Here is a 72089-nt window from a genome sequence, read left to right on the forward strand (position 1 = left end):
TCTCCTTCATCAAAGCCGAAAAAAGATTTTTCTATTAGTTCCTACTGGTTTGATGCCAATCTTCAACATCTAAGTTTCCTTTCCTTAGGCAAAGGCTTTGTAAAGATATATGCAATTTTCTCTTTGGTATTCACATAAACCAATTTCATGTCATTTGCTTCAACATTCTCTTTCAGAAAATTATACTTAATAGAAACATGCTTTTTCTTAGAGTGAAATACCAGATTCTTTGATATATCAATTGCTGCTGAATTATCACAATAAATTATTATTGGTTCTTTGCATTTTACCTTTATATCCTTCAACATTTTCTTAATCCATAATACCTGAGTACATTTAGTTGCTGTTGCAATATATCCTGATTTTGCTGTTGATAATCATGTACAAGTCTGCTTGTTGTTGATCCATAAAATAAATTTTCTACCAAGAAAGAATGCACTGCCAATGGTACTCTTTCTGTCATCTACATCTCCTGCCCAGTTTTCATCAGTGTATGCACATAAATCAAGAATTTTATCTTTAGGATACCATAAACCAAGATTTTTTGTGCCTTGTAGGTATCAAAAAATCCTTTTAACTGTTGATTCATGATTTTATTTAGGATTGCTTTGAAATATAGATACAATACATGTTACATTCATTATATTAGGTCTTGTTTGTGTCAAATACAGTAATCCTCCAATCATATATGTGTACCTTGTTGGATTAATAGGAGCTAAATCATCCTTCAATGTCAATTCATCAGTTGTAGTCACAGGAGTACTTACTTGTTTGGAATTCTCCATACCAAATTTCTTCAAAAGTTCCTTCAAGTACTTTGTTTGACATATGAATATACATTTATCTATTTGTGAAATCTGCAAACCTAGAAAAAAAATTATCTCTCCAATCATAGACATTTCAAATTCTTGTTGCATCTGATTAGCAAATTCCTTACATAATCCATCTTCACCTCCAAAAATGATATCATCTACAAAGACTTCAATAACCAAAATATCATCATTGGTAACTTTGTAATACAAATTGCTGTCAACATTACCTTTTGTGTAACCAAGCTTCAAAAGATATTTATCCAATCTAGCATACCAAGCTCTGCGAGCTTGCTTTAATCCATATAAATCTTTCCTTAACCTGCAAACCATATCGTTATTATATGTCAAAGAAAATCCATCAAATTGTTCAGTGTAAACTTCCTCCTCAAGATCTCCATTCAAAAATGCACATTTCACATCCATTTGATAAACTTTATAGTTCTTATGAGCTGCAAATGCAACAAATAGTCTAACTGCCTCAATTTTGGCTACTGGTTCAAAGGTTTCATTATAATCAATTCCTTCTTTTTGTGAATAACCTTTACAAACTAATCTTGCTTTCTTCCTGATTACATTTTCATCTTCATTAAGTTTATTCCTAAATATCCATTTAGTTCCAATTACATTTTTTTCTTTAGGCCGAAGAACTAATGTCCAATTGTTGATCTTTTTAATTTGTTCTAATTCATCTTCCATTTCTTTTATCCAATGTTCATCCTTACATGCTTCAATAACAGATGTTGGTTCAACTTGAGAAATTAAGCATACCTCTTTATTTGTCAGTCTTCCTCTAGTCATAAGACCTTGATTCTTGTTTCCAATTATCTGATTCTTTGAATGATTCAATCTTACATACCTGGGTTTGTTCAGATTTACATTCACATGTTGTTGTTCTTCAATCACTGTTGAGTTTTTTGATGATGTCGGTCTGACTGGGTCTTCATTCTGTATCGGTGCAATCTATGTTGGTTCATTTATAATCATTTCAACTGTCAGTTCAACATATCTTGAATCTCCTCTCAAGTGTTCATCTATCTTCACATTAGTACTCTCAATGATTTTATGTAACCTTTTATTATAACATCTATATGCCTTGCTTTTAGATGAATAACCAAGAAATATTCCTTCATCACTTCTAGGATAAAATTTGCCAATATACTCATCTCTTCTAATATAATTTGCTTCCAAATATTCTGAAATACTTAAGAGTACGAATATGACCAAACCATAGTTCATGAGGGGTCTTACCAGTTTCACTTTTGATGTGAACTCTATTGAAAGTATAAACCAGTGTATTCACTACTTCTCTCCAATACACATGAGGTAGATTTGTGTCCATTAACATTGTTCTTGCTGCATCCAGAATAGTTTTGTTCTTCATTTCCACAACTCCATTATGTTGGGGTGTCTGGGGTGTTGATAGTTGCCTTTTGATTCCATTCACTTCACAGAAAGCATTAAATTCTCTTGATGTAAATTCTTCTCCTTGATCTGATCTCAAACATTTGATTTTCTTGTCGGTTTCATTCTCTACCATTGCTTTGAATATTTTGAATCTTCCAAAAGCTTTTGATTTCTCCTTGAGAAAAGTAACCCAACACATTCTAGAATAATCATCAATTATTAGCATAAAGTATCTATCTCCTTGTAGACTTCTTGTTCTTGCTGGACCATATAGATCAGTATGAATTAAATCAAGAATATTATTTGATTTCTTAGTAATGCTCTTAAATGTTGTTCTAACTTGCTTTCCCATTTGACATTCCTTACATACTGGATTATGAGGTTTCACAATCTTAGGTAAATCCCTTACTGCCTTAGTTGAACTGATCTTTACAATGCAATCAAAATTCACATGACAGAATATTTTATGCCATAACCAACTTTCATCAATATGTGCAATTAAACATGTGTTATCACTAGTATTCAAATGAAAGGCATTACCTTTAGTCTGATTACCGGTTGCAATCTCCAATCTAGTTCTCTTTATCATTTTGCATTTTCCATTCTTGAATTGTAATTGAAATCCTTTCTCAACTAACTGACCAACACTCAAAAGATTATTCTTTAAACCTTCTACATAATAAACATTGTCAGTATTATGCTTACCATCCAAAGATATAGTGCCTTTTCCTTTGATTAAACAAGCTTTATCATCTCCAAACCTTACTAGACCTCCATGAATTTCTTGAAAAGATAAGAATTTGCTTTTATCACTAGTCATATGATGCGAGCATCCAAAATATATAACCCATTCATCATTTTCCTCAATGTTAGCTGCCAGTGCCTGCTCTACCGGTTTGACAATAGGTGCCAATTGATCTTGGTTTGTGGATGATCGCATCATATGACTGGTGATAAAAGAAAAATCTTATCTTTTCAAGAAATTCATGGAGGTCTAGTAAGGTTTGGAGATGATAAATATTGTTTAATTAAAGGAAATTGCACTATATCTTTGGATGGTAAGCATAACACTGATAATATTTATTATGTAGAAGGTTTAAAGCATAATCTTTTGAGTGTTGGTTAGTTAGTTGAGAAAGAATTTCAATTACAATTCAAGAATGGGAAATGCAAAATCATAAACAGAACTGAATTGGATATTGCAAGTGGTAATCAGACTAAAGGTAATATCTTTCACTTGAATACCAGTGATAAGACATGTTTAATTACACATATTGATGAAATTTGGTTATGGCATAAAAGACTCTTTCATGTGAATTTTGATTGCATTGTAAAGATCAATTCAACTAAGGTAATAAGGGATTTACCTAAGATTGTGAAACCTCATAATCCGGTATGTAAGGAACGTCAAAGGGGGAGAGATATCTATGGAAAAACATTATTCTTTGGGGGAAAGATTATTCATTGGGGAGAGATATATAATCTTTGGATATATGTATTTTTGGTTTTGGTTATGTAACAAACTTTTTATTGATCTATCTTTGGGAGATTGATTGGTTTACTATTTTTGGCTTTCTATTTTTGGCACTTAGATGTTTTTCCATCTAGTGTTGCCATCAATGCCAAATAGGGAGATTGTTGGTATTATGGATGACTTCATCATCTGTTGCATTAGTTTTGTCATTGATGTCAACACTTATCTTCTTGGAGGTCTACATTGTTGTTTTGATACTATGGCTATATTGGTTTATTTTTCAATCGGCAATATGGTTCACCGGTATGGTTAATGGCTTATGCACAGTCACCAGTACGTGTTCATGGTGCAGGAGCACCCAATTTTGGTTGCATTTTCAAAGTTTTCAACAATTTTGGTGTGATTAGGTTCAAATGTGTGTTTTCTCAGTTTTAAATATCAAAGGAATGTCAAAGGGGGAGAGATATCTATGGTAATATCTTTCACTTGAATACTAGTGATAAGACATGTTTAATTGCACATATTGATGAAAGTTGGTTATGGCATAAAAGACTCTGTCATGTGAATTTTGATTGCATTGTAAAGATCAGTTCAACTAAGGCAGTAAGGGATTTACCTAAGATTGTGAAATCTCATAATTCAGTATGTAAGGAATGTCGAAGGGGGAGAGATATCTATGGAAAAGCATTATTCTTTGGGGGAGAGATTATTCATTGGGGAGAGATATATAATCTTTGGATATATGTATTTTTGGTTTTGGTTCTATAACAAACTTTGTATTGATCTATCTTTGGGAGATTGATTGGTTTACTATTTTTAGCATTCTGTTTTTGGCACTTAGATGTTTTTCCATCTAGTGTTGCCATCAATGCCAAAGGGGGAGATTGTTGGTATTATTGATGACTTCGTCATGTGTTGCATTGGTTTTGTCATTGATGTCAATACTTATCTTGTTGGAGGTCTACATTGTTGTTTTGATATATGGCTATATTGGTTTACTGTTCAATCGGCAATATGGTTCACTGGTATGGTTAATGGCTTATGCACAGTCACCAGTACGTGTTCGTGGTGCAAGAGCACCCAGTTTTGGTTGCATTTTCAAAATTTTCAGCAATTTTGGTGTGATTAGGTTCAAATGTGTGTTTTCTTAGTTTGAAATAGTATCCCATAAGTGCATTGGGATAACCTATTATGATGGGTTGTTTATGTTGAGTCATTGGGTATCCAAAGGAGCTGATTCAAGTTACCCCAATGACTCGATGGGTTAAATTTGGCTTGGAGCAGAGTCATCGGGTATCAACAAAATCTTTTTATTGCTACACTAATGACCAAATGAACCATCGAGTATCAGTAGGATTTGTTGCACGCTACACCGATGTCCTAATGGGAGTTATCGGGTATCGGGGAGAATGGTTTCTTGTTATCGCGCGGCCCTGATAGAAAAGTGCTAGTCAAGGAAAGAGTTATCGGGTATCGGGAGGAGTGTTTCCTTATTACCTTGATAACCCAATAACAAGGCACAAGCGGAGGAGGTTGACTTTGGAGACATTAGCCATCAAAAAAGCACAATGTCATGCTACTCAATCACCCGATGGAAAGTGCAAAGCAAAAGTGTGAAGATGTCGGTCATCGGTAGCTGTTATGATGTTACACCGAAGACACGACAGGAAGTGTGGAGTGCAGAAAGTTGACATCAGCTATCGAATGAAGGGATTTATTGCTATCCCAATGCCTGAAGGGAAAAGTGCAAAATTTGCAACGAGCATCGGAAGCCAGGTTCTGAGGCTACATCGATGACTGTTTTGAGACTCTTTTTCAACTTGTAACCGTCTATGTTTCACGACAAATGGAATGTTTAAAAGACCCAATGGGCATTTATAAAAGGTTGGATGTTGGATGGCTAAATACTACATGAAATACATATAGCCTATTTTCTGGTTTTCTTTGGTTGTGTGTTGTACTATCTTGTTTTGTTAAGTTTTCATTACAGTTTTATAATTTAAGTTTCCTTTTTGTTGTTTGTTTCGGTGTTTTGAATGCACAGTGTAAATATGGCTCTGTCTTGAACCTCCACCATGGGATCCACGCAGCCATTGGAGTTGTTCAGGAAGAGCCAAAAATGTATAGTAAGAGTAGAGAAGTAGTAGGGGGAAACCAGAAAATGGTAATCGCCATTTCTGCAAATTGGCCCTAGGCGAGCTTGGTGATATTCTGGCTAGGTGTTAATAGTGTGAAGTAGATAACTTGCAGGGTAGGAATCTATTGAGAACTGGAAGAATATCCAGAAGGCTATAAGCCCTCGAACTTAGTCATTGTGTAACTGAAAGAAGAGAGTTTTCCAAACCAAACATGAAGGGTGGGTTTTGCAAAGAGAGAGAGAGCAAGTGTTGGATGTCCTGCACCCCTGCAAGGATATAGTGAGAAAGCTTACCTTGTGAGCTTGAGGAAGGTGAAACAAGCAAACTATTGGTAGGGGAGTACATAGGAAAAGATTATGGGCCCTAATAGAGAATAGGATTTTACCATCAAAGAACTCCAGTTGGTGGTAAATTAAGGCTCTCCCTATCAAAGTGGTATCAGAGCAAGTTAAGACTTGGAAAGAAACTTCTTGATGATAGACACTAAATCTGTAGGAGAAAATAGTCTCATAATGGTGACCAATGGAGAGTTAGCCAAGAAGGTAGAAGATCAGGAGGAAGAGAATAGACTCTTGAGAGAAAGATTGCTACAATTGGAGAGCAAACTGGATGTAGTTGAGGATAAAACTGAGAAAGTAATAATTAAGGTAAATGAAGGGAAGGTAAAATAATCATTAGAAGAGGATAGGATACTTGAACCAGACCCTATTCTACCTAAAGAACCTTTCTTTAAAGCAGTTAAAGCCTTAGGGGGGAAATCCTTGGAAGGAGTGCCACTTTTTATGGGAAAATGGAGCCTGAAGTAGTTATGGAATGGATTGAAGGATTGGAGAATCACTTTGAGTGTGATGGAATTAGTGAAGCCCAAAAGGTGAAGGTAGCCAAGCCTAGATTGAGAGGAGAAACCTTGACTTGGTGGAATTTTATCCAAGAAGAAAGGCAAAAAGAGGGTAAGAACCAAATAGCCAATTGGAAAGGAATGGTAGCCAAGGTGAGGGAAGCCTATATCCCTAAAGATTATGAGATCCAACTATACAAAAGGAGACAAAACTTGAGACATAGAGACTTGGATGTGAGTAGCTACACTGAAGAATTTTAGAAGTTGTGTTTGAGATCCAAGGTGGTAGAGGATGAGGGCATCGAGGTAGCCAGATACTTGAATGGCTTGAGATGAAATGTTCAAGAGGAGTTAAGTTTGTTGTGTCCTAACACCTTGCATAAGTGCTTTCAATTGGCATTGAAGGTAGAGGAAAAGAGCAAGAAGAAACAAGAACAAAGCAATAGAAGTAGAGGTAGAGGAAGAGATGGTAGAGATCATAGAGGTAGCTATGGTGGTAGAGGTGTAGACCAAAGATCCCAAGAGGAATCCAAGTTGGTAGAGAAAAGTGGGGATTCCAATAGCAAGAGTAGCTATAGAGGAAGGTCTAGTGGATCAGGAAGAGGGTCATATTTTGCCACAATGAAGTGCTACAACTTCTATCAGCTTGGACACCCAACTTATAGATGTCCTGAGAAGTCTTCTTCATCCCAAGGAGGCGAAAGAAGAGTAAATTATATTCAAGAAGATGCAGCAAATGTGAAGGCATAAAAAGTGAGTTTAGATTCTGAGAGTGGAGAGAATCTCATGATGAGAAGAGTCTTGATCAAAGAACCGGTTAAGGAGGAACCTAGCCAAAGAAAATTCTTGTTTAGGATAAAATGCAAGATTATGGGTAAAGTGTGTAAAGTGGTGGTAGATTCAGGTTCCACTGACAATATTTTGTTAGAAGAAGCAGTAAGTAAACTTAACCTGCAATGAATTTCACATAGTAATCCTTATAGGGTTACTTGGCTCAATAAGCAGCAGCATGTTCTAGTGAATGAACAAACTTGGGTGGAGCTCACTAAAGGAAGTTACAAAGACAAGATTTTGTGTGATATCGTTCCAATGGATGCATGCCACCTACTCTTAGGTAGACCTTGGTAATTTGACAGGAAAGCAGTACACCATGGTTTAAATAATTCTTATACTTTCCAAAAAGATGGAGTTACTTACAAAATTCAGTCCTTAAAAGATGATGAAGGAAGTAGACCTAAGGGTTCCAATGTGTTGCTAGTTAGTGAGAAGTAGTTCATTAACACCCTGAAGGAAGGAGAAGGAGTGGGGTTTTCACTTGTAGTGAAACCTAAAGAAGAAAGCAAGGAAAATAAAGTATGCATTCCCAATGAAGTGCAACAGATACTAAACTAGTTCAAGGAGATCATTAGTGATGGAACACCTGCAATGTTGCCTCCTCAACATGCCATCAATCACCAAATTGACTTCATAAGTGGAGCTTCTTTGTCTAATAAGGTAGCCTATAAGATGACACTAGAGCAGAATCAGGAGGTAGCTAAACAAATACAAGAGCTTTTGGACAATGGCCTACTAAGAAAAAGCATCAGGCCATGTGTAGTGCCCACTGTGTTGGTACCAAAGAAGGGATGTACTTGGAGATTATGCATTGATTTGAGAGCCATCAATCGGTTTACAATAAGGTATAGATTTCCTATTCCCAAAATTGAAGATTTCATGGATTGTCTGGGGAGTGCTAAGTATTTTACCAAGAGAGACCTCAAGAGTGGTTACCACCAAATCTGACTCAAGGAGGGAGATGAATGGAAGACAACCTTCAAGTCTATAGAAGGACTTATGAATGGCTTGTTATGCCATTTGGACTCACCAATGCCCCTGGCACATTCATGAGGCTCATGAGTGAAGTACTCAAGGACTACATTGGTAAATTTGTTGTTGTTTACCTAGATGATTTCTTAATTTTTAGCAAGTTTAAAGATGAGCATCTTAAGCATATAGAAATTATATTGGAAAAACTATATGATGAACAACTAACCATCAATTTGGAGAAATGTGAGTTTATGAAAAAGGAATTAGTGTATCTTGGGTTTGTAATCTCAGGTGGTGATTTGAAAATGGACACTTCAAAGGTGGAAGCAATAATCAATTGACCTACTCCTAAAACAGCAAGTGAAGTAAGGAGTTTTCACGGTTTGGCTCAGTTTTACAAGAACTTCATCAGAGGGTTTAGTGAGATATGTGCACCTATGTTAGAGATAATCAAGGGAGGTGTGAGAACCAAGTTTGTATGGCCAAAGGAAGCATAAAATGGTTTTGATTTCTTGAAGACAAAGGTGTCTACACAACCGGTACTAATCCTACCAAGCTTTGACAAACTTTTCACAATTGAATGTGATGCCACCAACATAGCGGTTGGAGCAGTTTTTAGTCAAGACAATAGACTAGTTGCATTTTTCAGTGAGAAACTCAATGATGTAAAGAAAAGTTATTATTCCTATGATTTGGAATTGTATGCACTTGTCCAGTCACTTAGGAAATAGAAGCATTATTTTCTACCTAAGGAATTTGTGGTTTACACTGATAATCAAGCTCTTAGCTTTCTTAATTCTCAAGAAAAGTTAACCCATAGGCATATCAAATGGGTAGAGTATTTGTAGTCATATACTTTTACCATCAAACACAAGAAAGGACAATGTAATAAGGTAGTTGATGCATTGAGTAGGAGGTTACTAACAATACAAGAAGTGTAGCTCAAAAGCATTGGAGTGGATAGTTTCAAGAATTTGTATGAAGAAGATAAAGATTTTGCTACTGCCTACAAGGTTTGCCAAGAATTTAGGAATCATTTTCACAATGAATATGCATATTTCACTTTGCAGGATGGACTTTTGTCCAAAGGAGGATAGCTTTGTGTGCCCAAAGGGTCTATGAGAGAAAATTTGATGCAAGAAAAACACAATGGATGCTTGAGTGGGCATTTTGGTTTGAATAAGACTTTGGAACTTGTTCAAATATTCTACTATTGGCCAATGATGCAAAGGGATATCAGGAGATATGTGGAGCAATATGAAACTTGTCAAAGAGCTAAGGGAACATCTTCTAAGGCTAGACTGTATCAACCTTTACCTATCCCAAACAGGACATGGGAGTGTGTAAGTATGGATTTTGTGGTTGGTTTACCCAAGACCAAATCTGGATTTGATAGCATCTATGTTGTCATAGATAGATTCAGTAAAATAGCCCATTTTATTCCTTGTAAGGTGACTCATGATGCCAGTCATATTGCTCTTTTTTTTTTCAAAGAGGTCATTAGGATTCATGGTTTACCCATTAGTATAGTGTCATATAGAGATACAAAATTCATTGGACATTTCTGGAGAGCTTTATGGCAGAGACTGGGAACTAACTTGTCTTTCAGCTTAGCATACCATCCCCAAACGGATGGCCAAATAGAGGTGGTAAATAGAACAATGGGGAACCTTCTCGGATGTTTGACAAAGGAGTATGGGCAAGCTTGGTATCAGATCATTCATCAAGATGAATTTTCTTACAATGATAGTGTGAATCGATCAACCGATAAGAGTCCTTTTGAAGTAGTTTATGGCCTTCATCCCAGAGGTGTTTTGGAGCTTAGAGAAATTGAGGAGATGGGACAACCAAGTGGGCATGTTGTTGACATGGCTCACTCCATGAAGGAGATTCATGAGCAAGTTAGGAAAACTTTACTAGACAACTCTCAGAAAATCAAGGACAAAGTAGATGAAAAGAGAAGAGATGTACAATTTGTTGTTGGGGACTTGGTAATGGTTCACTTGAACAAAGCAAGAATTCAAAAAGGTGTCCCTAGAAAACTTCAAATGAGGAGAATTAGACCTTGTAAGATCTTGGCCAAGTATGGAAACAATGCCTACAAACTTGACCTACCCAGAGACATGGCTTTATCTCCTATTTTCAATGTTGCAGACTTGGTACCATATAAGGGTACACTTCCTGAAGAATGTCAAAGATTTTCAGAGGTCTCATAGGAACTTTCAGACCTACCCTTACCACCGATAAATAGCCCACAAGACAAAATGGTGTTGGATTCATGAGTCCTCAAGAAGACCAGGCATACCACCTATATGGAGCATTTAGTTAAACGGCAGCATCTTCCAGAATCTGAGGCCCCTTGGGTCCCTGAGGTATACTTTTCAAAGCTCGAAATTACCTCCTCTGTGCTGCCCCATGGAGTCACTTGACTTCTTTCTCATTAGGGGAGTATGGTGCAGGAGCACCCAGTTTTGGTTGCATTTTCAAGTTTTTCAACAATTTTGGTGTGATCAGGTTCAAATGTGTATTTTCTCATTTTGAAATAGTATCCCATAAGTGCATCAGGATAACCTATTCCAATGGGTTGTTTATTGTTGACTCATCAAGTATCAGAAGGAGCCGGTTCAAGTTACCCCGATGACCTGATGGGTTAGCATTGGCTTGGAGTGGAGTCATCGGGTATCAACAGAAGCTATTTATTGCTACATTGATGACCCGATGAGCCATTGGGTATCGGCATGAGTTGTTGCATGCTACACCGATGTCCCAATTGGAGTTATTGGGTATCAGGGAAAATGGTTTCTTGTTATCCAACGGACTCGATAGGAAAGTGCTAGTCGAGGAAAGAGTTATCGGGTATCGAGAGGAGTGTTTTCTTGTTACCCCGATAACCCGATAACAAGGCGCAAGCAAAGGAGGTTGACTTTGGAGACATTGGCCATCGAAAAATCACAATGTCATGCTACCCGATGACCAAATGGAAAGTGCGAAGTGGAAGTGTGAAGACGTTGGTCACAGGTAGCCGTTTTGCTGTTACACCGAAGACCTAACAGGAAGTGCAGAGTGCAGAAAGTCAACATCGGCTATCGAACGAAGGGATTTATTGATATCTTGATGCCCGAAGGGAAATGTGAAAACTTTGCAATGGGCATCAAAAGCCATGTTCTAAGGCTACGTCGATGACCATTTTGAAACTCTTTTTCAGCTTGTAACCGTCTGTGTTTCACGATAGATGGAATGTTTAAAAGAACCAATGGGCATTTGTAAAAGGTTGGATGTTGGATGGTTAAATATATAGGAAATACATACAGTCTATTTTCTAGTTTTCTTTGGTTGTGTGTTGTACTATCTTGTTTTGTTAAGTTTTCATTACACTTTTGTAATTTATGTTTCCTTTTTGTTGTTCATTTCGGTTTTTTGAATCCATAGTGTAAATAATGCTCTATCTTGAACCTCCACCATGGGATCCACATGGCCATTGGAGTTATTCAAGAAGAGCCAAAAATGTACAATAAGAGTAGAGAAGTAGTAGGGGGAAACCAGAAAATGGCAATCGCCATTTCTGCAAAGGTACAGGAGCATCCAGTTTTGGTTGCATTTTCAAAGTTTTCAACAATTTTGGTGTGATTAGGTTCAAATGTGTGTTTTCTTAGTTTGAAATAGTATCCCATAAGTGCATTGGGATAACCTATTCTACTGGGTTTTTTATTGTTGAGTCATCGGATATCAGAAGGAGCTGGTTTAAATTACCCCGATGACCCAATGATCCATCGGGTATCGACAGGAGTTGTTGCACACTACACCAATGTCCCGATGGGAGTTATCGAGTATCGGGGAGAATGGTTTCTTGTTATCCTGTGGACCCAATAGGAAAGTGCTAGTCAAGGAAAGAGTTATCAGGTATCGAGAGGAGTGTTTTCTTATTACCCCAATAACGCGATAACAAGGTGCAAGCGGAGGAGGTCAACTTTGGAGACATCAGCCATCACAAAAGCACAAGGTCATGCTACACAATGGCTAGATGGAAAGTGCGAAGCGGAACTGTGAAGATTTCGTTCACCGGTAGCTGTTCTGATATTACACCGAAGACCCGATAGGAAGTGCGGAGTGTAGAAAGTCGACATCGGCTATCAGACAAAGGGATTTCTTGCTATCCCGACGCTTGAAGGGAAAAGTGAAAACTTTTCCATAGGCATCAAAAGCCAGGTTCTGAGGCTACGTTGATGACCATTTTGGGACTCTTTTTCAGCTTGTAACCATCTATGTTTCACAACGGATGGAATGATTAAAAGACCCAATGGGCATTTGTAAAAGGTTAGATGTTGGATGGTTAAATACTACACAAAATACATACAGTCTATTTTCTAGTTTTCTTTGGTTGTGTGTTGTACTATCATGTTTTGCTAATTTTTTATTACAGTTTTGTAATTTAAGTTTCCTTTTTGTTGTTCATTTCAGTGTTTTGAATCCATAATATAAATATGGTTTTGTGTTGAACCTCCACCATGGGATCCACGTAGCTATTTGAGTTGTTCAGGAAGAGCCAAAAATGTATAGTAAGAGTAGAGAAGTAGTAGGGGGAAACCAGAAAATGGTAATCGCCATTTCTGCAAAGGTGCAAGAGCACCCAGTTTTGGTTGTACTTTCAAAGTTTTCAACAATTTTGGTGTGATTAGGTTCAAATGTGTGTTTTCTTAGTTTGAAATAGTATCCCATAAGTGCATTGGGATAACCTATTCTGATGGGTTGTTTATTCTTGAGTCATCGGGTATCGAAAGGAGCCGGTTCAAGTTACCGCTATGACCTGATGGGTTAGCATTGTCTTGGAGAGGAGTCATCGGGTATCGACAGAAGCTTTTTCTTGCTACACCAATGACCCAATGAGCCATCAGGTATTGGTAGGAGTTGTTGCATGCTACATCGATGTCCTGATGGGAGTTATCAGGTATCAGGGAGAATGGTTTCTTGTTATCCTGCAAACCTGATAGGAAAGTGCTAGTCGAGGAAAGAGTTATCGGGTATCGGGAGGAGTGTTTTCTTGTTACCCCGATAACCCAATAACAAGGCACAAGTAGAGGAGGTCGACTTTGGAGACATCGGCCATCAAAAAAGCACAATGTCATGCTACTAGATGACCCGATGACCCGATGGAAAGTTTGAAGCAGAAGTGTGAAGACGTCGGCCATCGGTAGTCATTCTGATGTTATGCCGAAGACCCGACAGGAAGTTCAAAGTGCGGAAAGTTGATATTAGCTATCAGACGAAGGGATTTCTTGCTATCTCGATGCCCAAAGGAAAAAGTACAAACTTTGCAATGGGCATCAGAAGCCAAGTTCTGAGGCTACGTCGATAACCATTTTGAAACTATTTTTTAGCTTGTAACCATCTGTGTTTCACGATGAATGGAATGTTCAAAAGACCTAATGGGTGTTTGTAAAAGGTTGGATGTTGGATGGTTAAATACTACAAGAAATACATGCAATCGGTTTTCTAGTTTTCTTTGGCTATGTGTTGTACTGTCTTGTTTTGTTAAGAATTCATTACAGTTTTGTAATTTAAGTTTCCTTTTTGTTGTTCGTTTTGGTGTTTTGAATCCACATTGTAAATATGGCTCTGTCTTGAACCTCCACCATGGGATCCACGTGGCCATTGGAGTTCTTCAGGAAGAGCCAAAAATGTACAGTAAGAGTAGAGAAGTTGTAGGGGGAAACCAGAAAATGGCATAGGGTTGTTATTGCATTATATCATATGATAGCTTCATTAGAGTGTTATGTCGATAACTATCAAGTCATGTCACTTAATCTAATCAATCGATTAATAGTAAATTGGCCCTAGGTGATCTTGGTGATAGTCTGGCTAGGTGTCAGTAGTGTGAAGGAGATAAATTGCAGGGTAGGAAACTATTGAGAACTAGAAGAAGATCCATAAGTCTATAATCCCTAGAACTTAGTCATTTTGTAACCGAAAGAAGAAGGTTTTCCAAATTAAACATGAAGGGTGGTTTTGCAAAGAGAGAGAGCAAGTGTTTGCTGTCCCGGACCCCTGCAAGGATATACTGAGCAAGATTACCTTGTGAGATTGAGGAAGGGGAAACAAGCAAACTATTGGTAGGGGAGTACATAGGAAAAGACTATGGGCCCTAATAGAGAATAGGATTTCACCAACAAAGAACTCCAGTTGGCGGTAAATTAAGGCTCTCCCTATTAGTTCATTGGCAGGTTATATGGTTCACCGACAGTGATGATAATTTGGAGATCATTTGGTTATGTCGAAGACATGGATTGGAATTTTGGTTTTGGTGTTTTACTTATTAGTCTAATCGGGTTGATAGATTTTCCTTTACCAGTAGATAAATCTAGGTTATGGACCAGTACTCCAGATCAGCACGACACGTTATGGAGATTGTTTATTGATTTGATATTGTGGTAAATGTATTGAGCTGACATGTTGTATGGCATCAAGACTTATTTGTAATTGATTTAACTGTAATATCTTTAGTCTTAGGTTTTGTATAAATGATTGTAAGATCTTATAGAAGATCAGGATATGGTTATGGTATGAGTGTATTCGAATATTGAAGAGCAAAAATAAGCAGATCCTTGTGCGAATCGCGCGGACATTATTTGAAGGTTGAAGGAAGGCTATGAAGGTGTTTTGACACTCATGTTCAGAGCTTAACTGGTACTGAATCCAGCATTGGAGATGCTATTTTGAGCAATACATTATCATTGGATTTAACCATCCAATTATGTAGTCAATGTGACTCCTATTTTGTGATTGAGCAGTGATCTTTAGGAAGTTGGCCTTTTTGCATGTGCAGACCCCATTTGTATACACATACTATCTGCAGTAGTATCATTTGATTGTGGGTAAGTTTTTCCACTATGGTTTTTCCCTTACCAGGTTTCCATGTCAAAATCTTTGTGTTATGTGTTGTGGATATTGTTTTTGTTTATGTTTCATGCATTAGGTTAAACTCGTACTACTATATTTGTTAATTTGTTTTACCAACACTTAAGTTTGGTTTACCGACATTAATTTTAAGTTGGAATAATTATCATTTGGTTTACAATTTATTGACAACTAGTTCACAACTGGTTCACACCCCCCCCCCCTCTCAGTTGTCCCTCCTGGGACCTAACACCACTATCTCCTAAGACATTTATTCAACATGAAAAACCTACAAACAATTTGTAATATCAAGAAATTGGGTATGAACCACCTAGTGTTGTGGTTACTAAGTTGAATGCAAATCTCCTCTAGTGGTACAAGCAGCTCTTGATATCAATAATCCTAAGAGTGGTTCCAGCAAAGAATCTATTGAGCATATCGCTAGCCCTCTTGAGAACTCATATAGCTTTACCATTTCATCCACTCATTCCATTTCCACTCCACTCCTAGACTTGGATCAACAAGAATTATAAAAGCCCTTACTAATTGAGGATCAAAAATCAAGCCTTTAAAAAAAAATCTAAAAGTAAAAAATTAAGAGAAGTCGATTAGTCCAAATCAAAATCAAAAGCTATTGGACTCTACAAAAATCAAAGTCAAGGATAAAAATCCTATGAAGGAATAAGAACAAGAGTTGATCTCCCCTAATACCAAAATAATTGGGGGAAAAAGTTCTAAAATTTCAAGTCAAAAAGAATACTTGTTGATCCTAAGTCTCCATGTGCTATCCTACTTTCACTTGTTTTCACAATAATAATCCCTCATAACTCATCCACTTTTTCAGCACATCCATTCCCTTTTGGTGATACATCACATCAATTATCCTTAATGGAACTTCCTTGAAGGACTTTATTATTATGGATGCCCAGACTTCTTTAGGTGACATGCATATGGGCCTACGTAGTCCATACATTAGTAATTCTACCTTAGTTCCTTCATCAAGGAAGACAATCAAGGGAGCAACACATCATTCATTCAAGGAACATCGTAGCTACAATCATAAGGTAAAGCCTTGCACATTAGAGGTAGGTGACTTAGTAATGAGAGAGAATCCTAGGAATCGACAAGATAGAGAGAAGAGGGGCAAGTTCAAACCAAATTGTCTTGGTCCTTATGTCATCATAGCAGTCTATAGATCACGTGCATATCAGCTCTCAACACTAGATGGACAACCTTTGGAAGATCCAATCAACAACATGCACCTTTGCAGGTTTTACACATAGCTCTTCAGAATATCATAATTCAAAAATACAAGAAAAATCAAAAAATATCAAAAAATACAAAAAAATCAAAAATACAAAAAAAATCATAAAAATATAAAAATCGTTATCTGGTGAAAACCTGGCAAACAGGCTCCTTGTGACACAAATTTTTTTGAAAAAAATCAAAAAAAGTAAAGAGAAATAAATTCATCCAATGGTGAAAACCACTTCGGTGGCACCCTGGGCAAGTACCATGGCGAAAACCAAGTTACCAGTGCCATGTGTAGAGACATTTATCCTCCCTCCTTCAGGATTCAATCTCATCCTTTCACCTTGCACACACTCACAGCCTATCCATTCATAATAAAATTTACCCATTCCCATAATGGCCTGTTATTGATCTACCTAAGATTGGTTAGCCACTCATAATAAACCTCCCTTTTCACCTTTTCCTTCTATAATATATCGGGTCCAATCTATAAATGGGGAAAAATCCTAAATCTAGTGATGGAAGTGGTACCCTGAACATCACATGTTTTGAGGAGCATCATCTTTTTCTTCCTCCTACTTTTCACACACAGTCTGCTGTAAAAATTCATCTGAATCGTCGATCCACAATAAATTTATTTTCTTCTTCACAATAAAGTATCAGTTTCATGGATTCAATCAGTTTCAGATGAGACACAAGCAACAGTGGGCTTTCAACAAATCAAATCTTTTAGCAAACTTTGGCAGCAACATGGCTTTTCAATATAATTTGTCCTTTATCAGGATGACAATATTGTGACCAAATCAAACATGTAAACATATGTGGGAAGAAACACAAATAGCTTGAAGATCTCATTGTGTGTTGGTTTCAAGTCTTGGTTTTCTTTTGATTTTTATCTTTTGGTGACATGTGTTTTAGCTTTTCCAAGATGTCTCTAACTAGACATTATATCTCTAGGATGTCTTTGACTAGAAAGGCAAGGATGGGATATGTTCACCTATTGTTTTGTTGTTTGTGGTTTGTCTCTTAGTAATTCTATGACTTGTCCAAGGATATGAGGACACTATGAGTCTAGTATGAACTAGGATATTCCTTGTTTCCAACTATCTGATCTCCATGCAAATGGGTACAATGACTTTCTGTGTCAAATCTATACCTTAAGAAGCTCTTTCCCTTCCCTATCTTATACCTTCCACCCCCCTTTCTTGATTGATCCCCATCATCCTTCTTGATTCCACATATCCTGCTATCACATGACTGAGTATAATGACATGCCAAAAATATCTACATTTCGTGTAGTTTGCACCTACATTACCACATATTAGCATTTCATACATACATATAGATATCACAATTGTATCACATCTTGCATATATCATTGGTCAGTATTTGCATTCTCATATACAACATAAAATGCCAAACTAATAACACATCATGCATCTTATCTTGTAAATAATCATATCATATCATTATCATACATTCCATCATGCATCTAATCATATACCATATAGTACATCCACATTTGCATCATGCATAGAATATAAAACATGAAAGAACAAAAACATATTGCATTTCATCATGTACATATTTGCATATCATAATAATCATAAAATCATCATAAATTATATAGAAGCATCACATAGGAACACATGCATATAGCTGCCACAAGGATAAATCCTCTCATATATATCAAAAAATAATAAAGTGTCATGATACAATGATGTCAAAATCCCATATGGCTACAAAATAACACAAAGGTTTCTATATCATCATATAAAAACTTATACAAAATGGATCCAAGAGAACTATGATAAAGACCCTCCCTCAAAGCCAGTTGGCCTCAAAGGAATCTAAGCTCCTGAAGGACCAGCCCCTAGATCATCTCGTCTATCTCCTCCTGCAAAATTTTCAGGACCATCTTTTCACCAAAGCAGTTAACAGTCTTGTGTTTGCCCAAATCTCAAGCATATACATAATGAGTCTCAATCCCATCTCCTTGATCACGGTACGGTCCTCAGCAGTCAAATTTGTTTGTAATTAATATGTCACATGGAATCTCTCTCTACACTCAATCTGGAGTAAATACTCCTGCATCCAATCAAATCAATTGTGTCAATCCTAGTGGTACTCATGTTCATCACATAGTGTTTCTTATCTTATCATATCCTTGCCTAGTGGTACCTATGTCCATCACATGGTGCTACTCATCAGGCTCTATCCTAGTGCTTATGTCTATTACATGGTGTTGCATCCTCGTGTATATGTTTGTCACATTGCACTATATCTTATTTTGCTAAAGCATTCACTAGATTTTATAAATTTGACGGCTTATCCTATATTCAGCTTATCAAACCTACCTATTTTAGGGCACTTGTTGGGTAAATCCTCTCAACAACTTATCCAATTGGCAACGTATGTTTATCACATAATTGTCAATTCTAGCCTTGTTTTCAGTTTGACTTCCCTAGGGCACCTGTTTGAGTGAATCCTCTTAGCAACTTATCCAATTGATAGTGTATGTTCATCACACAACTATCAATTATGCCCTTTAAGACATAGACATGATTCTGTTGATTCATCTTGAGTCATTATTTTTCCTACATGACCTTGTCACCCTATCTTGTCAATCCCTTCTAGCCTTTCTTTCTTATCGAGAGATTTTCTGCAATCTTTTCAAATATTTATATCCAATCTCTTGAGGGGGCATATTATTCCCATCATGGGAGACTTTATATCAATTTATCTTATCTTCTTTGAGTCAACATGACAAGTTGCATTGTCTCAAAGAGGGGCAAAATATAGACACCTAAAATTGTCTTATCTAATTAAATAAACAAATAAATCTATTAATTGTCATGTCTTCTATTAATTAAATAAATCTTTATTTATTTAATTAATTCATTAATCCTCTTCTAATCCTTTTTAATTTAAATAAATACTTTTATTTATTTAAATTATCCTTTTCCTAAATTAAATAAATATTTTATTTATTTAATTGATCCCACTTCCTCTATTAATTAAATAAATCTTTATTTATTTAATTAATTCATTAGCCTCTTCTACGCATGACACATGTCACTCATCTCTTAATTCTTCTCTTATCTACCCCCTTTATAATTTAATTATTTTTTCTACCTACCCTTTAATTCTAGCCGACAATTTATCCTCTTCACCTTTTAATCTTATCCCTCCATTTTTTACAATGTTCTGTATATAAGAGGATACTCTCCTTCATTATTAACCCTAATCAGCTAATCATCTAATCACCTAATGATACAATCAAGCCTTCTTGCAACCAAGCTATTAACCATATTTTTGTTCTTTGTTGAGCTCTTGTGCACACATAAAATCTGAGAGTGAATATATCAAACAAGATCAATGGAGATAGGAGACAGTGGAGATTGAAACCCTACTTGACATGTGAATGGTAATATTGCTTTATTTTTTTTATTTGCATGATCTTAGGTATCTCTATTGGTATTGGTGAATGTTTCATTGTAGGACTTATATTGTTTGTGGTTGGATCTTTATGGTTTTACAATAGTTTATCATCACTTTTCACCATATACAATTATTAATATCTATAAAGTGTTGGAAGTCAGTTTAGACCATTGTAATTTTCCTAAATCCCCCTAGCTTCTATTAATTACTTCTAGTGGCATTAAAATCCCCTACTAACAATACTCTTTCCCCTACAAGGCCTTCAAGCCTATCTGATAGTTGTAACCATAATTCCTTTTTATGTATTGTTTGAGTTGGGCCATAGACATTGATTACAAATAAAACCTCATTTGTTTGTAGTATTTTCCACTTAAGCAATATCCAACATTTGTTATCTTCCACTACTGAAACTTCTACTTTATAGGGATTTCATAAGACACCTAAACCCCCTTAAGCTCCTTTTGATCCCATGAAGTGTCATTTCCAATGATTCTAATGGCTAAGCCCTATCTCACTCTCCTCCTTTATGAGTTCGGTTTCTTTGAGGAGACATATATCTATTTTTGTTTGATCAATTTGGCACTTGATTAAATGTCATTTGTTAGAGGCATTAATTCCCCTAACATTCCAAGTAATGATCTTCATTGTGATTGGGGAAGGTTGAGCACCTTCCTAGAGCTTGCATTAGATTTCCTTTTTCTTTTGTGGTCTTATATGATAGAGATTCACTTTGGATTTGTTTGTGGTTCTCTTTTTACCCTTTTTCTCAAGGATCTTAGGGCCCCTATTCTTAGATTTAATTTGTTCCAAAAACCTTTCTTCAATCCTCATTGCATCTATGTAGTTTCAATCTTTATATTCCTCCCCTTCATCTTCATCACTTATATCCTCCATGGCTATCTTATTTTCTTCTTTCCCTTTCTCTTCTAATCTTTGAGTGCTATTCTCCTTCATACCCTCCTCCTCTACCATTTGTGAATTTCCATCATCTGCCATCAGGTGTAAGCTAGTATTCTAGATGTTCATCTTATCCCTTGGATTATTCCCAACAATTAATGGGTCAATCTCACATCTTATTTCTTCTTTATTATCCATATGTCTGACTTCCTCTAAATTTTGACAAATAATTTGTCTTAAAACATCTATTTCTTTTAGTAATACTACCAATTCAACTTCCTTATTTATGTCTTGTACTGGATTATTATCCATACCTCCCTTTATGTTTCCTTAAATCTCCCCTGTTATTGTGGCTGATTGGTGCTCCTATTTTCTTCTCTTAAGAGGACTTCATTCTATGTTTCTACTCCCTAGGTACATAACTCCTTGGTCTAAACCATCTAGTACCTCATTTATACCTAGGGTTTTTAAGATCCTTGCATTTTTTCTCTATGCAAGAAGTGCTCTGGGTAATTTTCATTCAATTTTTTTATTGCTTGCTTCCACCTACCCCCATCTATTATAATTTTCAACTCATTGTATATCCCTAGATTCATGTCAATCTCTACACAAATCTTTTTTGAATCTCCTATTTTTCCATTTAAGAAATCCTCATCCATTCATATGAAGGAACCCACTGCATCTCATATTCTAATGATAGCCTCCCCACTTCAGTTTTCAGAAGGCCTACCAAACTCACCCATTTTAAGGATTTATTGACCATAAAATTTCTCGAGTCAAAGTTTGTGCTCCAATTTATTTTGATAAAACTAATGCCTTTAAAGAAGCTAGGACTACCACAAAGGATCTAATGTTTTAGATATAGATTTATACATTCAATCAAGAAACAACCATTTTGGAGGGGTTAGATGCTTACTTTTCTAGGTATTTTTCTTTCCACCATTGGTTTATTTCTTCCTAATTCCCTTTTTCCTCTTCTTCTCCTCCCCATTTAACAATTAAGGCTAGCTCCTTTAGCCTATTTACTACTGTTGTAATGAGATCGAAGGGCATGACAAAGATTTTGTTGCCCAAATGCTTTCTCGTCCAAAGACTTCTTTGTAGGGGTATTTGGGTTTCAGTTCCTTGATGAAACTTCCACCGCCTTTCCTTGGGGTTTTGCAGAAATCTAGATGATTCTCCTCTTAGGGTTCGACTATGGTTATGGATTGATCTCTGACATCTTTGATCAAACCAAATCAGTCTATCTTGGTTCCTTCTACCGATCCCAATAACTAGATTTTTTTAGTGCCTCCTAAAACTGTGATTGTTGTTCCCTACAAACTCTTGAATAGGAATTTTATTTGTTCCTATGGAAAAATAAGGCAACCTTCGAGTCATAGGTAGGTTTGTCCCAGCCATCATTTTCCTTGATTTACATTACCTGGGGAAGACCTGCCATGAAATAGATCTTGCCTAAAATGGGAACCAGGATCTCATGTTTCTTAAATTTACCTAGGAATGTCCATTTATGTTCCAACCCCCTGTAATTTATGTAATGCAAGCTTTAACTTCCTTTCCCTTTCCTTCCTTGTTGAGTGACTTGAAATTTACTTTCATTTTTCCCTTGTCTATCTGAGTCTGGCTATGCTTTTCTCCTATGCCACTATAAATCATGATATTCATACCTCTGGCGCAGCTGAGGGATCTGAAAGTTCCAATGATTTTGTGAGATTTTGCTAAGACCAAGGGCACAATGAAAAGTATAAAAATAGAGACAAAAGAATGACAAGAACAAACTATATTCTCATCAATATGAAAATGATCAACTGGATTCACCAATACAACAAATATAGGCCTTCTTATATAGGCAAGGCCATATGGATGTGCAAGCACACAATCATGACATGTGGCTCAATGAGAAACAAGGGTAGGTAAGAAATACTAGGAGTAGGTAGGAGAAATAATATAATATTCCACAAAAGGTGGATGACCCACCGAATGTAGAGTGTAACAACAAAACAAGACCACAAAAGGTGGAATTTCTCCTACAAGCTCTATCCCTATGTGCACACTTCCCTAAGTGTCTCAAATCCAAACTACAAAGAAATGCATTATCCTAAGTTAACTTAAGTAAAGTGTAATAATATCCATAATGAATATTTATTTACACCAACAGATTTTGCTAATTTCGTTAGTCCTGAGATTGTAGGTTTTATTGGTCCAATTTCGTTGCTCCATCATCAACATTGTTGGAGAGAAAATATAGTAGTTTAGACATATAGTCCATAAAATCCTAATCGATTGTCATTGTTAAACATTATGAAATTTAAAGTTCAAAATCCAACAATCAGATATGCAATACAAGATAGTAGATTCTCTTATCTTGAGCGTTTACGATCACCCATTAAATATACTCATTTAAACTGCTTTCTGTATGTGAGGTTATTTCTTTAGTAGTTGGTAATTACGTTGACCTAGTGGGTTGCAAGAAATGGCCTCATAGGAAGATAAGCTAAGCGACTAGTAAAGAATTTGAAAAAATATTGCTCAAATCTATAGTGGTTGGTGTTTAGTTTAAGCTGGTGGGTTGCAAGCAATGGCCCTAGAGAAAGACATGCTAAGTGGCTTGGCAGATAACTTTGTTAATCTTATGAGGATCCAGTTAATACTAAGAGAGGGGGGCTTGAATCAGTATTAAGACCAATTGAAACTTTAAACCTAAAATCAAACTTATATCAGATCTGAAATCATTTAACAAATATCTCAACTTCTTTAATCAGATCTAACAACCTCTTTATCAGATTTAATTAACACATTAACCAAATCATTTACCACATTTACCAATACTTTCAGCACCAAAGAAATCATATACATTTGATCATTTACCAACTCTATATCCTCATCAATTAGATCAAAACACTTTCTCTACCAACACATATCAGTAACAGTAACTTGTGATAAACCTCTGATAAAACATCATAACTGATGTCTCAGAAATAATGCATGAAATGAAACATAAACAAGAACATCACATGAAAAACATTTCACCATGAACACCAAAAATTTTTGACATGGAAACCCAAATAGGGAAAAACCACTATGGGAGTTAGCACCAACAAATATTTGTACTCTTTTGAAGTACACCTTGTTAGGAGCTTACAATATGCCTTCTTAGGAGTAGACCCTATTAGGAGTCACCCAGTTAAGGGGTTTGCCTAGCAGCGCGGCTAAAAGCTTGATGATCTATTAGGCTCAACCTCGTGAGAGGATTTAACACTCTTTTGAGAGTTTCCCTATTAGGGGGCTTAAATGATTAAGGTCTGTTAGGACCTGCCCAGTTAAGGGATTTAACCTACTGCAACTGCTAGGGAACAACAGTATGAAAATGTTTGTTACTTTCACCTCTCTGCTTCCTTGATTAGATCCAGTTATGCACAACACTCTGCAACTCTCAAGCCAATCTCACACCTCACTTGGATGGATCAACACATTCTCTAAGACCACCAACATCAAAAACATCAACTGTGCCATCCTAAATAGCCATCTCAACTAGGTCGGCCACTAAACCCTAATTACATCATGAATTTGCAATACAAATCAAAAGAAATCATCACAGGTCGATATGTAGATCATTAAAAAAAATTACAATGCAATATCAACCGTTCGTTGATCATAACCCATCACGAAAATCCAATCTGTACCAAAGTCAAAACCATAAAAAACTCTACTAAGTGTTTCGTTGATTCCCAAGAAATTTTTCTTGAATCGTGCCAAAATAGTAATTAAATATTTTCACATAAGTTGTATCATGTTACCACCTTCATGTATACTCGTTGTCGATCACTGTCATAACAAAAATCATTATCAATTTGATGATTTCTTCATCGGTCTTAAACCCTACTAAAACCTTAGCAAGACTTCATCATAAATTTGAAACACGCCTTACGGTAATCTTCACAAGTTCCGGTTTCGATTAGATACTCCTTTCCATGATAAAATCTCACTTTCCAAATCATAAATCACCAATCATCGTCGATCGACCGATTCAATCAAAACATCTCTGCTTTACCAGTTAAAGTCCTATTTCACACACTTCAGTTCTCTGTTGGTAAACCCTGTCTTTCGGTAAACCAAATCACTTAGATGACAAAACAAAACATCAAGAACATCAGAAACATCATTTGACATCAGTTACCATCAATGACAACATAAATAACTGATCATGTCATCTAATCACAAAATCTCAATCTCTTCATCACAAATAGACTTCTATCCTTTACCGGTGTAGTCATCATTCTTCAACTGCATCACCTCATCTGTATTAGTTATGCCAAATGTCAACAATCTCCCCCTTTAGCATTGATGGCAACACCACTCAGATATACAATCGGGGTAACATCATCATCTGCAACTTGCTTGTCAGTATCACATCATCTGTCGGTTCTCCTCTTTTTGTCATCTCCCCTTAACCAATGTTCCTCTCAATCTGACCTTCTGATTTTTAACTTCTCTCTTATCCTTTCTTCTCTCATATCTGATTTATTTTCTTCTCCCCCTTTGACAACAATGTGAAAGGTATAAATGTATCACTTATCTTCAATTCTGATGCCGCCTCTTCCATCATCTCTACTACTCAAATCAAAACTTTACATCAGACTTTCACCCCCAAAGGAGTAGCCTACACCTTCATCAATCCTTAGTGAAAAATAAACTTGAAATCCATAGGATTGATGCATCTCCAGCATTCTAGTTCTTCCGGTGTGGGGGTCTAACCCCTAGTTTACCTCTAAGAAACTCAAAGGTAGCCTTCGGTAAGGGCTTAGTAGAGATACCAGCTAACTAATCTTTACTCTTCACATATTCCATCTTCACCTCTTTTTATTGAACTCTTTCCCTTAGGAAATTATACTTCAACTCAATGTGTTTGGTTCTAGAATAAAGTGTGGATTCTTAGAAATGTTTATTGCACTTGTATTATCACAATAGATAGTCATCGGTTCAGACATATCTATCTTGAATCCTTCTACCACATGTCTCATCCATAATGCCTATGTGCAATTCATGGATGCAGCTACATACTTAGCTTCAACTGTAGATTGAGAAACACAAGTTTGTTTCTTTCTCATCCATGCCACTAATCTTCCACCAAGTAGAAAAGCTCCACCAATTGTTCTTTACCAATCATCCACATTACCTGCCCAATCAACATCAATAAAGACATCCAAAGTAAAATCTCCTTTATAGGAATACCATACACCATAGTCTATGGTGCCCTTAAGATACCAAAAAATTCTCTTCACAGCCACCATGTGAATCGCCTTAGGCTCTTTTTGAAATCTAGCTACTAATCCAATAGCATCAGCCATGTTTGGTCTATTATGAACAGCATAGTGTAGCTTGCCAACCATAGATTTGTAATCTTTTTCACTAACAGTAGGGGAATCATCTTGCTTTGATAACTTGCAGCCGGCCAACGTCAGTGGTCCTACTGGTTTGTAGTCTTCCATGCCGAAAGTCTTCAACACTTCTTTGGTATACTTGGTCTAACAAATAAAGATACCACCATCCAATTATTGGGCCTGTAAGCCAATAAAGAACTTTATTTCACCAATTAGAGACATTTCAAATTCCTTTTTCATTATATCAACAAAATCCGTACACATCATAATTTCCACCAAAAATTATGTCATCTACAAACACTTCTGTTATTAGTATCTTGTCTGGACATCAGTCTTCAAATAAATGTTGTTGTCTTCACTGGTACATTGGAATCCAATTTTGATCAAATGTGCATGTAATCTCTCATACCATGCTCTCAGTGCCTGCTTTAGACCATATAGTGCTTTGTGCAATTTACACACCATGTCCTTATCATCAGTAAAAGAAAATCCATCTAGTTGTTCAATGTATACTTATTCTTCTAGAATCCCATTTAGAAAGGCTGACTTGAGATCCATTTGATAAAATTTGAATCCCTTATATGCAGTAAATGCCAGTAGCATCCTTACACCTTCTAATCTAGCAATTGGTGTAAATGTTTCACCATAATCCTCACTTGCTTCTTGAGCATACCCTTTGCAAACTAACCTCATCTTGTTTCTTACAATTCTTCCTTCTTCATCCAATTTATTCCTAAAGACCCATTTTGTTCCAATTACATTCTTATCCTCCAGTCTAGGAACAAGTGACCATGTCTGATTCTTGTCAATTTGATCTAATACTTCATTCATTTCATTAACCCAATCGTCATCCTTTAGTGCTTCCTTAACTGTCTTGGGTTCTATTGTAGAAATCAAACATGAGGTCTCTCAGATCTTTCTCCTAGTTTGCACACATGCATTCCTATCACCAATTATCTTCTCTTGTGAATGATTCAATCTGACATATCTAGGTATTTCATGTGTTGGTTATGCATCTTCTACATCAGGTTCTTCATCTTTTTCCTCACTGACATTGCTTACCGGCTGAGCATCTAATTCTACATTTGTCGGTTCTTCATTACTCTTTGCCTTCAGTTCAATGATCACACACTTTTCCTCATTATCATCCTTTTCAGGTTTTGATCTACTTGTACCTTCATACTTATCAGATAGATCATCAACTTTTACATTATCACTTTCAACAATTTTCTTATCTCTCTTATTGTAACATTTGTATGCCTTACTCTTAGAAGAGTAACCAAGAAAAAATCATTCATTAGATTTTGCATCAAATTTCTCAGTGTAGTTATCTCTCTTAATAAAACATTGACTTCCAAAAATTTTGAAATAACTGACACAAGGAGTTTCTCCATACCATAGCTCATAGGGTGTCTTATTGTTACCTCTCTTTACCAGTACCCAGTTTAAAGTGTATACAGAAGTACTGACCGCTTCTCTCCAAAACATTTTGGATACATCACCTTGTAATAACATGGTTCTTGTAGCTTCAACTATTGTTCTTTTCATCCTTTCTGCTATGCCATTCTATTGTGGTGTCCTCAGAGAAGACATCTGTCTCTTTATACCCTGTTCATCATAATACTTAACGAATTCATCAGATGTGAATTCACCTCCTTAGTCTGATCTTAAACACTTCAAGTTCTTACCAGTTTCCTTCTCAACCAGAGCTTTAAATGATTTAAATTTACTAAATGCTTTTGATTTTTCTCTCAAAAATGTCACCCACATCAATTTAGAATAGTCATCAATGAAGATCATGAAATACCTATCACTGTAATAACTCTTTGTTCTCATAGGGCCACAAAGATTAGGGTGAACTCACAATGTTGGTTCCCACTTTTTGGTACATCCTGATTTTTGTTGAAACCATACATTTTTTAGAAAATATAATGATTTAACCTTTAAGAGGTTCCATTTGAAGTAATTAATTAAAGAGAGTTAGATCAAAGGCTCTTAGATCAAAATTTCTTTGATAGAACCTCTCTACTTCTAAATCATACTTGCAATGGAGTCTCCTTTGCATCTATCAAATGCTGATAAAAAACCAATTTTACATTAGCTACAGGGGGGTCAAATGAATTCATTTAGAAGTTTTTTTTTTTTAAGTATTTAGTCCTTATTATAAGCTTTCCAAATAGTATATTTTTTAATATATTTAATTTCATTAATATATTTTTATTCTGTTTCTTATGAATGTAGGTTTTTCACCAAACATGAACTTCGTCGTTCAATGCATTGGGAAAAATAGTAAACTAATTCAAAAAAAATTGAAAAATATCTATGCACTAGGTATTGATGTCTTCTTTCTAACCAAAAAAATAAAATTGAATTTTGATATATATAGAACAAGTTATGTTTTCAAACGTACTCCTATATATAAATTATAATTAGCTCTTCAAAACTTAATAAAATAAAAAATATTCAACATATCGCTATCAAACCAACTGCATGCCTTGGGTATTGATGTTACAAACCAAAATTCAAAAGAATTAATTTTTTATCATTTATTAAAAAAAAGTTATGTGTTTCGGGATGCACATCACTCTTAAAAAATGTTGTTTGTTGTAAAAAACTACATTTTGAGGGAGATGGAAAAATCAATAAAATTTGAAAAACATATATTTAGAATCTAAAAACAAGATGTTACAAATCACTAGTCTACATCATCTTCAAATTCTTAATGGTTTAAAAGTTATAGGTGTCAGAAAGTGAAGGTTTTTTTCAAAATGTTCATCTAAGTGTCAAAGTTGGTCAAAAAGTGGAAACCAGTATTGTGAGTTCACCCATCAGTATGTACCAAATCTAAAACATTCTTAGAAATACAATTCTTGTTCTTGAAAGAAATAGAGGTCATCTTACCAATTTGACAATCTTTGCATATCACAGTATCCGATTTGACAAGTTGGGGTAATCCTCTTACAACACTTGACTTGCTTATCTTAACCAGATTATCAAAATTAACATGAAAACATATTTTAAGCCATAACCAACTGTCTTCCATTCTTGCAACCAGACAATTATTAACATTACTATTCAAATGGAATAAGTTACCTCTAGTTTGCTTCCCGGTAGCAATCAGTTCACCATTACCTTCAAGAATTCTACAGACTCCACTTTTAAACTCAAGAAAATAACCTTTATCATTGAGATGACCAACACTTAAAAGATTATGTTTTAGACCATCAACCCAGAACATATCATTAGCATTAGTCTTCCCATTTAGAGAGATTGAACCTTTACCTTTCACCATGCAAGGAGAGTTATTTCCAAATCTAACAACACTCCCATCAAATTCATTAAGGGTTATGAACTTACTTTTATCTTCGGTAATGTGGTGTGAGCAGCCACTGTCTATAATCCATTCATCACTATTCTCCATATGAGATACTAGTGCCTTTTCATCTGACAGCTCGTCCTTCATGGCTACAAACACAATTTCTTCATTGTCATCTTCATCTTCAGACTCCTCATCGGTCACGTGTTCATTAACTGCAACATAACAATGTTTCCTTCCCTTTCTTTTGAATCTTCTAAACTTCTCTTTCTTATCGGTGTTAGGGCAGTTCACAGCAATATGACCAATTTGACTACAAGAGAAACACTTTAAAGGTAGCTTTCCTTTATACTTACTAGTGCCTCTTGGAAATCTCTTTGCTAACAGTGCCTCAAGTTCCATCACTTGATCTTCATTGTCTTCATTTCCTCGGTTACTTCCATGAATTGTCCTGCACTCATGATTTTGACATATATCTTTTCCTTTTCTAGCAGATGAACCGGTAACAGAAGTTTTAAAGGTAGATTCAGTAGATTTTGTCACACTATTGTCAAAACTATTTAACTCAAAAGTTGTAAGCTTACCAATCAATAAATCAACAGTTACCTTATCTTTTGAAATAGATCTAAGTTCTTTAATTGTGGATACTCTTATATCATACTGAGGTTGAAGAGTTCTAAGAATTTTACTTACTATAGCATCATCTTCTATTTTATCTCCAAAATTCTTTATGCTGCCAACAACTTATTTGATTCTTTGACCATACTGTGCAATATTTTATCTTTCAAGCATTCTCATGTCATTGAACTTTCCTCTCAAGCTTTCCTCTTTGGCTCTTTGAACATGCTTATCTCCTCCATAGATTATCTCTAACTTTTCCTAAACCTCACCTACATCTTCCAATCCTTGAACATCGATATATTTTGAATCGGATAAAGTACTTACAATAGCTTCTACGATTTGCATGTTATCTTGTTTCTCTCTGAGTTCATCCGGTGTCAAGGGAGTAGTAACATATGTTGTTTCAACTTGCTTCCAATATTGTGCACCAAGACATTTGATGTAGATCTTCATTCTATCTTTCCAGATCTTATAGTTATCCTTGTTCAACAAAGGACCCTCTTTCTTTATCATCTTGACTTCCTCAGAATCTTTTCCTTAAGCAGTTAGGCTTTCTGCACATAGAGGACCAAAGCTCTGATACCAATTGTTAATCATTTGAGGATCTGGTTAATAATGAGAGGGGGAGGTGATTCAATATTAAGACCAGTTGAAAATTTAAACCCAAAATCAAAATTATATCAGATCTGAAACCATTTAACAAATATCTCAAATTCTTTAATCAGATCTAACAACTTCTTTATCAGATTTTCTTAACACATTAATCAAATCATTTACCATATTTACCAATACTTTCATCACCAAAGCAATCATATAGATTCGATCATTTACCAACTCTATATCCTAATCAATCAGATCAAAACACTTTCTCTAACAACACATATCAATATCGGTAACCTTTGATAAACCTCTAATAAACCTCTGATAAAACATCATAACTAGTGTCTCTGAAATAATGCATAAAATGAAACATAAACAAGAACATCACATGAAAAACATTCCACACATGAACACCATAAGTTTTTGACGTGGAAACCCAAATAGGGAAAAATCATGGTGGGAGTTGGCACCCACAAATATTTGTACTCTTCTCAAGTATGCCCTCTTAGGAGCTTACAATATGCCCTGTTAGGAGCAAACCTTGTTAGGAGTGACTCGGTTAAGGGATTTTCATAGCAACCTAGTTAGGAGCTTGATGATCTGTTAGGATCAACCTCATGAGAGGATTTAAAACCCTTTTGGGAGATGCCCTGTTAAGGGACTTAAATGATTAAGGCTTGTTAGGACCTACCTTGTTAAGGGATTTAACCTATTGCAACTGTTAGGGAACAACAATAAGAAAATGATCTATTCCTTGCACTTCTCTACTTGTTTGATCAAATCGAGTTATGCACAATACTTTGCAACTCTCAGGCAGATCTCACAATTCACTTGGATGGCTCAACACATTCTTTAAGATCACCGACATCAAAAACATCAATAGTGCCATCCTAAATAGCCATCTCAACTAGGTCGGCCACTAAACCCTAATTACATCATGATTTTTCAATACAAATCAAAAGAGATCATCACAAATCGATATATAGATCATTACAACAAATTACAATGTGATATCAACCATTGGTTGATTGGAACCCATCACGAAAAACTGATCTGTACCAAAGTCAAAACCACAAAACACTCTACTAAGCATTTCACTGATTCCCAAGAAATTCTTCCTTGAATCGTGCCAAAACAGTTATTAAATATTTTCACGCGGGTTGTGCCATGTTACCACCTTCATGTAGACTCATCGTTGATCACCATCATAACAGAAATCATTACCGGTTTGATGATTTCTTCACTGGTCTTAAACCCTACTAAAACCTTAGCAAAACTTCATTAGAAATTTCAAACACGCCTTTTGGTGATCTTCACGAGTTCCGGTTCCAGTCAGATACTCCTTTATATGATACAAGCTCACCTCCCAAACCGCAAATCACCAATCATCGTCGATTGATCGATTCAATGAAAACATCTATGGTTTACCGGTTATAGTCGTATTTCACAGATTTCAGTTCTCTGCCAGTAAACCCTATCTTCGGTAAACCAAATCACTTAGATGAGAAAACAAAATATCAGGAACATCAGAAACATCATTTGACATTAGTTGCCATCAATGACAATGCAAATAGTTGATCATGTTATCTAATCACAAAATCTTAATCTCTTCATCACAAATAGACTTCTATCCATTACCGGTGCAGTCATCAATCTTCAATTGCATCACCTCATCTCTATCAGTTATGCCAAATGCCAACAAACTTACTATCATATGAAATTCTATCAAATCTTTCGTTGCAAGATACTATAAATTCCTTCATCCTCTTAGCTAGATGGCATTCACTCTGGACAAAAACTCCCGATCTGTACTTCTCTAATGAGTTTTCCGCTTGTATCTGCCTAGGTAAGTACACAGACATAATAGATAATATTTTTCAACAATATTTTGCACCTCTTACAAGCTTGAGGATCGATCTTTCCTTTCACTGTAAGATCAACACTAAGATAATTCTATTGTAGTCACTCAAATCTACTCTATCACCTCCCAAATCAGCAACTCCATTTGCAAGGAAATAAGATTGAGTAGAGATTAAAGTGATGGTAATGTTTTGATTTGAATATGTGGTGTCGATGTGATTATTTGATGGTGGTAAATAATGTACTATGATGTCTTGATAAAAAAATTCAAACTTTGAGATTGATAGTAATGTGAATATGTGATATTGATATGGTTATTTGATGATTGTAAATGATATAATATGATGTCATGACACAAAACTTAGTAATGTTTTAATGTGAATATGTGGTATCAATCTAATTACTTGATTATCATAAATGATGCAATATGATGTCCTCACACAAAACTTAAACTTTAAGCATAGAAAACAGTAAGAAATAGTTACATGTAAGAAAAGTTTACTTACAAAATAAAAAATTCTAATTCAAACCAAAAGATCTAAATGACAACTACAATTTAGACCAAAGAAACAAAATTATAAAGAAATGGACTAGCCTTGCTTTATAAAAATTTGAACTTCAATGATAAGAATCACAACACTACAAATTTAACTAATACACTATACCATTACCACAAATCCAAATGATAAAATTTAAATTAACACTTCAAATAAATTAATTAAATAGATTAAAACTATAATTCTACACGAATAACTAGGGTTTGTTTGGGCTATGCTTTTTATGACATATATTTGACTCTTAATGTTTATGTAATGATTCTTTAGACTGATTGTTAATTACATTCTTGTTTACAACTCCTTTTTGTATTGTTATCTTTATATATTTTATCCAACTTTATTTAAAAAAACAGAAAGAATGAGAAAGAATTTTTTTTAAATGTACACAAACATTTCGAACTCAAGAATAGTTAACTGTCCAATTACAAAGTAGTGGACTTTGAAAACTGGTGCATTGATTATTTGTAAGGAAAAAAAAGTTAACGAATCGTTCATCCAGCCAATTGAAAAACAAATCATACAAAAGAAAACGTTCAAAACTTTTTTTGAAAACTCTTTTTATGCTTTGCATTTTAATTTACTAGATAGCCACAAGTTCAATTAACATTAATATTACTAGCAAGAAAATCACATAAGGAAATACAAATTCATTTAAGAAGAGCTTCAGTTAACGAATCGTTCATCCAGCCAACCAAAAACCAAATCATTCCAAAGAAAATGCAAAAACCTTTTTTTTTTACACTCTTTTTAGGACGTACAAATACATGAATAACACATTAATTGCTATTCATGTAATTTGACAATGTAACACCGCAATTGGAGTGAAGGTTCCGTACTTTAAAACCGCCATGAGAGTGACTAGGTTTCGTACTTTAAACCGCCATTCCCTTGAAATAATTTAAGTCGTAACAAATCTTTTTCAGTAAGCCAGAGACAGCTTACCAGACTTATTTTCACACAACGTGAAACAGCTTATAAACTGTTCCTTGACTTTGGTCTGATCATTAACAGAAACGTGAAACAAAAAAAAAGGACAGTGTAAGATGCAGATTTATTTCGGAGAGCTTGCAGTGCATGCACACCGTCCTAAACCAGAAAGTTATCTGAGCAACGTTAACAAATATATATAAATGATTCGTGAATCTAACTCTTATATAGGTACCCCAAAGGCCTGAGATGTTATACAGAAGTCTTAGAGAATTCTGTATTTGTTATGGAAGGAGATTATATTGCTTTCAGCATTTTTTTTCTAAGTTTACTTCTTCTTACATTTTATGTCCCTCGGGCGGAAGGACAAACCGAACGGCTAGTTTCAGCGTATTACGTGTTTGGAGACTCAGGAATAGATACCGGTAACAATAATGTTCTTCCTACTCTTGTCAGAGCTGACTTCCCTCCCTACGGAAGAGATTTCCCAAACGGTCAACCTACTGGCAGATTTACAAATGGAAGATTAGTTACAGACCAACTATGTAATTTTAATCTTATGCCTCACAGTTCATTCAGTTTCATTATTGATATAAACATCACATTTTTAATTTCATTGACTTTTTATTTTAATGGTTACTAACTTTTAATCTTTTGGATTGCATACCATCATATAGCTGAACTGTTGGGACTTCCAGATTTGCTGCCTGCATATTTGGATCCCGCATTTCAAGGACAAAAGCTGCTGACAGGTGCCAGTTTTGGTTCATCTGCTTCAGGATTAGCAGACAGTACTTCTATTCCTATGGTTAGAACGTTTCCTTCTTCAATGCTTTTGTTCCATAAGTTTTGAATGCTTATTAAGATTTGCATTAACGAGGGGCCAGAGATTTTAGGTCTGATCTTTTGTATTTGCAGAGTGTTTTGCCACTGGAGAAACAAATTGAAAATTTCAGGCGCTATAAAGAACAGCTTGCAAGATTATTTGGGCATGAAACTGCCAACATGACCGTTTCTGAAGCATTATTTAGTTTAAACTCAGGAACTAATGACTTTTGCAATAACTATTACTTAAATCCTTTTACCAGGGGAATTTATACCGTCGAACAGCTCCAGGATATGCTTCTCGAGTCTCTAAGTGAATTTATATGGGTAAAAGTTTTCTCGCATGCAGCTACATTTTTTTTTTTTACTTTAAAAAATTCTTGGAAGCATAAATGTATTGTTTTGTGAACAGAATGTTTCCAGAGAGGGTGCTACTAAACTTGCCATTTTTAGTGTTCCTCCTTTTGGTTGTTTGCCTTCCCAAATTGCTCTCTACGACATAACGGGGAAAAATTGTGTCGAGGAGTTTAATGAGGTTGCGAGATCCTTCTGTGGAATATGAAACACCAATAGTCTTCTTCCCTCCAATTCACTTGGCTGTTCAGCTTCTTGAGCCTTATGTATTGGAGCCATTATATATATTTGCTGCTGTGTATTATTGAATGTAACAAGAGAACAGAGATTAATAGAGAATTCCCCTATTAATGTGGACGTAGCCAATTTGGGTGAACCACCATAAAATTCTGTGTTGTGTCTTTATTCATTCTTTCTTCCTTTCTGTTTTTCTGCACTTTCATTTTTCATTTGCTCGCTCTTCATAATCAAACAATTGGTATCAGAGCTCGGTGGTGAAGCTGGTTGGGAAATTCGGTGTAAATTTCCAAAATTATGGAAGAAGCGGACAAGTGGAAAATTGAGAAATTCACAGGCCAGAATTTCGGACTTTGGAAGGTGCAGATGGAGTCACTGCTGATTAAGCAGGATCTTGCATTAGCGTTGGAAGGAAAGGCCAAAGGACAAGGCACTCTATCTGACCCAGAATGGGAAAAAATGGACAAAAAGGCAAGAGCCACGATCTTTCTTTCATTGTCCAGCAATGTGTTGTTTAATGTCTCATCGCAGAAAACCTCTAAAGATTTGTGGGATAAACTTTCATCAATGTATGAGATGGCTTCAGCATCTAATAAGGTATATATTATGAAAAAACTTTATAATCTGAAAATGAAGGAAGGTAGAATTATGTCAAACCATTTGAATGAATTCAACACCTTAGTGAATCAATTAAATTCAGTTGGCATCACTTTAGATGATGAAATTAAGGCAATTTTGTTATTATGTTCGCTACCTAATAGCTGGGAAGGCATTGTAATGGCTGTCAGCACTTCGGTGGCAGCCCAAAACAAGTTGAATTCTGATGATGTTGCAGGTACTCTTCTCAGTGAAGATATGAGAAGAAAGAATCAAGAGCCTTCTTCCGGAGAAGCTTTGACGGTAGTAAGCACTAAAAGGCATCAAGAAAGAGGAAAGCCTCAAGAAAGAGGCAAGTATAATAACAGAAATAGATCTAAATCTGCAAAGAGATCGAAATCTAGAGGTCGTGATGGCGAATGTTGGTTTTGTGGTAAGACTGGACACACAAAAAAGAATTGTCGGTCTTACAAGAAAGCACAAGAAAAAGTGCGGGACAGCGAAGTTAATGCAGTTTATGATAAAGATGATAGTATTTTAATTCTTTCTACAACCGACACTACATCAAACTCATGGGTACTTGATTCCGGAGCCTCTTTTCATGCCACTTCTTGCATAGAAGCCTTCACTAATTATGAAGAAGGGCAGTTTGGAAGAGTGTACTTAGGCGACAATAAAGCATGTGAAATTATTGGGAAAGGTAATATTTTGTTGCAGCTGGCAGATGGAAGCAAATGGCTCTTGAAGGATGTTCGTCATGTTCCTAAACTCAAGAGGAACTTAATTTCTGTAAGTCAACTTTATGATCAAGGCTGTCATGTATTTTTTACTTCTGATTCTTGGAAAATAACTAAAGGGGCCTTTGTGGTAGCAAAAGGAAATAAAGTTGGCAGTTTATATGTCTTTAATAATCATGATCAAGTGGGAGCTGCTATGACAATTGAAGACAGCGAGACTGCACTTTGGCACAAAAGACTCAATCACATGAGTAAAAAGGGACTCTCCATTATGCTTAAGAGAGAACAACTACCAGGTCTAAGATCAATTGACTTGGATTTTTGCCAACATTGTCTCTATGGCAAGCAGAAGCGGGTTAGCTTCTTAAGGACTAGTCATGAGAAGAAGAGCGTGCCCTTGGAGCTGATTCGTTCCGATGTCTTCGGTCCCACGGAGGTAACATCAATTGGAGGTGGTAATTATTTTGTAACTTTCCTTGATGACTGCACAAGGAAAGTTTGGATTTACATGTTATCAAGAAAATCTGAAGTATTTTCAAAATTTAAGCTATTTAAAGCTTTCGCTGAAAATCAAAGTGGCCACAAAATTAAGTGTTTGCAAACAGATAATGGAGGAGAATTTTGCTCCTCGGAGTTTGATAGTTTTTGTGCTGACAATGGTATTCGTCGGATTAAAGTTGTTCCCTTTACTCCTCAAGAGAACGGTGCAGCTGAAAGACTCAATCGTACAATTCTTGAGAGAGCTCGTTGCATGCTCTCGAATGCTGGATTGGGTAAGGAATTTTGGGCTAAAGCCTGTAATACAGTAGTATATTTGATTAATCGAGCACCTTCATCTCGTTTGAACTTTGACATTCCAGAGGAGACTTGGTTGGGTAAGAAAATTAGTTATCATTATCTCAGAATTTTTGGTTGTGAAGCGTTTGCTCTCATTCCTAAGGAAAAGCGTTCCAAGCTTGATTCCAAATCAAGACGATGTATCTTTGTTGGTTATGGTGAAAACCAATATGGTTTTCGGTTATGGGATCCGCTTGAAAGAAAGATAATTCGAAGTCGAGATGTGGTGTTTAATGAACATTGTTTTCCAGCAATGCTAGCACAACCCATTGATACCACAGAATATGTTCCCCTCTCTGTTTTTGATAACAATGTTTCACAGGAGCCCTTGAGATCATCTCCTACCTCGATTACTTCTCCAACCTCTGTTTTGGGGTCTGGACCTGTTTCTTCATCACATGTCTCCAGTCAGAATGAATCTGATTCCTTTGGGATTGATAATTCCCAGCCTAGTAAAGTCACTTCACAAGAAAAATCTCAATTTTTCAGAACAGTTATACACCCCTTACAAGGAGATTATGAAGTTTTACCTGAGACTGGAAATTTTTCACGATGCCTAGTTGCAAACTCACAATCTTTGCCATGCTCCTCTCGCCAAGTCTCTGGCACCGTGGGGTTTGAAACATCACAGCCAAACGCAGATGATGACTCTGACTCCTCCCGCGCAGGTTTACCAAGGAATTTTGGCGAGGATTCTTTATCTCTCCCATCGCGCAGGTCACCAGTCTCACGCAACGCAGGTTCTGAGGACATTAGCGTGGGATGTAATATAGTGCAACGTCCTCTGCCTCCATCTTCATCATCGCGCAGGTCACCAGTCTCACGCAGCGCAGGTTCTGAGGACATTAGCGTGGGATGTAATAAAGTGCAACGTCCTCTGCCTCCATCCTCATCAGCGTATTTGCCCCAGTCTACAAATTTGTCTTCAAACACAGGGGGCGGTTTTGAACAGACAGTCCCAAATCATGGTTTGTCAGAGATAATGCAGGAGGGTTCTGTGGATTTGAACCAGAAACATACCTGCACTAATGGAAAGAATTCTTTGTCAAACAATATTGACAATGGACAGGGAAATGATAATTTGTCTCAAAATTTAAATTCAACTACTGGGTTAAGAAGATCCACCAGGCAGAGGAGACTTCCAGAAAAATTTAAAGATTATGAATTATTTCTAACTGAATGTCCAGAATTATTATTCACTGATTAGACAGAGCCAGTTACCTTTAAACAAGCCTGTCATGATCCTTATAGTGAAAAATGGATGGAGGCAATGCGAGATGAAATGGATTCCCTGCAGACCAATTTAACTTGGGATTTGGTGTCACTTCCTCCTCATAAACGAGCTTTGAAAAATCGATGGGTGTATCGATTGAAGGAAGAAGAAGGCGGTAAGAAACGTTACAGGGCCAGGCTAGTTGTAAAGGGTTATGATCAGAAAAAAGGGATAGACTTCAATGAAATTTTCTCTCCAGTTGTGAGAATGACTTCCATTCGTGCTGTGTTGGGTTTAGTCACAGCTAATGATCTTGAGCTTGAACAGTTGGATGTTAAAACCGCCTTTCTTCATGGCGATATCGAAGAAGAACTCTATATGGAACAGCCCGAAGGTTTCATCAAAAAGGGTCAGGAACACTTATACTGTAAACTGAAACGAAGTTTGTATGGGCTCAAACAAGCCCCACGACAGTGGTATCGTAAGTTCGATCGTTTCATGGCTAAGCATCAATTCACTCGTAGTGAGGCTGATCCTTGTGTCTACTACAAGAAGCTTGATTCCGGTGAATTTGTTTTATTACTACTTTATGTTGATGATATGTTGGTTACAGGTTCTAGCATGAAAACTATTTGTGATTTGAAACAACTATTAGCTCGCAATTTTGCCATGAAAGATCTTGAGGCTGCGAAACGTATACTTGGAATGAATATAATCAGGGATAGGAAGAACAAAGAAATCAGGTTGTCTCAAGAAAAATATATCAATCAAGTTTTGGACAGATTTGGTATAAAGGATCTTAAGCCTGTTGTCACTCCTCTACCTGATCATTTTCTTCTATCTTCCGATATGTGTCCTAAGACACAAGAAGATCAAGACTTTATGAAATGTATTCCTTATTCATCTGCAGTTGGTAGCCTTATGTATGCCATGATTTGCACCCGACCAGATATCTCTCATGCAGTGGGAGTTGTTAGCATATTTATGAGCAATCCCGGCAAAGCTCATTGGGATGCTGTTAAGTGGATTATGAGGTACTTGAAAGGGACTTCTAGTTATTCTTTATGTTTTGGTGGAGGTAAACTTCAGCTACAGGGTTATGTTGATTTTGATTTGGGTGGTGATCTGGACACACGCCGATCTACATCAGCATATGTTTTCAAATTTGCCGGAGCAGCGATCAGTTGGGCCTCTAGATTACAAAAGTCAGTTGCTCTTTCTTCTACTGAGGCCGAGTATATGGCTCTATCCGAAGGGGCCAAAGAAATGATTTGGTTGCAGCGCTTATTGAGTGAGCTGGGATGTAAACAGAATGATTATGTTCTTTTTTGTGACAGTAGCAGTGCCATTTTTATGGCTCATAATCATTCATCTCATCGTCGTTCTAAACACATTGATATACAGGAACATTTCATTCGCCATGTAGTTGAAGAAGGCAAGCTACAGGTTGCTAAAATTGATACAAAGGTGAATCCAGCTGATGCACTCATGAAGGCTGTGACAAGGGTGAAGTTCGAGTTCTGTCGGACTTCTCTCGGCCTTGTCAAACTCTGATAGCAGGGCAAGTAGGGGAATCTCTGCAGCAGCGATTGGGTTTCAAGTGGGAGATTGTGGAATATGAAACACCAATAGTCTTCTTCCCTCCAATTCACTTGGTTGTTCAGCTTCTTGAGCCTTATGTATTGGAGCTATTATATATGTTTACTGTTGTGTATTATTGAATGTAACAAGAGAACAGAGATTAATAGAGAATTCCCCTGTTAATGTGGACGTAGCCAATTTGGGTGAAGCACCATAAAATTCTGTGTTGTGTCTTTATTCATTCTTTCTTCCTTTCTGTTTTTCTGCACTTTCATTTTTCATTTACTCGCTCTTCATAATCAAACAATTGGTATCAGAGCTCGGTGGTGAAGCTGGTTGGGAAATTCGGTGTAAATTTCCAGAATTATGGAAGAAGCGGACAAGTGGAAAATTGAGAAATTCGCAGGCCAGAATTTTGGACTTTGGAAGGTGCAGATGGAGTCACTGCTGATTAAGCAGGATCTTGCATTAGCGTTGGAAGGAAAGGCCAAAGGACAAGGCACTCTATCTGACCCAGAATGGGAAAAAATGGACAAAAAGGCAAGAGCCACGATCTTTCTTTCATTGTCCAGCAATGTGTTGTTTTTTATAGAGCCCGATTTTCCCGGTATAATTGCTTATATTGATACATAACATAAGTTCTTCAATATCATTAAATCTCCGACGAAGTATTTTAAGTTAAGTTGCATCCATCTCAGAGATTATTTAGAAGCTCTAGAATTCTATTTCTTGATATGGGCTACAGTGTTTTGTCAAAAGAAAACTTCTCTGATATAAATTAGTTGTGTTTTTTATTTACTGCCCATGAAACTGTGTAAAGTATATTGAGAGAAATTTTTGTTAAGAAAAAAAATAACGAATTGGGTGATTTTTTTTGGCAGGTTTTGAAGAGGCTAGGAAAGGTTGCTGTGGAACAGGTCTTTTGGAGACAGCTATAATGTGCAACCCTATCATATTAACTTGTGCTGATCCATCCAAATATGTGTTCTGGGATAGTTTTCATCCAACAACTGAATGTTACCAAATACTTGCGAACGCCACGTTCCAGCAGATTAGGGATAGTATACTGTCGGCAACCTCATGAAACTAATGCAAAGATAATTCAGTAGGACCTGCACTATTTTACAATAAATAGAAACAAAAATTTAATAAAATAAGATTTGTTATATTATTATAATAATATTTTAGAAGACATTTTTTTCATAGTAATTATAAGTTTCAAATCTCATGAGAAATAAATGATATTAAGTTTATGTTTCTTCAGAGTTAAATATTTTTGTTTATTTTTTTGTTGGATTTTATATATATATATTCAAGGTTTATGGAAAATATCATGCTTTTGTGAGTAAGAGTTTACATGTTTCAATGTATATTATACAATAAAGAAGTGGTAAATATATGTTCTATTTTTTTTTAGGAAAATGATAAGATGGAGAGTGGTGATAAAAGTATGTTCATACTTTCTAATGAAAATGTAATGAATTGTAAAATTACAATTACTTTTTGTCTCTTCTATATATTGTTCTAAAAATTATTATACATTAATTACCTATATTCACTTAACAAATTTTTTAAGTTGAATAAACATATTTATTCAAATTTATTTTTTCATTTGATCTCATGATAACCACTAATAAATTTTCCTAAAAAATATTACTAATAATTTTTTTGATATGATATTCTTTTATTCTATAAATTAAGATAATATAATCATTTTTAAATAGAACAAAATATTTTAACTTAGATGAATTTTAAAATTAACAAAATTTAGTCTATCTATCTAAAACACTATATTTTTCCTCAATGCTTGTAGCATCCTTAAATACTTTTGACATCCTCTGCATTATTATGAAGATTATAGAACCAAGATTTAATCATAAAGTCCAATAAAATAATCACATAAAAGGTTTATAAGAATGCATTTTCCTTCATATTGGATGACATTTATCTCATTTAATACTACAAAATCAATACTATAGTCAATCATTATTTTTCCTCTTCAAAATTTAAAAAAATATTGTTAAGTAGGTACAAATCATACCTTAGTTTCCAACCTTAGTCTTATCTATACATATATTTATTATCAATTGTTTCAATGATTCATTTCATAAAGGAAGTGCATACACTACTCTTACATACTAATTAGGATTTCTAGCAATGATAACTTTAAAAAACCCACCTTGAAAAAAGATATAAAATCCTATCAAGTTTTTAACTTTTTTATTTTTTATTGTAAATCTATTAATGAATCTTTTTTTTCTTTTGAAAAATATTAATTCTAAAAATTTGTAGAAGATCTTAGTGAATCTTATCAAAAAAAATTTAAAATTACTTTCCATGGAAAGGTAAGTTGTAAAGTTTATTGCTTGTGTCTATAATTCTTTAATTCATTAATATTTTAATTCAAACATTGAATATTTTAAATCACTCTTAATTTTTTTCACTATTCCTAATTTTATTTATAATCTAACATCTTGGGTTCTAATTCAAGCTTCATGTAGAGTGGAGATCTACAGGTACATTTTAGCACACAAAATTTAACCCCAACCATTAGATTATAAATCTTCAATAATCCAAATATAATACTAGGATCAATTGGAATTGGAGCTATATGGGTACATTTTAACCCCATGAAATACAATCTCAACCATTAGATTATAAATAAATTCAATGACGATGATTAAAAATTGATGATTTGGACCTAAAATAAGCGATAATATATATAATATTATTGGTGAATTAATTTTGTTTTCTACTATAACTAATGAAAATTAGGTGAATTTGATCTAATTAGGTAGTGAATATTGTGGTGAACTTTGAGTTTGAAAGTTTAGCAAAATAAATGTTATAGTGATTGAGCTAGCAACAACCATTGTTATGGACAAAGTTATGACATTTGTGCAAAGAAGATGAAGACCATAATGGTTACAAATGATTTGAAAGTTTAACAAAATAAATGTTCTAGTGATTGAGCTAGCAACAACCATTGTCATGGACAAAGTTATGATATTTGTGCAAAGAAGATAAAGACCATAATGGTTGCAAATAATTTGTGGGATCTTGTGGTCACTAGGTTAGTGGATATAGTTGACACAACTCAATTTGCAACCCTCATAAACCACCAAAAGACCCAGTTGAGGGAGACAAGGAAAAAAGATGCAAAAAACCCCAGATTGATTAAAATGGCCTTGACACGGGCCATTTTTCCTAGAATAGCAGTAGCTAACTATGCGAGAGAAGCTTGGGAAATCCTCCAAATAAGCTACAAGGGAACTTAAAAACTCTATTTGGTGTAGCTCGAGATTCTCAGAACAGATTTTGAGACTCTTCAAATGACATTATTACAAGTTGGGCTCCCCTTGTTACATAATATAGATGCCACTAAAAGTCAAAGATCGATGTCATATGCCTCTAAAAGTCAAAGATCAATATCATTTAACTTAAAATAGTTATGAGAACAAGGGATTCCAATGGCATCTACAATATTTTTATTATTATTTGTTTAATATTTAGTAGGATATTTAATAATGTTATATACTTGCATATATATCATAATATATGATTCGAAGAGAACGAAAACTAAGTCATCTCCTTTGTTAAAGCAATTGTCTTCTCATTGAGAGAAGTTGCAACTTCATTAAAACTTTTCATAGCTGAGCCATTCAATACATTGGGTAAAGTGATTTGTGAAGGGAAACAACCAAATGGTGGTAGCCCAATTATAACAAGTCTGGTAGCACCCTCATTGTAGATGCTCCTGAAAATGCACAACAAATAAATATGAGAAGGCTTCTAGAGAATCTATCCATTGAAAATATTAAAGGTTTAGTTTGTGTAAATTACCTGTACAAACGCACGAAGGGATTGGATAACGATATCCTCAAACAATGTAAGGGTGTATTATTTTGGTCATGAGAGGATTCGTGCAGTAATTGTTGATAAAATCATTTGATCCTGTACTTCGAGAAAAGATTGCTTCTGATATAATTTTGTTCGCATTCCTTTGCCTATCATATTTGCAAGCTACAATCGGTATTGCCTGAAGTTGTCCAGTTATTTTCCCAATGTTAACACTTTCTGTAAATGGGAAAAATCTTAGATTCTCAATGTTAACACTTTCTGCAAATGGAAAAAATCTTAGATTCTACACTTCAGGTTTTTCTCATCGAGAATTCTGAATCAAATAAAGAAAGGTTTTGAAAGAATTCTAACAATCTTTTACAAAAGAAAGAACAAAAATACTATTGAACTCTGAAACACAACAACCGAATATAATATAAAACAAGAAAGTGAAGGACAAACAGTAGCGGGATACATTGTCTAAAGGACAACCCTAACAGGGACATACAACATAAAACAAAAACAAAGTTAAAAAGCATTAAATTAGGGCCACAAGAATCCAAAGAGATCTAGAGAGCTTTGAATATAGTCATTACACTGATTCGTCAAGTCACTATGTTGGTATCTTAGATTCTAACATTTTATTTTTTTATCAATTGAAAATGTTAGTAATAAGTCAAATGTGGATCAATGATGGGCTGGTCTTATAGGGTCAGGAGTTCAGTTGGTAGAGCACTCTTGCATCAAGTAGAAGTTCCTAGGTTCAAGATCTAATTGGTCTATGAAATCTCAACATGGTATTAGACTCAAACTCAATTAGGGGCCCCAAGCATTTAATGTGGTTTAAGGGGGGCGTTGATAATATATCAAATATAAACCAAAGATTTGTTGATCCTAGAGAAGTCAATGACACAATAAGGATAGGTGTTGATAATAGGCTAAAGCCTTGCCCAAAGATGGGTTGGTCTTACAGAGGCTAGTAACAATTGAAAGGTTCTTAGATTTGAGTCCTAACTAGTCAATGAAAACTCAAAAAAAAATGAACAAATTTACTAGAAATAAGTCACAAATTTACTGGGAATAAGTCACATCTGAACTAATGATGGACTGACCACAAAAGAATCGACAGTTTAGTTGATAGAACTCTCTACCAAAAACAAAAGAAAAATTAAATTAAAAGAAAACTAATGAAAGCAATTACAATTTACTGACCAAAGTTTGAGAAGTACTATCATCATATCCCAATGAAATTGAACCGAAACTCGCACCTGTGAGTAATTTTTCTCCTTGAAAATTGGGATTCAAGGATGTGGGTAGAAAATCTAGAAAATTTGAGAGTTTAGTTGTACTCATTTATGCCAGATGGTTGAGACATTAGTTAACTTGCAATTGTAATCATCAACAAGTCAAAACTCTTTAAGACAAGCTTATCATATTTGAGAAAGTCAATTTCCTCATGTATCTTAAACCATAAGAATAACATTTTTATTGGAATATCACTATATAATATATATGCATTGCAAAAAGAGTATAATAGAATCTATGTTGATAATTTGTCATTTGTAAACAATCTAGTAGCTTTATGATATGGAAAATCTTTCTCATATGGATTAAAGTTAGCTTTGGCAATACTATTGAGTTGATTGTTGTTCCCAGGATCTATTGTGAAGTCTCTATGGCCTTCTTAGACTGCATTTGTGTTTCCACTTGTTGTCTTGCTAGCATTAAGAAAATAACAAAACCTAACATAAAATTAGATTCAGCTGATCCCTCCATTGCTTATTTAGAGGCACAATTGCTATTGCATGGTACATGGCTAGTATACAAATTTATAGTCACTTGTGTGAAAGGATTTTTTATTTATTTTAACTCTAGAGGTATTCCCGCGACCCAGCCCAGTACCCAACTTGTCTTATCTTGGTCTTACTTACTATCAAGTTGGGATCAAGAAGGGGTGAAAGAGGTGAGGTGAGGTGAGACTAATCCTCTAGGGATGTACATAATTACCCACAAGCCACATGCATCAAACGAACACGGCCCTCGAAGTCAAACCCAAAACCAATAGCCCAAAATTTTTAAATTTTAGAGTTATTCTTTTAGAATTTCGCAATTGGATAAAGCCCTAAATTTTTTCCCTATTCCTAGTCTTTTATAATGTGAAAGTATTTTTTAATTGTGGGCACAAACTTATCGTGTTCCACGAGCTGCCTGGGGTGCTGTGAAGTCAACCCCGGCGTCTTTCCATTGTAAATTTCAAATCGTATCATATCTGTGCCTGCGTCAACTTCACGTTGGATTCAAATGTCCACTTCAAAGAAAGTTTGGGTAAACCTGAAACACTTATTTCTTAGGAAACGTGGATACGGGCATTTTATGATCACTCCTTCTACCGACAAAATGGCAGTCAAATGATATTTTTCATATAGCTGTTTCCCTGGATATTTTAGTTAAGATTTCCTTTGATATTTGATGCTTTAGAGATAAACTTGGAAGGATACGTTGACCCTAGGATGAAACTTTTGCAAAGCCAAGAGGAGGGTCCACTTGGATGAGCTGTGAGTTTGGAGACACTCTATTGATCTTGTATTTCATTTCCGTGTTTGATTACATTTCTTCAATATTCTCAGACTAATATGCATTTTTTAGCTGAACAGATTGTTATTGAATGCATGACTATTTTCTTAGATATCGTGGCTGGGATTCAAGGCTTTAACCTTATTGTAAAGCCAAACGAGGGTCCACTTGGATGAACTGTGAGTTTGGAGACACTCTAATGATCTTGTATTTCATTTCCGTGTTTGATCACATTTTTTTGATAGTTTCAGACTAATATGCATTTTCTGATTCATATGACATTTAAGATTGTTATATTGAATGTGTGTCTATTTTCTTCTAAATTGTGTTTGGGATACCAGTTTTAAACTTGAGGATGTTATGATTGGAGTTAGTCTTTCTTTATTGTAAAATACAATTTAACATATTGTAATGAATAGGTTGTATTTAATTTTTTACAAAATTTAATAGGTAATAGTATATAATTTAAAAAATACAGTGGGTGGTAAAAAAGTATACTTTCAATATTTAATTGGGATAGAATTTGAAATAAAGATGAGAAGCATTAAATACTAGGGTCAAGCTTTCACAACACTATAATAATTAAAACAGTTTCAAAGAGGAAGAATCTTGATCATCATACTTTCACTAGACAATTCTAGGGATAGCACTATTTATAGACTCCCAACTATTGAGAGTATTCTCTAGCGAGTCTTAGACCCCACACACTAAGCAACATATTAAGTCTAATGAATGTTAGTCAACTATGAGTGTTTAACATTTTTAAGCTTATAAATGTAAATTTAATGTATGCGATTTAAACCATTTTACATTGTCCTCATTATTATATTGAATATGTGACTATTACCTTCTCCTTTAATAATTCAACACATTTCTTTTTAAAAATTCTTTATTACATCATTAATAAATACTGTATCCCACTAAAATCTTCAATAGACTCAATCACACTCCATTGAAAATCATTGCTTAAAAGACAATTCCACATACCAATTGACGCAACACAAATGAAAAAGACGAACGTGCTCATATACTTATAGATATAATATAAAAGGTTGTGTGGATCATATAACTTTTCTAGATACACACGTTTCTTCAAGGATGTTAATGGCTGGAATGGCGCCGTCAAGAACTCCTTATTAATTTTATTTTCTCGCGGAGCTACATGCTTTCACACTCTACTACATTGTGAGTGCTACAACGTAGCTATTTTATAAATCTAAACAGAAAAGATTAAAGAAACCAGCAAAATTATCATGAGTTCAGTTGCATCAAAACTTCGGAAAATAAATCCTTGGCAATGCTGTTATAGGCTTCGCTTGTTGGATGGAAGCTATCCCAGAATACATATTTGGATGGATCATTACAAGTTGGGGTCCCCTTGTTGCATAATATAGACGCCTCTATAAGTCCAGTTCCACAGCAACCCTTCCTTGTTTCTTTAAAACCTGCACCACACAGTTAATCAATGTAAAATAATTGAGAACGAGGGATTCCTATGGCATTTACAATGTTTCTGATTATTGTTTGCTTACCATATTTAGTGGGATATTTAATCATGTCATATAATTTTGCATATATATCATAATATGCGATTCGAAGAGCAGGAAAACTGAGAGTCATCTCCTTTGTTAAAGCAATTGTCTTCTCATTGAAAGAAGTTGCAACTTCATTAAACTTTTCATAGCAGGAGCCATTCAACACATTGTGTAAAGTGATTTGCGAAGGGCAACAACCAAATGGTGGTAGCCCAATTATAACAAGTCTGGTAGCACCCTCATTGTAGATGCTCTGGAAAATGCACAACAATAAATATGAGAAGGCTTCTAGAGAATCTGTGCGTTGAAAATATTAAATGGTTAGTTTGTGTAAATTACCTGTACAAACCCACGAAGGGATTGGAGAAGGATATCCTCGAACTGTGCAAGGGTGTATTTTTTGGACATGAGAGGATTCGCATAGTAGTTGTTGATAAAATCATTTGATCCTGTGCTTAAAGCAAATATTGCTTCTGATATGATTTTGGTTGCATTCCCCTGACCTGTCATATTTGCAAGCTGCAACCGGTAATGCCTGAAGTTCTCCAGTTGTTTTCCCAGCGTTAACACTTTCTGCAAATGGGAAAAATCTTAGATTCAACAGTTTAGGTTTCCGAATTGATAAATGTTTTTCATCAAAATTATGAATTAAATAAAAAAGGGTTTCGAAAGGATCCAACAATCTTACATAGAAAAAAATAGAAATAGTATTGAAGTCTATAACACAACAGCCGAATACAACATAAAACAAGAAGGTGAAGGACAAACAGTAGTGGACCACACTGTATAAAGGGCCGCCCAGCAGGGGCCAAAAAGGAACAAGGACAAGGTTAAGAAGCGTTCAATCAGGGCCAGCTGAATTCAAAGAGTTCTAGAGAGCTTTGAATATAGCCATTAGACTGATTTGTCAAGTCATTATGTTGCTATATAGATTTAACATTTGTTTTTCTATCAACCGAAAATGTGTCAAATTTGGATCAATGATGGGCTGGTCTTATAGGATCATTAGAACACTCCAGCAGCAAATGGAAGACTCCAGTAGCAAATGGAAGGTCTTAGGTTCAAGATCTAGTTGGTCAATGAAAACTTAACACATCAAACTCAAGCTCAATTAAGAGCCTCAAGCACCAAATGTAGCCTAAGAAGGACGGCTGATAATATATCAAATCTGGATCAAAGATGGATTGATCCCATAGAAGCCAATAACTCAATAGAATACTCAGCAGCAAATAGAAGGTTCTTAGATTCGAGTCCTAGCTGGTCTATTAAAGCTCAATAAAAAAACAAATTTGTTAAAAATAAATCACATCTGAACTGATGACGGGCTGGGGCTAGAGCCCTAAGCACCTGGTGTGACTTAAATAGAGGTGTTGATAATAGACCAAACTCTGACCAAAGATAGGCTGGTCTTTAAAGGCTAGTAGATTGGAAGAGAACTCGAGAAGCAAATGAAAGGTTCTTAAATGTGAGTCCTAACTACTCCATGAAAGTTCAACAGAAATAAACAAATTTACTAGAAATAAATCACTATTTGAAATGATAGTGACCACAAAAGAATCAATAATTTATTTGATAGAACACTCTAACAACAACAAAATTAAATGAAAAGAATACTAATAAAAGCAATTACAACGTACTGACCAAAGTTTTAGAGGTACTGTCATCGTATCCCGATGAAGCCGAACCGAAACTAGCACCTGTGAGCAATTTTTCTCCTTGAAAATTGGGGTCCAAGGATGCAGGAAGCAAATCTGGAAGTCCTGAGAGTTCAGCTGTATCCATTTACGTCAGATAATTGAACCTTTAGCAAATTTGAAATTGTTATCATGAACAAGACAAAACTCATCTTAATTTTCCATGCTTTAAGATCATCTTATCCTATTTGAGAAAGGCAGTTTCCTAATGTATGTTAACCCATAAATAACATTTTCATTAGAATCTCACTATATAATATATATGCACTGCAGAAAGAGTATTACAGAGTATGTCAGTCGCTAATTTCCCATTTGTAAACCGTCCAGTAGCTTTATGATCTGGAAAATCTCTCCCATATGGAGAAAAATTAGCTTTGGCAATACTATTGAGTTGATTATTATTTCCAGGATCTATTGTGGAGTCTCCGAAGACATAGAGAGCCGAAGCTATGGCCTTCTTAGACTGCGTTTGTGCTTCCACTAGTTGTCCAGCTAAAGCTAGAAAAATAACAAAACCCAACACAAAATTAGATGCAGTTGATCCCTCCATTGCTGATTCAGAGGCACAACTTCTAATGAATGGTTCATGCCTGGTATACAAATTTATAGTCAAATTACATGATTTTTTTCTCCTGTGTGAAAGGATTGTGGAATTTTACAGCTGTTCTTTTGGATTCAGGGCACTGGATGAAGGCCCAATTCTTCTTTTTCAACTGTTTACAATGTCTGAAAGATTTTTCAATTGTCGGCACAATCTTTTCGTGTTCCACGAGCTGCCTGGGCTGTTCTGAAGTCAACCCCGATGTATCTCCCTTGTAAATCTGAAATTATATCGTATCTGTGCCTTCGTCTGCTTCACATTGGATTCAAATTTTCAGTTTAAAGAAAGTTTGGGTAAACCTGAAACAATTATTGCTTAGCAAACGTGGAAACAGGCATTTTTTGATCACTCGTTCTACCGACAAAATGTCAGACGAATTATTTCCCTTGATACTTAGATGCCTTAGAGATAAACTTGGAAGGATAGGCTGACCTTATTGTAAAGCCAAACGAGGGTCCACTTGGATGAGCTGTGAGTTTGGAAACACTCTAATGATCTTGTATTTCATTTCCGTGTTTGATCACTTTTCTTCAATATTCTCAGACTAATATGCACTTTTTAGCTTATACGGCATTTAAGATTGTTATTGAATGCATGCCTATTTACCTAGATATTGTGGCTGGGATTCAAGGCTGTTATGATTGGAGTGAGTCAGTTTTATTGTAAAAAGATAATTTAATATGTTTTACTGAATAAGTTATATTTGAATTTTTATAAATTTTAATAGTATATAAAAGAAATTTAAAGTTGGATGGTAAAACAGTATACTTTTAATTTTTAATTGGGATAGAATATGAAATAAAAATGAGAAATATTATAACAAGAATCAAGATAAAGAAGAGGGATCTTTATCATTAGACTTTTCACTAGACAACTCTAAGAATAGCACCATTTATAGACTACCAATTGTTAAGAGCACGCTCCTCGTTGTTACATTGGATGTGTGGCTATTTTCCTATACATTGTGGTTGGGATCCAAGGCCTTAAACTTGATGTTCTTATTATTATATCTAGTTGTTTTGTTGTAGAATGTAATTGTTTTAATGAATAAGTTTTATTTAATATTTTATAAACTTTAAAGATGTACATAATTCATGAAAAAGGGGTGAGTGGTAAAAAGGCACACCCTTAATGTCGGTGTAGGATAGAGTGTGAAATAAAGATGATAAGTATAATAACAAGGGTCAAGCTCACACAATACTGAGCAATTAAAGTGGTCCCAATAGAGGGGATATTATGTTCATCAGACTTTCATAAGACAATTATAGGGATAGCATCATTAATAGGCTCCAAATCAATGAGAAAACTCTCCTCTTTAGGAATGTCTTTTGGTTGAGCATAGATTAGGGAGATGGCGAGGAAATTTATCAAAGTCACGACATCTAGTACCACAATCAATAGATAAGGTAGAGGGTGATCTAGAAAACTACTTGGCCATCCTCTATCATGGGCCACTTTATTTTTGGAGCTTGGAGGCTAAGAGATATTACACTAGGATCATTAGTCATGTTTGGAGAATTGGCTACAATAACACATATTCCATCAAGGAGGAGAGGGGTCAAGAAAGACTCTAGCAATAATTCAAGAAGCATTTCTAATGTCCCCTTATTTAAACTCTTAGGGTTTAAGTGCAATTTACTTATAACTTCAATTGCAAGAGACTTCTTTCTAATCAAATACTTATATAAAATGCAGAATATAGATATTTTGCAAAACTTATATTCATGATACTACTCTTGATAATTGATATATATATGATGGAGCATCTTTTGTTGTCTTTGATGTAACTATAAGAATTATGCAATGATGATCACTGATATGGATGTTATTCTCCGATCTGCAATGCAAAACCCTATCACTTGGCGTTTATGGAGCTATGTTGCCAGAAACGCGACAGGAGAACGTCATTTTGTGTTGCAACGGTTGAAATGTGTTTCCCTGTCGCAAACAACAATTTCCCAACTCCTCAGCACATTGCAGCCGTTGCCAAAAATGGTTCTCACAATCAAAGAAATTTAAAGGAGTGGCAAAGTTTTTAGTATAGGTTTCTAAGAATTGCAGTAAATAATAATAAATTTTTCGTAACTACCAACCATGTCGTTAGTAGTAAAAAGAGTATTGGCGAATTAACCATTGGTCTTTTAAATGATCAAACTACAGATTTTGGGAGTTATCCATTAGTTGTTAATGGTTAGGTTTTTATAAATAATTAACTTATTGAGTTAACTGTTGATCATTTTAATGATTAAACTGCAGATTGTGGGAGTTATCTATTAGCTTTTACTCGTCAAGTTTTTTACTAGGTGTACCTTGATTAGGTGTCATGGTATATGTATTAAATAATAAAAAAATTAGTTGATCTTGTTGGTCAGAGAAAACCCAACCCTTGTAATGATCTGTTCGACCTTGTTCAGGTCTATATATTAACTGATTGCTTGGTATTGGCAAGACTCTTTTGACATTGAATATTGTGTTGTCTCCCTACCCATTGTGATTATAATTTGTACTGACCAGACTACTTTATCCATACATATTGATCCATATTGATAGTTGATTCTCTCCCAACAGTGAGTATGACCCTATACTAATCTTAGTCATTTACCATTCTTGTCTTGGCTTTGATGAAGTTGCTATCTATGATGACAACTTTGACCCTGAAATATATTACTAATTATTGCACCATTAATAAACTTTAATTGTTTGTTCTCTGTGTTTTTTTATATCATAATTATTTCATTATTTATATTTGTCCATGTATTGCATGCTACATTATTCATAAAGATAATACAAGGATCTTTTTCTCCATCTAATTGTCTGTAATATATCAAACTACTTAATGATGATTGATAAATATTCCTAGCCTTGTTATATAAAATTTTCTTACTTGGAAGATGTCTTATGTCTTCCACACTTGGACCATATTTTGATGGGGAGATTACAATCTCCCCTTCTTAAAATTGCTTTCCCATGAGCAATCTTAAAACTTCATGTCGATACCAAGGTCCCAAATAAGTATACAGCGTACTCCAATACTAATTATTTGCTCCATGTTGATGCCAATGAACTCATCCAATTTATCAAGCTCTATCATTCTATGCAAATTAACCAGATCATGTAAATTCCTAGGTCCCAAGGTTTATAGCACCACTTGATCATAATATCTAGTTTTCTAGAGTAATCTTTGAAAAACTATCAAGAGGAAGAACATTCCAATGTTTCATGAGCTCCTTAGAAGATTGTCATTTGAAGGCCTCAAATCTTAACACTATAAGAGCAATTTTACTATATTCTTCATATATCATCTTTATTCTAGGGTTCCAAGTTAGTCTTGGGAGAGAATCATCATGTTAATGTTGTGTTGCTCTAATTACAATAATAGGTTGCTCATATGCCCAACTTGCCCTCATCTCTTCTCGAATCCTAATATGTATTCATTGTATATCTTCAAACTAATCAGTAGACATTATTCTTGATTAATGGAGAAGAATTTTATTCAACTATAGGATCAAAAAATCTTTTCAATTTTCTTAAGCTATTGCATTCATCACAATCTTGTAGGAATAATTGTATAACAATCTCCTAGAATGTTGATAGAATTATTGTTCACTATGGTGAAGGTGAAAATCTAAATCGTACTTGTAGGATTTTTCACCATTTGTTCCTTAAAAGATAGCAATGGTCCAATAAGTATTTGGTCATCAATGGAAGTCATCACTATGTAGCAATAACTATCTACTTTATAACCTCATCCAAACTGCAATCCCTTGTAGTGTGATTGGAGACTGATTACTGATAACATTGCTAGGGCTTGTCTCACTACTCCAAGCTTGTTTCCACACATCACTGATAAGAGTTGCATTGGAGTCCCAAGTTTTGTGTCCATCTTCAATTTTATATGATTCCAAAATAGCTTCTTCATTCAATTCAAAAAAGTAGACATTAATAAAACATATTAACTTTGACCACAAATAAATGGTTATTAACAATCTAAAAGTTATCCATGTTTCCAAATTCAAACCTATATTTTTCCTAACTTTTATTATGTGATTTCTCTAGACAATGGTTTAAGTCAAAGTGCTCATCTATGTTGTTTGATTCCTTAATTTTTCATTATTTCCTCTGTTGTTCTTTTGTTCTTTGAAGTTTCTAGTTACTACACCTTGATTTTTTGTTTGTAAGTTTTCATAAGCATCTATTGACTTATCCTTTCCTTGCTTATTTTGATCAAGGGTCTCATTATATCTAGCTACTAATTTATCTTTGCTTGCTATTTTTGGTATCTGATCTTTCAATGTCACATCTCTTTGTTTATCTTCCTTAACGTGATTAGATTTGACACACGATCTAAGTTATGATTTATTATCATTAAAAATGTTACTCTCCTCATCCACGACCATTAATTTGTTAAGGGAAGCCATGCACTCTTCAAGAGGTGAAATAGAACCTTGGGTGACATCCTCATCACTAATGATGCAAGAACATCCTCGATTCACAACAATCTTGCATCAACCAAAAACATTTTTCTTTATGTTTTGTTTTCTATTTGCAATTTCAGTTTTCCTTTTTGTGTGTCCCAGTTTTGGCTCACCGGATCCTGTGGAGTTGGATTCTACTTGAAGACTTGATCATCTTTCTTTCTCTCAGACCACATCACATTTGGATCACTTTTCGACAAGATATCGCTACTGGTTTCCATGACAGTTTCTTGTTACCGATTGTTCCTTTGTTACCAGTTGCCTAAGACCTATTCTAGTGATCTATCGGAACCCATTCTGAAGCTTGCAGAGCCTTGGGCATTCATTTTGATATTCCTTGGCATTTGGCCGACTTTCTACATTTCATCCTTTAGATTTTCTAGAGGAATCTCTTAGCAAAGGCCGACCTTGTTATTTTCATGTTAAGTCTTCTTCTTCAGGTTTTAATCCCTTTTGAGCCAACTGGATCCTCTAGATCGATATATATATATATATTTGTAATTATGCTTTAGAATGTAACAAAGAAAGAATCAGATAGATAGACTATGCATAGAAGATAGATCTTTCGATTCAAGGTCTCGGTTGTGACCTACTCTACCAGGCATGTAACCCAGTTGTTATCAGTTGGATGTAATCAAATTTCATGCAATAAAATAACCCGTTCTACATTGCCTCCATCATATCTTTGTGTTTCTAGTGTGTTTACTCTTGCTGGTCAGTGTGGATTGATCTCTTTGAGGTCCCTCCTCGCCAGTGACTGCTTCAAGTGGTATCAGAGTGAATTTTCATCCCAGAGGTTGTGTGTCCTAAATTTCTTGTTGTAGGGTGGCAGATTGCGGATCCAACCTACAATTACAAAGGACTAGCGTTAATCAATGGCACAAAGAGGAACTAGGAATGGTGGAGGATGTGGGAATGAAGACCCTGTTGTGATGGAGATGTTGCAAAGAATAGAATCCCGGTTAGAAGTCATGGAGACATCCTAGAGAAGAGGCTGACATATTGAAGATGTAAGTGAAGATGAAGGAGAAGAAGCCCTGACAAAACAAGTAAACCTGTTGATGATTGATCCGGATGAAGAAAGGTTTTTAAGGGTTTTGAGTAGGGCAAACACTAAACCTCATTTTACCCCACCGGAATATGATGGGAAGTTAGATTCAGATGAATTGATGGATTGGATCTCAAAGATGGAGAAGTATTTTGATTTTGAAAAGACTGCAGAAGAAAGGAAGGTAAAATATACTTGTACTCGGTTGAAAGGTCATGCATCTTTTTGGTGGGAGCATTTTCAAGTTGATAGGCAAAGAAGAGGTAAAGAAAAGATTAAGACATGGGATCAGATGATTGTTAAGTTGAAATCAAAGTTTATGTTGATGAATTATCAAGTGGATTTGTTCCGAAAGTTTCAGAATCTGAGACAAAAGGAATCTAGTGTGAAGGAGTATGTTGAAGCATTTTAAAAGTTGAACATCAAATTCAAACATGTTGATGATAAAGTTGCACAAATTGCAAGATATTTGAATGGACTATGGATGTCTATACAAGATGAAATCAGTATGATCAAATTGGAGAGTATTGAAGAGGCTTGCCAATATACCCTAAAGGTTGAAGAGAAATTGAATAAAAGACATGAGCAAAGATAGAGGAGTAGAGGTGGAAGGTTTATCGGAGGAAGATTTCAAGGAGGGAGAGGATATACCGAAGGAAGAGGAACCAATACAGATTAGAACAAGGACAAGGAAGTGAGAAAAGAAGGTAATTCATACCAGATGGATGATAGAAATTTCTACCAGAGGAGAGAACCAGATGGTTACCTAAATGAGAACTTTGGAAGACAAGACAAGAGGACATTTAGAGGAACCTGTTTTAAGTGTGGAGGAGAAGGACACGGTGCATTTGAGTGTAAGAAGAAAGAGGCTACTAGAAGAGCAGTAGTGGTGGAAGAAAACGCCACTGGATCAGACAAAAAACTGAAAGATGGAGAACTGTTGATGATGAGGAGAGCTTTGTGTCATACCGGAGGAGATGAAGAGCCCTTGTAGAGGAAGAATCTATTCAAGAACAGATGTAAGGTATCCAGTAAGTGTTGTAAAGTTGTTATTGATAGTGGTAGTTCAGATAATCTTGTTTCAGAAGTGATGGTGAATAAGTTGAAATTAGAGAGGTTGAAACATCCTAAGCCTTACCAGATAGCATGGTTTCGAGATGAACATAAGTTGTTAGTAAGTGAACAATGTTTGCTCAAATTAAAAATTGGGAATTATCATGATGAAGTTTTGTGTGATATTATGCCTATGGATATTTTTCATCTTTTGTTGGGTAGACCTTGGCAATTTGATAGATATGCAATACATGATGGAAGAAAGAATACATACACTATTGTGGCCAATGGGATGAAGAAAACATTGTTACCTTTGGAGGAGCCTTCGAAGGATGAAGTCTACACAAATGCTAGAATCTGTTTCATAGATGGAAGGAAATTCATGGATGGACTGAGACATGAGAATGTGTGTTTTGCATTAATTCCTAAGAAGATTGGGAGACCAGAACTGGAAGGAGGACACCTGGAAGAGATAAGAGTTTTGCTAATAGAATATGAGGACATCATTTCAAATAATGTACCTCATGGATTACCACCTGTAAGAAGTATTAGTCATTGCATGGACTTTGTTCCCGAAGCTAGTTTGCCTAATAAAGTTGCACACTAGTTGACACCAACAGAAAATGAAGAACTGAATAGACAAGTGCAGAAGTTGTTGAAGAAAGGTATGATCAGGGAGAGTCTAATCCCTTGTGCAGTACCAGGAGTATTAGCACCTAAGAAGAATGGAGAATGGAGGATGTGTACCGATTCAAGAGCAATAAACAAGATCACAATGAAATATCAGTTTCCTTTTCTTAGGATGGATAACATAATGGACTATTTGAGTGGAGAAAAATACTTTACAAAGATAGATTTGAAGAGTGGATATTCAGAGAAGGTGATGAGTGGAAGACAACAGTTAAGACAAATGAAGGACTATATGAATGGTTGGTGATTCCTTTTAGATTGACTAATGCACCTAGTACTTTCGTGAGGCTGATGAATGAGCTATTGAAGAAATTCGTGGGTTAGTTTGTTATTGTGTATTTGGATGACATTCTGATTTTTAGTAAAACAAAAGAGGAGCATTTGTTGTAGTTAAGACAAGTTTTGTAGAGGTTGAGAGAAGAAAAGTTGCTGATCAATATCAAGAAGTGTACTTTCATGAAGGATGAGTTAGTCTATTTAGGATTCATGATATCTAAGGATGGTTTGAAGATGGACCTTGAGAAAGTGAAAGCCATTGTTGAGTGGCATACACCAGAAAACATTGGAGAGGTAAGATCATTTCATGGATTGGATAGTTTTTACCGAAAGTTTATTAGAAATTTTTGTTCAATTTGTAACCCTATGACTGAGACCATGAGAGGAGATTGGAAGGAATTCAAGTGGACCACCAGAACAAACAAAATTTTTGAACTTTTAAAGCAAAAAGTGACTAAGAAGCTTGTGTTAGCTTTACCGGATTTTAATAAAGTATTTCAAGTGGATTCTGATGCAAGTGGAATAGCAATAGGAGCAGTCTTGAGTCAAGAAGGGAGAGTGGTAGCCTATTTCAGTGAGAAATTGAATGATTCTCGGAAGATATATTCAGTGTATGATCAGGAGTTTTATGCAATAGTTCAATCCTTGAGAAATTGAGACACTACTTGCTGCCTAAGGAGTTTGTGTTGTATACAGATCATCGAGCTTTGGAGTATTTGAACAATCAAGGTAAGTTGAATCAAAGACATATGAGATGGGTAGAATTATTGCAAAGTTGCACCTTAATGTTAAATAATAGAAGTGGAAAATCTAACATCAAAATTGTTGATGCATTGAGTAGGAGAAAGAATTTGTTGACAGAGATGAGAATGATAGTATTAGGTTTTGAATATTTGAAGACCTTGTATGATGAAGACCCAAATTTTATAGAACCTTGGAAAGCATGTAGAGAACCGGTTATGGTAGATAGAAGCAAATGGTTGGATTATTGCATTTAGGCGGGAATGTTATTCAAGGGATTTCAGTTGTGCATACCTAAGAGTTCCATGAGAGATAACCTAATAAAGGAGAAACATAGTGGAGAACTAGCTGGACATTTTGGCATTGAGAAAACAGTTGCATTGGTGAGTGAGCAGTACTTTTGGCCCTAGATTCATAAGGATGTTAAGAGATATATGAAGAGTTGTAGAGTTTGTCAAGATACAAAAGGTAGTAGTCAAAATGTGGATTGTATAAACCTTTGACAGTACTGATAAGATATTGGGAGGATATAAGCATAGATTTTGTACTTGGATTGCCTAAGACACCAAGAGGGAATGATTCTATACTTGTGGTAGTGGATATATTTTCAAAGATGGCTCATTTCATACCTTGTAAGAAGACATCAGATGCATTGTATGTAGCAGACCTATTTTTCAAGGAAGTGATTCAAGATTGCATGATTACCTAAGAGCATAGTTTTAGACAGAGACACTAAGTTTGTTGGTTATTTTTGGAGAACACTTTGGAAGAAGATGAAGACAGATTTGAAGTTCAGTTCTACTTTTCATCCACGAACTAATGGACAGATAGAAGTTGTTAACTGGAGTTTGGGAAATTTGTTGAGATGTTTAGTGGGAGATAAAACCAGAAGTTGGGATTTGATCCTTGCACAAGCAGAGTTTGCCTACAAAAAGATAATGAATAGAAGTACCAAAAAAACACCTTTTGAGATTGTTAGTGGAGTGCACCCTAGAGGTATAGCAGAATTGAGAGACATTAGCAGTGAAGACCAGAAGAGTTCAGAAGTAGAAGATTTTGCAGATCACATGGCAGCATTGCATATTTGGGTTAAAGAACATTTGAAAGACATGAAGAACAAATATAATGAGAAGGTAGATGAGAAAAGGAGACAAGGAATTTGAAGTTGGCGATGAAGTGATGGTATATCTGAGAAAAGAGGGATTCTCGGTTGGAACTTATTGTAAGTTGTAGATGAAGAAGTTTGGACCCTGTAAGATTTTGAGAAAGTTCAGTTCTGGAAATGCATACGAATTTGAGCTACTAGATAGTCTAAGTATTTCACCTATATTCAACATTGCAGATATTCATGAGTACCATGAAAAAAAATTTAGTAAGGACATTGTTGCAAACTTGGAGAAATAGTTGCCCCAGAAGGAATTGGATCAGATTGAAGAGATTTTGGATAGTAGGATTGGGTGTAGTACCCAAAGAAATGAGTATAAGGAATATCTTGTGAAGTGGAAGGACAAATTAGTTCAAAATTCATCTTCGATTTCTCAAGAAGAGGCAGACCACCTTGGTTTTCCTCTGACCCAAGAAAAGTGAGAGGCTCATTTTTTCAATAACCCCGGATGTATGATGTAGGAGCATCCCCAGTTCACAGCAATCTTACATCAACCAAAAACATTTTCCTTTCTGTTTTGTTTTTTGTTTGTAGTTTCAATTTTCCTTTCCATGTGTCCTGGTTTTGGCTCATTGGATCATCTAGAGTTGGATTCTACTTGAAGACTTGATCATATCTCTTTCTCTCAGATTGCATCACATTGGGATCACTTTCCTACAAGATATTGCTATTGGTTTCCATGACAGTTTCTTGTTACCGGTTGTTCTTTTGTTACCATTTTCTTGATACCTATTCTGGTGATCTATCAGAGCCCATTCCAAAGCTTACGGCTTCTTGGGCATTAATTTTGATGTTCCTTGGCATGTGGCGGACCTTCTCCATTTCATGCTTTGGATTTTCCAGAGGAATCTCTTGGCGGAGGCCAACCTTGTTATTTTCATGTTAAGTCTTGTTCTGCGGGTTTTGATCCCTTTTGGACCGATTGGATCCTCTAAAATTGATATATATATTTGTAATTATGCTTTAGAATGTAAAGAAGAAAGAATCGGATAGCTAGACTGGGGATAGAAGATAGATCTTTCGATTCAAGGTCCTGGTTGTGACCTATTCTACCAGGCCTGTGACCTAGTATGTTTTAACCTGGTTGTTACTAGTTGAATGTAACTAGATATCATGCAATAAAATACTATTCTACATTTCCTCCATCATATGTTTTTGTTTTTGTGTGTTTACTCTTGTTGGTCGGTCTGGATTGATCTCTTTGAGGTCCCTCCTCACTAGTCAATTCCACATAGTTTGAATTTTTATCCTTGGATTCAATCCCTATCATGTTATCCTCAATGCATGATCCTTGAGATTGTGTAAGATCATTATCACAATACTTATGAACCCATGTAGTCAATTCATTTGTGATAGAAGAAACAAATGAAGAATAAACTACTTTTATCCCTTTAGAGGTGTCAGAAACTATTTCCTCTCCTTGTACATTTAACTCCTTGAAATTATTAGTGACTATACTCTAATTTTCTTATTGTAATTCTTGATGATTCTTTATCAGTTTAACCTTTTCTAAGGCATCATGATTTGTAGTTGTCAAACTTTTTATAGTTTCTCTCTTTGGTGTAACAATCTTCAAGGTCTCTAATGACATTTTTTGTGATTTTTTTTTAATTGATGAGGGTGTGTGTGAAACTCTTGATGCAATTTTTAGATTGCAATCATTTGTCTCCTATTCATTCTTTCTACTTTTTCTCCTTAGGTCAAAGTGATGATTTCTATGTCCATTAGGAAAGTACTTCATCCTTAGACCTATGTAGTCTCTTAGAGGCATATATTATTTTAATCCTCCCTTTATACAATCTTGTTGAAATTGATCTTGTAGATCAACCAATGTGGGTTCATTTCCTTCTCGATGTTCTATTTTAAATGAGAATGTTTGTATTATTGGCCTTGAACTTGTTGTAGGTATATATCTATTTGGAGTTTGATTTTTGATATATTGATCACCATTGCCTCCTTTTTTGCTATTATGGTTGTTATTATTGTTTACTTGTGTTAGCATGTCCAACAATTGAGCCAATCTTTTTTGAGTGTTTCTATGTTCTACAATGGAATGATTTGTTTTATCATTGATTTTGTTTTAATGTTGGAACCAGTCCTTTAATTGTCCTTATCTTCTGCTCATCTAAAAGGTTTCCCCATTGTCTACAAGATGCATTAGCTCTTATACCACTTGTAATGTCCCCTTATTTAAACTCTTAGGATTCTGGGACTATTTACTTATAATTTCAATTGCAAGAGGCTTCTTTCTAACCAAATACTTTATTTATAACATAAAATGTAGGGTCTAGATATTTTTGCAAGACCTATATTGATGATACTACTTCATCTTTGTTGTCTTCATTATTTTTAGCTGTCACTTACCCAAATGTGTAAGGAAGAATTAAACCTCCACTATCATTGTTTCATACACATGCATAAATAATAAATTCTCCGCAAACAACTTCACTTTGATTTATTTATTCTTGTTTGAACACTAATTCATATTTATTTAAAACTTAAAATGACTAATGGTTCAATGATACAATTGATGGTTTCCATTAAATAAAAACTTGTATATTCTTTTCTTTGAATTCTAAAGTCAATATCATGGATATCATTTTCTTCATCCATTCAAACTCTTACTTTCAATTCACAAGCAAGCAAAAATTGGGTTAGCCTTTCAATAAAACATGCATTCATAACTAAGTGTGTGTGTACATTTCCATCATGGCATGCATTGCAAGAGAGCTAAGTGACCTGTACTTGGGCCACATTTTCATCATAACTCAAATTTTGCATTAATATGTTAGCCCATAAACTAATAATAAATATTAAAATTCATGTGTTTTTCATCTAAAATATAAAGAGCAATACAATTCATAATGTATATTTAGAATATTCAGGAAAATTCAACACTCAACACTTTAGTTATTGTTCTAAGTATCCCAGTTATGTCCAAATAGTAATGATAATTAAAATGTTAAAATTTAGGTTGTGATAGATCTTCACTTTCTAACACTTATAGCACCTAAACCATTAAAAAATTGAACATGAAGTAAACTACTAATTTGTGAGATTTTTCATGTAGATTCTAAATTTATATGTTTAAAAATAAATAAAATTGAATTGTCCATATTTATAGGCAACTTTTAATAACTTAATATTTATAGTAATCAACATTTTTTAGAAGTGACATTTAGTGTATAGTTCATAACATTTTTCATAGAAAGAATGAAAATTCTAATTTTTAAAATATAGATTTACATGCCAATATCTAGTGGATGGATATATTGTTTCATAATTTTTTGTTACATATATATTTTTTCAGTTAAATTTTGACATCAGTAATTGTAATTTGGACAAAGGTGTATTCTATAATGCATAGCTTTTTTTGTATGTATTTAAATTAACTTCTTCATTTTGTGTTGATGTGAGGATATCAATAGCTAGGGAATAGATATTTTTATAATTGTTTTCTCTATTTTTCAATTTTTCCACATGTGTGAAACGCAGTCCTTTATGTTCAATGATGAAAAACCTCCATTCATAGTAAATAAAAAATAAATATATTAAAATTATACTTTTTTGAAATCTTACAATAAGGACTAAATAATTACAAAATAAAAATTGTAAATGAATTGATTTGACCCCCAAAATCTAATGTAAAAGTGGTTTTTTGTCAACATTTTGATAGGGGAAAAGAGACTCAATTGCAGGTATGATTTAAGAGTAGAGAGGTTCTATCTAAGGGATTTTGATCTAAGAGGACTTGATCTAACTCTTTTTCATGAATTAATTCAAATGGGACCACTCAAGGAATGAATCTTTACATTTTCTAAGAAAAGTGTGATTTCAACAAAAAACAAGATGTATCAAAAAGTGTAACCCAGTATTGTGGGATCCCTCATGTATATATATATGAATATATATACATATATGTATATATGTATGTATAATATGTGAACATGTGTGTGTGTGTGTGTGTGTGTGTGTGTGTGTGTGTGTGTGAGAGAGAGAGAGAGAGAGAGAGAGAGAGAGAGAGACTTGGCCACCCCACACAATTAGAGACATTGTCAAACTTCAAAAGATGAAGTTGTTGGAGAGATCTTGGAATTTATCTCTCCCCCCTCTCTATCCATCCCTCTTCTTCTCTCTCCCTCCCCCACCTCTCTCTCTCTCTCTCTCTCTCTCTCTCTCTCTCTCTCTCTCTCACACACACACACACACACACACACCATTGGAGCCATTAGGGTCAAAATTGGGTTATAGTTCCTGACTGGATTGTCAAGCCAAATGTTCAATATCTCAAAAAATCTTATGATAGACAATGCAAAGAAAAGCTTCCCAAAACTGTTATAATTCTCCCTTTATGCTCCAAGAAGGTGGGATGGGTGAAGGACCAACTTTCTCACATTCATCCAGAAGTTATTTTGTTTATGTCCAAAATTAAAAAACTCTTCATTCGTGAAGACGTTCGAAATCAAAATCCTTGAATGAATGAAGTCTTTGTGTCCCAAGAAATAGTATTTCAGAACATGAAGAATGAGAGAAGTGAATCATTTAGTCTCCATCTATTGGTTTCCTTGAGGGAAAGTATTCTATGGGGCAACAAGTGGAATCAAGGGATATTGACTACATTCCCTTAACATTTGATGAATCTTTTATCTCCCTTGTGAGGAGCACAATAGGGGATTTTCCATCTATGAGATCATATTGCTTCAGGTACCTCTCCATTAATATTCCCTTTTGAGGCTATATTTTTTTCTGTATCAGTGATTGTATGGATTTAGTACAGATGCTCACTTTGTGTGTTGAATTGCCTACATTTAGTAATTCAAGATCCATGATAAGTAGTTGCAAAGCCAAAGTTGTGTCTTCTTCTATGGGAAAGTGGCACAAACTAATAGGAGATAATCCATGGGTTGTAGAAGGGATTGTTGCACTGTCACCTACTTACAGAAAAGAAAATGTCAGTGGATTTGGAGCAGTGGACATTCCAAAGATAAAACACCTTGATGCTCCATTGCCTGTAGTTTCCTATCCCATCGAAAAAGATCAAGTAGTATTTTCTACAAGAGAAACATAAATGAATTCAATAATGCCCTCCAATACATTGGGGTGGTTGTTGAATTTGTAATGAGATGTGAATATAGATTTTGGAGTCATAGCAAGACTTTACAGATATCTCCACCATCTCTCTCTCTCTCTCTCTCAGCCTAACTCTTATTTTTCAACCGTTTAATTGTCGACACAAGATTTTCGTGTTCCACGAGCTGCCTGGCCTATTCCGAAGTCAACCCTCTCTCTCTCTCTCTCTCTCTCTCTCTCTCTCTCTCTCTCTCTCTCTCTCTCTCTCTCTCTCTCTCTCTCTCTCTCTCTCTTCAACCGTTTAATTGTCGACACAAGATTTTCGTGCCTAATTCTTATTTTTCAACCGTTTAATTGTCGACACAAGATTTTCGTGCCGAATTCTTATTTTTCAACCGTTCCACAAGCTGCCTGGCCTGTTCCGAAGTCAACCCCTTCTTATTTTTCAACCGTTTAATTGTCAACACAAGATTTTCGTGCCTAATTCTTATTTTTCAACCGTTTAATTGTCGACACAAGATTTTCGTGCCTAATTCTTATTTTTCAACCGTTCCACGAGCTGCCTGGCCTGTTCCGCAGTCAACCCCTTCTCATTTTTCAACCGTTTAATTGTCGACACCAGATTTTCGTGCTCCACGAGCTGCCTGGCCTGTTCCGAAGTCAACCCCGATGTCTCTCGCTTGTAAATATGAAATTATATCCGAGCTGTGCCTTCGTCAGCTTCACATTGGATCAAATGTTCACCCTGAAACAATTATTGCTTAGCACACGTGGAAACAGTTATTTTATGATCACTCGTTCTACCGACAAAATGTCAGACGAATTATTTCCCTTGATACTTAGATGCCTTAGAGATAAACTTGGAAGGATAGGTTGACCTTATGTAAAGCCAAACGAGGGTCCACTTGGATGAGCTGTGAGTTTGGAAACACTCTAATGATCTTGTATTTCATTTCTGTGTTAGATCACTTTTCTTCAGTATTCTCAGACTAATTTGCATTTTTTGGATTATACGGTATTTCAGATTGTTATTGAATGCATGTCTATTTTCCTAGATATTGTGGCTGGGATTCAAGGCTGTTATGATTGGAGTGAGCCAGTTTTATTGTAAAAGATAATTTAATATGTTTTACTGAATAAGTTATATTTAATTTTTTATAATTTTAAAAGATAATAGTATATAAAAAAATTTAAAATTGGGTGGTAAAATAGTATACTTTCAATTTTTAATTAGGGTAGAATTTGAATTAAAGATGAGAAGTATTATAACAAGGATCAAGATAAAGAAGAGGGACCTTGATCATTAGACTTTTCACTAGACAACTTTAGGGATAGCACCATTTATAGACTACCAGTTATTGAGAGCACTCTCCTCCTTGTTATATTGAATATCTAGCTATTTTCCTATACATCATGGTTGGGATCCAAGGCTTTAAATTTGATGTTCTTATAACTGGATTTAGTTGTTTTGTTGTAGAATGTAATTGTTTTAATGAATAAGTTTTATTTAATATTTTATAAACTTTAAAAGATGTACATAATTCATGAAAAGGGGGTGAGTAGTAAAAAGGCACACCCTCAATATCTGTGTAGGATAAAGTGTGAAATAAAGATGATAAGTATAATAACAAGGGTCAAGCTCATACAATACTGAGCAAGTAAAGTGGTCTCAATAGAGAGGATATTATGTTTATCGGACTTTCATAAGACAATTATAGGGATAGCATCATTAGTAGGCTCCAAATCAATAAGAGCACTCTCCTCCTTAGGAATGTCTTTTTGTTGAGAATAGATTAGGGAGATAGCGAGGAACTTTATCAAAGTCACGCCAGCTAGTACCACAATCGATAGAGGAGGTGGACGGTTATCTATAACAATACTTGGCCATCCTCTATGGGCCACATTATTTTCGGAACTTGGTGGCTAAGAGCCATTAAACTAGGATCATTGGTCATGTTTGGAAAACTAGCTGCAAAAACACCTATTGCATTAAGGAGAAGAGGGGTCAAGAAGGACTCTAGCAATAGTTCAAGGAGCATTTCTAATTTCCCCTTATTTAAACTCTTAATTTTTTTATTCTATTTACTTATAACCTCAATTGCAAGAGACTTCTTTCTAATCAAATGCTTCAATTATAACATAAAATGCAGAATATACATATTTTTCAAGACTTATATTCATGATACTACTCCTAATAATTGATATATTCTAGACTAAAGAGTGTTGTGTGTGTGTGTATGTATACACAAATATGCAACATATGAATCTTATTGATTTGATATGATGGAGCATCTTTTGTTGTCTTTGATATAACTATACAAATTATACAATGGTGATCATTGATATGGATGTTATACTCAAATCTATAATGCAAATCCAAACAGTTCTCACAACCAAAGAAATTTAAAGGAGTGGCAAAGTTTTAGGTATAAGTTTCTAAGAATTACAGTAAATAATAATAAACTTTTTGTAGCTATCGACCATGTTGTTAGCAGTAAAAGGAGTAAATTGGTGAATTAATGATGCAAGAGCATCCCCGGTTCATAGCAATCTTGCATCAACCAAAAATATTTCCTTTATGTTTTTTTGTTTGCAATTTCAGCATTTATTTCTATGTGTCCTATAATTGGCTCACCAGAACCTGAGGAGTTGGATTTTATTTGAAGACTTGATCATCTTCCTTATTCCCAGACTGTGGAGCATTTGGATCATTTTCTGGCAAGTTATCGCTACCATTTCTGAGAGAGTTTTTTGTTACTGGATGCCTAGACCTATTTGCATTAGTGATCTATCGGGTCCCCTTCCATAGCTTGCGGAGCCCTGAGCATTGATTCTGATGTTCCTTGGCATGTGGCCGACCTTTTCCCATGATCTACACTTCATCGTTTGGATTTTCCGAAGGAATTTCTTTGGTGGAGACTGGCCTTGTTGGTTTTGCACATTAGGTCTTGTTCTTCGGGGTTTGATCCCTTTTTGTGTCGATCAGATCCCCTTGGATCATATAAATCATTTTAATTGAGCATTAGAACATAATCAAGAGGTTAGACTGAGTATAGAAGATAGATCTTAAGATTTGAGGTCCCAGTTGTGACCTATTCTGTATTTTGAGCATGTTTTAGTGCGCCTATGAACCAGTTTCTATAACCCGGTTGTTTCCGGTTGGTTGTAAACAATTTTTATGATATAATTTAATTTGTTCTGCATTGCCTCCATCATGTCCTTGTGTTTCCATTGTGTTTACTCTCGCTAACTAGTTTGGATTGATCTCTTTGAGGTCCCTCCTAGCTGGTGACTACTTAGAGTGGTATCAGAGTGAGCTTTCATTTCGGAGGTTGCGTTGTCCTGAGAATTTTGTTGTAAGGTGGCAGACTATGGATCTAACCTGTAGCTGCAGAAGACTGATGTAAAGATGGCACGAAGAGGAACTAGGAATGGTGGAGCACATGGGAATGCAGACCCTGTTGTGATGGAAATGTTGCGAGGAATAGCAACCCAGTTGGAAGCCATGGAGACAGCCCAGAGAAGAGGCGGATACATTGAAGATGTAAGTGAAGATGAAGGAGAAGAAGCCCCAATAGATCAAGTAAACCCACCAGTAGTTGATCCGGATGAGGAAATCTTTTTAAGGGTTTTGAGTAGGGAGAATACTAAACCTCATTTTACCCCATTGGAATATGATCGAAAGTTGGATTCGGATAAATTATTCGATTGGATCTCGGAGATGGAGAAATATTTTGATTTTGAAAACATTGTAGAAGAACGAAAGATGAAAAAATCATGTACCCGATTGAAAGGTCATGCATCTCTTTGGTGGGAGCATTTGGAGGTTGATAGATAGAAAGAGGTAAAGAGAAGAACAAGACATGAGATCAGAAGGTTGCTAAGTTGAAATTAAAATTTATACCAGTTGATTATCAAGTGAATCTGTTCCAGAAGTTGTAGAATTTGAGACAGAAGGAATCTAGTGTGAAGGAATACACTAAAGCATTTTACAAGCTGAATATCAGATCCAGACATGTTGATGATGAAGCTGAACAAGTTGCAAGATATTTGAATGGGTTACGGGTGTCTTTACAAGATGAACTCGGTTTGAGAAAATTATAGAGTGTTGAAGAGGCTTACCAGTATGCCCTGAAGGAAGAAGAGAAACTAAACAAAAGACATGAGCAGAGGCAGAGAGGCAAAGGTGGAAGGTTTTCTGAAGGAAGATGATATACCAGAGGTAGAGGAACCTGTACAGATCATAACAAGGACAAAGAAGTGAGAAAAGAAGGTAATTCATATAGGAAAGATGATAGAAATTTCTACCTGAGGAGAGAACCGGATGGCTACCAGAACAAGAATTTTGGAAGACAAGACAAGAGAGTGTTTAGAGGAACTTTCTATAAGTGTGGAGGAGAAGGACATTGTGCTTTCGAGTGTAAGAAGATAGAGAATACCAAAAGAACAACAGTGGTGGAAGAAAACCCCACTGGATCAGATAATAAACCAAAAGATGGAGAACTGTTGATGATGAGGAGAGCTTTATGTCATACTAAGAGAGATGAAGACCCCTTGCAGAGGAAGAATTTGTTCAAGGCCAGATGTAAGGTATCTAGTAAGTGTTGTAAAGTTGTTATTGATAGTGGTAGTTAAGATAATATTGTTTCAAGAGAGATGGTGAATAAGTTGATTTTGGAAAGATTGAAGCACCCTAAGCCTTATCAAATAGAATGGATTCGGGATGAACATAAGTTATCAGTAATTGAGAAATGTTTGGTGAAATTGAAAATTCAGAATTATCATGATGAAGTCTTGTGTGATATTTTTCCTATGGATATTTTTCATCTTTTGTTGGGTAGACCTTGGCAGTTTGATAGACAGACAATACATAATGGGAGGAATAATACATACACTATTATGGCCAATGCGATGAAGCAAACCTTGTTTCTCTTGGAGGAACCTTTGAAGAGTGAAGTTTGCATGAATGCTAGAATCTATTTGGTGGATGGAAGGAAATTCCTAGATGGATTGAGACATGAGAATGTGTGTTTTGCCTTAGTTATTAAGAAGACTAAGAATCCAGAGCATGAAGAGAAACAACCGAAAGAGATAAAAGATTTGTTGATCAAATATGAAGACATCATTTCAGATAATGTGCCTGATGGATTGTCACCTATAAGAAGTATCAGCCATTGCATGAACCTGGTTCCCGAAGCTAGTTTGCCTAACAAAGCTGAACACTAGATGACACCGACAAAGAATGAAGAACTGAATAGACAAGTGCATGAGCTGTTGAAGAAAGGTTTGATCAGAGAAAGTCTGAGTCCTTGTGAAGTACTAGCAATATTAGCACCTAAGAAGAATGGAGAGTGGAGAATGTGTATTGATTCCAGAATAATAAACAAGATCACAGTGAAATATCGGTGTCCTTTGCCTAGGATGGATGACATAATGGACTGTTTGAGCGGAGCCAAATACTTTACAAAGATAGATTTGAAGAGTATATATGATCAGATCAGGATCAAAGAAGGAGATGAGTGGAAGACAACATTCAAGACAAATGAAGGACTATATGAATGGTTGGTGATATCTTTTGGGTTAACTAATGCACCGAGTACTTTCATGAGGCTGATGAATGAGGTATTGAAGAAATTATTGGGTAAGTTTTTAATTGTATATTTGGATAACATTATGATTTCTAGTGAGACAAAAGAGGATCATTTGTTGCATTTGAGACAAGTTTTGCAAAGGTTGAGAGAAGAAAAGTTGTTGATAAATCTTAAGAAGTGTACTTTCATGAAAGATTAATTAGTCTATTTGGGATTTGTGATATCGGAGGATGGTTTGAAGATGGACCCTGAGAAAGTAAAATCAATTGTTGAGTGGCCTACACCGGAAACCATTGGAGAGGTAAGATCATTTCATGGATTTGCTAGTTTCTACTAGAAGTTTATTAGAAATTTCAGTTCAGTTTGTAACCCTATGACTGAGACCATGAGGAGATATCAAAAGGAATTCAAGTAGACCACCAGAGAAAACAAAAGTTTTCAGTTGTTGAAATGGAAAGTGACTAAGCAGCTTGTGTTAGCTTTATCAAATTTCAATAAATTATTTCAAGTAGATTGTGATGCAAGTGGAACAACAATAGGAGCAGTCTTGAGTCAGGAAGGGAGAGTAGTAGCTTATTTCGATGAGAAATTGAATGATGCCCGGAGGAGATATTCAATGTATGATCTGGGGTTTTATGTCATAGTTCAAGCCTTGAAGAAGTGGAGACATTACCTATTTCCTAAGGAGTTTGTGTTGTATACAGATCATCAAGCTTGGCAGTATTTGAATAGTTAGAGTAAGTTGAACCAGAGACATATGAGATGGGTAGAATTTTTGCAAAGTTAAACCTTTGTGTTGAAGCATAAAAGTGGGAAATCTAACAAAGTTTTTGATGCACTAAATAGGAGAAGGAATTTTCTGACAAAGATGAGAGTGACAGTATTAGGATTTGAGGAATTGAATACCTCGTATGATGATGACCTAGATTTTGGAGAACTTTGGAGAGCATGTAAAGAACCGGTTACGGTAGATAGAAACAAGTGGTTGGATTACTTCATTCAGGATGGGATGTTATTCAGAGGAGTTTAGTTGTGCATACCTAAGAGTTCTATGAGGGAGAATATGATAAAGAAGAAACACAGTGGAGGATTAGCTGCACATTTTGGTATTGACAAAACAATAGTATTGGTGAGTGAGCAT

At 35.4% G+C, this 72089-nt stretch overlaps 3 protein-coding genes across 3 annotated transcripts; 2 read left to right on the plus strand and 1 right to left on the minus strand.

Moving 5' to 3' along the window:
• Window positions 1-10133: 10133 nt before the first annotated feature.
• On the plus strand, window positions 10134-35601 carry LOC131875304 (GDSL esterase/lipase APG-like). The gene is made up of 6 exons (XM_059219384.1): window positions 10134-10373; window positions 34299-34357; window positions 34446-34759; window positions 34892-35022; window positions 35133-35366; window positions 35452-35601. The coding sequence occupies exons 1-6, from the start codon at window positions 10134-10136 to the stop codon at window positions 35599-35601; spliced, it is 1128 nt and encodes a 375-aa protein (XP_059075367.1).
• A 5360-nt stretch (window positions 35602-40961) lies between these two features.
• Window positions 40962-41679, plus strand: LOC131875305 (GDSL esterase/lipase EXL2-like). The gene is made up of 2 exons (XM_059219385.1): window positions 40962-41202; window positions 41477-41679. The coding sequence occupies exons 1-2, from the start codon at window positions 40962-40964 to the stop codon at window positions 41677-41679; spliced, it is 444 nt and encodes a 147-aa protein (XP_059075368.1).
• A 6355-nt stretch (window positions 41680-48034) lies between these two features.
• LOC131061796 (GDSL esterase/lipase At5g22810) lies at window positions 48035-51201 on the minus strand. Its single transcript, XM_057995638.2, has 5 exons — window positions 50524-51201; window positions 50186-50316; window positions 48884-49117; window positions 48542-48797; window positions 48035-48454 (listed from the first exon to the last, which is right to left on the minus strand). Exons 1-5 carry the CDS (start codon window positions 50786-50788, stop codon window positions 48261-48263), a joined length of 1080 nt encoding a protein of 359 aa, XP_057851621.2. The 5' UTR covers window positions 50789-51201; the 3' UTR covers window positions 48035-48260.
• Window positions 51202-72089: the final 20888 nt, after the last annotated feature.

The sequence above is a fragment of the Cryptomeria japonica genome, chromosome 4 (assembly GCF_030272615.1).
Source record: "Cryptomeria japonica chromosome 4, Sugi_1.0, whole genome shotgun sequence".
In the NCBI taxonomy this organism is placed as follows: domain Eukaryota; kingdom Viridiplantae; phylum Streptophyta; class Pinopsida; order Cupressales; family Cupressaceae; genus Cryptomeria; species Cryptomeria japonica.

Coding starts and splice junctions, on each gene's coding strand:
- LOC131875304 (XM_059219384.1), top strand. CDS start 10,134: ATGGGGAACCTTCTCGGATGTTTGACAAAGGAGTATGGGCAAGCTTGG. Junction 10,374..34,298: donor TGAAGGAGATTCATGAGCAA/GTTAGGAAAACT, acceptor GATCATTAACAG/AAACGTGAAACAAAAAAAAA. Junction 34,358..34,445: donor TTTATTTCGGAGAGCTTGCA/GTGCATGCACAC, acceptor ACTCTTATATAG/GTACCCCAAAGGCCTGAGAT.
- LOC131875305 (XM_059219385.1), top strand. CDS start 40,962: ATGGAAGAAGCGGACAAGTGGAAAATTGAGAAATTCGCAGGCCAGAAT. Junction 41,203..41,476: donor TATAGAGCCCGATTTTCCCG/GTATAATTGCTT, acceptor TTTTTTTGGCAG/GTTTTGAAGAGGCTAGGAAA.
- LOC131061796 (XM_057995638.2), bottom strand. CDS start 50,788: ATGGAGGGATCAACTGCATCTAATTTTGTGTTGGGTTTTGTTATTTTT. Junction 49,118..50,185: donor ACAGTACCTCTAAAACTTTG/GTCAGTACGTTG, acceptor TCCCATTTGCAG/AAAGTGTTAACGCTGGGAAA. Junction 48,798..48,883: donor CCCTTCGTGGGTTTGTACAG/GTAATTTACACA, acceptor TGCATTTTCCAG/AGCATCTACAATGAGGGTGC.